The 65,658-nt window shown below is 48.0% G+C and overlaps 17 protein-coding genes across 17 annotated transcripts; 7 read left to right on the forward strand and 10 right to left on the reverse strand.

The window, feature by feature from the left end:
* Positions 1-636: 636 nt before the first annotated feature.
* On the reverse strand, positions 637-4,842 carry F5891DRAFT_1199481 (uncharacterized protein; the record flags this gene model as incomplete). Its single annotated transcript, XM_041368769.1, has 12 exons — positions 637-791; positions 862-946; positions 998-1,158; positions 1,205-1,697; positions 1,743-1,819; positions 1,887-2,094; positions 2,684-3,216; positions 3,270-3,327; positions 3,379-3,539; positions 3,588-3,620; positions 3,676-3,937; positions 4,021-4,842. The coding sequence occupies 12 exons, from the start codon at positions 4,840-4,842 to the stop codon at positions 637-639; spliced, it is 3,048 nt and encodes a 1,015-aa protein (XP_041216988.1).
* Positions 4,843-5,398: 556 nt separating this feature from the next.
* F5891DRAFT_1132056 (uncharacterized protein) lies at positions 5,399-8,398 on the reverse strand (the record flags this gene model as incomplete). Its single annotated transcript, XM_041364722.1, has 11 exons — positions 5,399-5,542; positions 5,607-5,674; positions 5,806-6,368; positions 6,451-6,576; positions 6,629-6,960; positions 7,021-7,192; positions 7,361-7,461; positions 7,483-7,662; positions 7,711-8,001; positions 8,048-8,233; positions 8,255-8,398. 11 exons carry the CDS (start codon positions 8,396-8,398, stop codon positions 5,399-5,401), a joined length of 2,307 nt encoding a protein of 768 aa, XP_041216989.1.
* Positions 8,399-10,021: 1,623 nt separating this feature from the next.
* Positions 10,022-10,645, reverse strand: F5891DRAFT_966522 (uncharacterized protein; the record flags this gene model as incomplete). The annotated part of the gene is made up of 3 exons (XM_041376235.1): positions 10,022-10,281; positions 10,337-10,431; positions 10,482-10,645. Coding segments are annotated over 3 exons (519 nt in total), but the record flags the coding sequence as incomplete, so codon positions are not given.
* Positions 10,646-14,002: 3,357 nt separating this feature from the next.
* Positions 14,003-14,409, forward strand: F5891DRAFT_920695 (uncharacterized protein; the record flags this gene model as incomplete). Its single annotated transcript, XM_041373775.1, has 2 exons — positions 14,003-14,278; positions 14,332-14,409. Coding segments are annotated over 2 exons (354 nt in total), but the record flags the coding sequence as incomplete, so codon positions are not given.
* On the reverse strand, positions 14,391-14,960 carry F5891DRAFT_1283178 (uncharacterized protein; the record flags this gene model as incomplete). The annotated part of the gene is made up of 1 exon (XM_041370564.1): positions 14,391-14,960. The coding sequence occupies one exon, from the start codon at positions 14,958-14,960 to the stop codon at positions 14,421-14,423; it is 540 nt and encodes a 179-aa protein (XP_041216992.1). The 3' UTR covers positions 14,391-14,420.
* A 487-nt stretch (positions 14,961-15,447) lies between these two features.
* F5891DRAFT_1283179 (uncharacterized protein) lies at positions 15,448-18,445 on the reverse strand. Its single transcript, XM_041370565.1, has 17 exons — positions 18,298-18,445; positions 18,115-18,234; positions 18,025-18,058; positions 17,837-17,964; positions 17,712-17,776; positions 17,586-17,665; positions 17,511-17,535; positions 17,397-17,450; positions 17,155-17,345; positions 17,007-17,101; positions 16,749-16,952; positions 16,549-16,693; positions 16,487-16,500; positions 16,311-16,426; positions 16,166-16,254; positions 15,986-16,111; positions 15,448-15,933 (listed from the first exon to the last, which is right to left on the reverse strand). The coding sequence occupies exons 2-17, from the start codon at positions 18,137-18,139 to the stop codon at positions 15,609-15,611; spliced, it is 1,716 nt and encodes a 571-aa protein (XP_041216993.1). The 5' UTR covers positions 18,140-18,234; positions 18,298-18,445; the 3' UTR covers positions 15,448-15,608.
* A 71-nt stretch (positions 18,446-18,516) lies between these two features.
* On the reverse strand, positions 18,517-19,329 carry F5891DRAFT_1076603 (uncharacterized protein). Its single transcript, XM_041363390.1, has 2 exons — positions 18,796-19,329; positions 18,517-18,740 (listed from the first exon to the last, which is right to left on the reverse strand). Exon 1 carries the CDS (start codon positions 19,134-19,136, stop codon positions 18,924-18,926), a length of 213 nt encoding a protein of 70 aa, XP_041216994.1. The 5' UTR covers positions 19,137-19,329; the 3' UTR covers positions 18,517-18,740; positions 18,796-18,923.
* A 32-nt stretch (positions 19,330-19,361) lies between these two features.
* Positions 19,362-22,360, reverse strand: F5891DRAFT_198821 (uncharacterized protein). Its single transcript, XM_041370880.1, has 17 exons — positions 22,297-22,360; positions 22,114-22,240; positions 22,011-22,044; positions 21,926-21,955; positions 21,805-21,869; positions 21,679-21,755; positions 21,604-21,628; positions 21,495-21,551; positions 21,257-21,447; positions 21,107-21,201; positions 20,851-21,054; positions 20,651-20,795; positions 20,589-20,602; positions 20,413-20,528; positions 20,268-20,356; positions 20,080-20,214; positions 19,362-20,025 (listed from the first exon to the last, which is right to left on the reverse strand). The coding sequence occupies exons 2-17, from the start codon at positions 22,135-22,137 to the stop codon at positions 19,686-19,688; spliced, it is 1,641 nt and encodes a 546-aa protein (XP_041216995.1). The 5' UTR covers positions 22,138-22,240; positions 22,297-22,360; the 3' UTR covers positions 19,362-19,685.
* A 200-nt stretch (positions 22,361-22,560) lies between these two features.
* On the forward strand, positions 22,561-23,496 carry F5891DRAFT_966538 (uncharacterized protein; the record flags this gene model as incomplete). Its single annotated transcript, XM_041376237.1, has 1 exon — positions 22,561-23,496. The coding sequence occupies one exon, from the start codon at positions 22,561-22,563 to the stop codon at positions 23,494-23,496; it is 936 nt and encodes a 311-aa protein (XP_041216996.1).
* A 2,589-nt stretch (positions 23,497-26,085) lies between these two features.
* F5891DRAFT_966553 (uncharacterized protein) lies at positions 26,086-27,276 on the forward strand (the record flags this gene model as incomplete). Its single annotated transcript, XM_041376238.1, has 1 exon — positions 26,086-27,276. One exon carries the CDS (start codon positions 26,086-26,088, stop codon positions 27,274-27,276), a length of 1,191 nt encoding a protein of 396 aa, XP_041216997.1.
* Positions 27,277-30,744: 3,468 nt separating this feature from the next.
* On the reverse strand, positions 30,745-33,545 carry F5891DRAFT_198970 (uncharacterized protein). The gene is made up of 15 exons (XM_041370882.1): positions 33,448-33,545; positions 33,061-33,390; positions 32,933-32,997; positions 32,807-32,886; positions 32,732-32,756; positions 32,619-32,672; positions 32,377-32,567; positions 32,227-32,321; positions 31,968-32,171; positions 31,768-31,912; positions 31,706-31,719; positions 31,530-31,645; positions 31,386-31,474; positions 31,198-31,332; positions 30,745-31,141 (listed from the first exon to the last, which is right to left on the reverse strand). Exons 2-15 carry the CDS (start codon positions 33,227-33,229, stop codon positions 30,814-30,816), a joined length of 1,710 nt encoding a protein of 569 aa, XP_041216998.1. The 5' UTR covers positions 33,230-33,390; positions 33,448-33,545; the 3' UTR covers positions 30,745-30,813.
* A 5,786-nt stretch (positions 33,546-39,331) lies between these two features.
* F5891DRAFT_1177438 (uncharacterized protein) lies at positions 39,332-43,569 on the forward strand (the record flags this gene model as incomplete). The annotated part of the gene is made up of 17 exons (XM_041365787.1): positions 39,332-39,475; positions 39,526-39,549; positions 39,595-39,767; positions 39,820-39,902; positions 39,964-40,161; positions 40,214-40,352; positions 40,414-40,510; positions 41,382-41,435; positions 41,490-41,535; positions 41,587-41,859; positions 42,123-42,200; positions 42,302-42,324; positions 42,401-42,422; positions 42,984-43,115; positions 43,225-43,236; positions 43,281-43,387; positions 43,435-43,569. The coding sequence occupies 17 exons, from the start codon at positions 39,332-39,334 to the stop codon at positions 43,567-43,569; spliced, it is 1,740 nt and encodes a 579-aa protein (XP_041216999.1).
* Positions 43,570-44,614: 1,045 nt separating this feature from the next.
* F5891DRAFT_987990 (uncharacterized protein) lies at positions 44,615-47,249 on the reverse strand (the record flags this gene model as incomplete). The annotated part of the gene is made up of 15 exons (XM_041377970.1): positions 44,615-44,797; positions 44,827-44,941; positions 44,996-45,133; positions 45,187-45,266; positions 45,323-45,438; positions 45,499-45,512; positions 45,561-45,738; positions 45,761-45,964; positions 46,020-46,101; positions 46,139-46,360; positions 46,424-46,480; positions 46,725-46,789; positions 46,867-46,973; positions 47,030-47,168; positions 47,216-47,249. The coding sequence occupies 15 exons, from the start codon at positions 47,247-47,249 to the stop codon at positions 44,615-44,617; spliced, it is 1,734 nt and encodes a 577-aa protein (XP_041217000.1).
* Positions 47,250-48,685: 1,436 nt separating this feature from the next.
* On the forward strand, positions 48,686-49,099 carry F5891DRAFT_1283184 (uncharacterized protein; the record flags this gene model as incomplete). The annotated part of the gene is made up of 2 exons (XM_041370566.1): positions 48,686-49,010; positions 49,068-49,099. The coding sequence occupies 2 exons, from the start codon at positions 48,686-48,688 to the stop codon at positions 49,097-49,099; spliced, it is 357 nt and encodes a 118-aa protein (XP_041217001.1).
* Positions 49,100-53,033: 3,934 nt separating this feature from the next.
* On the reverse strand, positions 53,034-54,121 carry F5891DRAFT_1177440 (uncharacterized protein; the record flags this gene model as incomplete). The annotated part of the gene is made up of 6 exons (XM_041365788.1): positions 53,034-53,103; positions 53,124-53,284; positions 53,328-53,387; positions 53,470-53,583; positions 53,792-53,857; positions 53,984-54,121. The coding sequence occupies 6 exons, from the start codon at positions 54,119-54,121 to the stop codon at positions 53,034-53,036; spliced, it is 609 nt and encodes a 202-aa protein (XP_041217002.1).
* A 654-nt stretch (positions 54,122-54,775) lies between these two features.
* On the forward strand, positions 54,776-58,297 carry F5891DRAFT_966537 (uncharacterized protein; the record flags this gene model as incomplete). Its single annotated transcript, XM_041376236.1, has 10 exons — positions 54,776-54,805; positions 54,867-54,932; positions 54,987-55,159; positions 55,212-55,787; positions 55,902-56,218; positions 56,369-56,502; positions 56,578-56,669; positions 57,037-57,114; positions 57,172-57,633; positions 57,718-58,297. 10 exons carry the CDS (start codon positions 54,776-54,778, stop codon positions 58,295-58,297), a joined length of 2,508 nt encoding a protein of 835 aa, XP_041217003.1.
* A 3,931-nt stretch (positions 58,298-62,228) lies between these two features.
* F5891DRAFT_1076670 (WD40-repeat-containing domain protein) lies at positions 62,229-64,341 on the forward strand. Its single transcript, XM_041363391.1, has 10 exons — positions 62,229-62,394; positions 62,449-62,511; positions 62,568-62,581; positions 62,632-62,795; positions 62,843-62,925; positions 62,992-63,101; positions 63,155-63,318; positions 63,367-63,570; positions 63,630-63,744; positions 63,801-64,341. Exons 1-10 carry the CDS (start codon positions 62,282-62,284, stop codon positions 64,049-64,051), a joined length of 1,281 nt encoding a protein of 426 aa, XP_041217004.1. The 5' UTR covers positions 62,229-62,281; the 3' UTR covers positions 64,052-64,341.
* The last annotated feature ends 1,317 nt before the right edge of the window (positions 64,342-65,658 follow it).

Raw genomic sequence — 65,658 nt, forward strand, 5'->3', positions numbered from 1 at the left:
CCATATATGTAATACACCCACGTCGGCCCGCCCGTCTATATAACAATATTTGCCTTACATCTCTCTTCAGCCCAGCTGTCTATAATATCCTACTCTACATATTACCCAGATGGGCCCACCCATCTCCATGAATGATCATATTCCCCCGGCCCATCCGTCAACATTAAGGATATATATATCATTGGCATACATGGGCCCACCCGTCTCCATCGGAAATAATATGAGTCCCGGCCCATCCGTCATCATCGAGAATATACACAACATGGGCCCATGATCAGCTGGCCCGTCTCATACGGGATATTATGGAGGTCGGGTGGCCCGTATAATACGGAATTTGTCACTGAAGGGGCTCGCGCCTTCTGCCACCCAGCACCCTCTTGCTAATGAGAAGATGGAGGCCATGTTGGCCCAAATTCGCACTGACATGCAGGAACTTTGCACACGCGATAGGATGGAAATTGACCTCTGGCATGATCACCTGGAGCGTTGCATTGAACTCGCTGAGGCATCTGATAATGCCATGTTCATGCAGGTTGATGAGATCGAGCGGGATGTGTGTGTGCAGCGGGGACTCCTCAGTGAGTGTACGGCCGAAGTGAGAGGCATTGTGAGGTATCTGAGGGAGCAGAGGTCTGGTCAAGCGACAATGGCGACTCCACCGGCATACAATCCACCTGCCATCGCAGTCCCTGGCTCATCCATCAGTGCGTTTGCCCGCACTGTGACTAACAATGTGTTCACTCCGGGTGCATCTTGGATGGGCGGCCAGACCGGTGGTGATATGTTAGGAGCTGCAGATGGTTCACCGGTCGCAAGGCAAAACCGGTTGCCATCCACTTCCACCATCGTACCTTCACTCACAATGAGGGCACCCAGCCAGAAGGGCAGGATCAGGAAGGCGAGGATGACCATTTTTCTTATGGTGAAGTTCCAGTACATCAGCCGGCTAGAAGTTATGAAAATGTGAGCTCACTTCAAATATATCAATAAGTCATACCTGGGAGGCACCTGTTTCCGAATCGTCACTGCCTGAAGCATAATCGAACGCCAAAGTCCCAGCTGCTTGATCATCTTCATCCCGCGAGTGCTGGAATTCGAAGTCGGTAGGAAGAGCGACGGCAACCCGAGGTTGGGATGGTTGGACTTCCTCCGAAAAACCTGTCACTGATTAATGCCATCGCAGCAACAATGGTCAATCACGTACCAGGATGTGCATTATGGTGTCCTCTAGATTCTCCCCAACCAATTTGTTGGTTTGTACTATCATCGTCTCCATCAGACATATCCTCACTATCACTCCCCTCCTCGGAAGCGTCTGAACCTTCAGTGTCTGTGTCTTGCGGTCCGAAGTCGCCCTGGTTGATTGACCGAAGTGTGGGATCAAGATTATCGTCCGACAGGTTCGCAATAACTGGCCGTGAAAGTACCTGCTGTAACAAATGGTCATTGGTAGGAGCAGCAGGAGGATGACGTTTGAAGGCGTCAGCAACAATGAGATGGGAGTTGTGAGATGCAACATGTTGCTCCTTGGCAGCCTTGGCTGCAGCCACAAATGGATTGTTGAGTGCTTGGAGATCCAGCTCTGTACCAGGAGGAACAACAGGTGGAGAAAATCCGTACCGTTGGCCAACTTCGCGTTGAACGAAAGTGGGCTGGTTGTTCGAGGTCTCAAGGCTCAGGGAAGGAGCGACAATTTTCTTAAGTAGAATTAATACATGAGCGCTTGAGAATTAAAAACTTACCTTAATTTTCTTGGGGCGTGGTCTGGGAACCATGGTGTTTGAATCCAATGTCTCTGAAGTGGTGAAGGAGGAGGGGGCTGCTTAATCTGCGTGTCCGATCAGTGTTGTTTCTCGAATCATTAGGAGCAAATACTTTGGACCGACTCCCACGACCCTTGCGAGGTAACTCTGGAGCAAGAGGGTTCACGGGAAAATCTGAATTAAGGGATGTGGTGCCCTTCGGTTGGCTCGTCCGCGCTGGAGCATCCAAGATAGCACCTATCTTTTCCAGCTGGGCGCCCCTACCTCCTTTCCCTGCACCCGGACGACCCGAACATCGAGGCTGAGACTCACCCGCATCATTAGTTGATGCCTTAGCATGAGCTCGCGATCACTTTTCTGAGCCTGCTTGCCCTTCGAGTGCCTTGAGATCAGAGTCCGGAGCTTTGCGCTTCGTTCTCTTTTTCTTACTAGGGCTACCAGGCATGGCTGAGAATTGGAGGGATGAGACACCAAGCTGACAGTTTCCAGGTACTCACCTTTAAGTAGTCTAAAAACTCACTCAACCGCTTCAAACACGACTCAATCTCCACCTGCCGGAATAATATCTTGCACGAGGTGATCCGAGCCTGCGAACAGTGTCATAAGGTGTGCACAAGACTCTTATATAATGGTAAATGGGGATGCAAAAAGTAAAGGATACTTAGGCGAAAGTCGGTCTGAGTCATCTTTCGTCGTTGAAGATGAATGGGTGAGGTTAATGATACGCATAACGTAATCGGGACTCAAACTGCCTGAGAAAACTGTTCGGCTAACAAAGTTCAAGTATACGCATCTATTGTAATAGTAGCAGCCAGTCACATCAATGAGTTCGAACATGAGCTGAGATTGTACGTATAGTAGACATACTAGCCAGTTCTCATCCGCTTTGGCTGGGGCAAGGTTTCCATCGTCCAAAGAACCTGACCCCCGAATGCCATGTCATGTTCCATGACCGGTAAATCATTATCAACTGCTTCGGACACCTCCTTTCTCTTTCCACCAGGGAGGGCATCAGGGAGTCCACCAGGGAGTGCATCAATGACCTTCCGCGCGAATAGAAGCTCTGGGGAAGGCTCATCCTTTGGAAGGATGTTGAGGTGCTTAGTCAAAAGATCGATGACTTCTTTAAATGTCACCGAATGCGATGGTCCTTTGCTCCTAATTAATTCATACCACTCCTCCGCAAGTGGAAGTAGGTCATGGAAGTAGGAGTGGAATTGCTCCCTGAATTTGTGTGCATGCAGATGGAAAAAGAATGAGGTCTTCTCGTTACCATTCTCCTTGAAGGAGTCGGTGGACCACAGACGCAGTAGCCAATCCCCTTCTGATGGCTTCCGAGGCCCAAGAACACGTTTCACGCCAAGTGGACCCCTGTACCCAATACAGATCCAAATGAAGACGTAAAATACTGACTCGAGATCGTCCTGACAGCCGTGCATGATAAGAGGAGGTGCTTGTACACGGAATGTGAGGCATGCTTCCAACTATTTTGAGACATTGCAGTACTGCCAACAGCTTCAGAGAGCTGGAACAGGAGCGAACGGGACATGAAAGGTGCCGTTCCCTGACAGTCAATGTCAGCATATTGAGTCTACATAGGTAAATGTGTACTGACCGTCCCCCTGATAGCATATTTTTGGCCTGTAAGAATACGCACAGTGAACTCCCAATCGATTAATGTTCCATGGGATCCATGACCGTCGTCCTCGATCATGGAGTTGTTGAGACTGCAGTCTCGGTGGAGAATTCCACGTTCTTCAACAGCTATCTGTTGAACTGAAAAACAAGTCAGCAAAAGGAAGAGTGAGCAGAGACTACACTTACTTTTAACGATGTCCCGAATCGCACTAATCAACTCTACTTTCATCCGGAACGTGTGTAAAGGTCGCGCACAGGGGCTTCAAGACCAAACGAACATGTGTGCGTGAAGTACCTTTGATACTCTGCCAAATCTTGCCACAATAACTCATCGTTTCATCAACCTCTTGAGGCCCAATCTCAACAAGCCAATGTTCAATTAGTTGAGGAACACCGCGGACTCCTTGCATGGCCTGAAGCATCGTAACTTCATTCAAGGCAACATTTTTATCCCCAAGGACCCAATGGTCCTTGATTATGTATTCTTCATCGCCCCTCCTGGCCAAATAACAGACTGTGCCGCGCCCAACAAGCCCCTGGCTAGAAAAGATGAGTTCAAGGATGTCGTATGTGTGGTTGTTGACTAATATCTTTCCAATCGGCTGTGAGGGATGCGTACGAAGAGGATCTGTGGGGATTTCTGTCTCGGGGGGGGGGGGGGGGGGTCAGGAGTTACTGTAGCTTTGGTTGTGGAGGCACTCGCTGGTGCATTAGACATTGTGGGGACGGCGCTCCCGATCTGAGGGGGGGCAGTACTCCCACCCTGGAAAACCTCATCCATTGGAGATTCGACTAAGGATTCGCATGCTTGATCTAGAGTAGGTGGTTTGTTTGTCATCGGGCGAGAAAAAGCTGATGGAATTTCAAGCTGGGCAGGCCGAAGTGTTTTCGTAAAGATGAGGATCGAAGGATCGTATCCAAGGCACTCAGGATTGCCAAAGACAAGACAGGATAAGATGTGAAGGTAAAAGTTTGGATCGCTGACGATATTGATACCAGGCGTTACAACACCACCTGAGTGGTCGTACATGTGTACTCGCAGTTCACGGTACCCGTTGGTGAGGGATAGCAGTAAAACAAATCGCCTCAAGAGAAGATATGCCTTGCTATCGATGGTTTTTCCGATGGTGCTTTGAGGTGAGTACGGTTGTGATGTCAGCTCACAAACAGCCTTGATCGTGTCCCACCGAGCTGTCATGTCGTCCAACAGTGCAAGGTCAGGCTTGCATTGCATTTCCTCGTCCTTCACAGGACGCGTGGCATTGGCCGAACTCCACGTACGTATCACTGCATTATTCGCCTTCATGACCATTGGCTGCTCACGGGCAACAGCACCAGACACGATATTGAAAAATGAGGCGAAGATTTCCTCAAATGGATGTTTCCGAGCCTCAACCGGTGGAGCCTCCGGTAAGTTGTCGCTGACCCCACTCCCAGACATCTCATTCTCAGTTTCATCTGACCCATCTCCAACAGTTTCTTCAACCTGTTCGATGCGAGGCTCGTCGAGATGCGATGTTGGAAGCGCCCAGTTTCACTGCTGCTCATCTTCATCGAACAGCGGAACCAGGTCCTGTTCGTGTAAGAGGCTGAATTTACTGTGAAGTCTGTGATCCCTGTAGCGAATTTTATGTAAAGGGACCCTCAGCTCCATCACGTCAGGGAGTGTGACCATAAATGACCGAAAAAATCCGCGCCAACATGAAACTGAGAGGCTCGTCAGCGTTATCTGGTGGCTTTTCTTCTTCGACGATCAAGCGATTGAGCTCGCGATCTGTCAGTTTGTCCATAGTATGGACATCGCTAATGTAGGGAACCGACATCAGCGATGCCATCTTCATTCCATAGTCAACGGTTTTGCTGTGATACGCCATTATGTAGACTGGAGTAACAGTTGGATGAATACTTACCATTGGCGACTACAATAGTACGACTTGGGGGTGATTTTTAAACATACTAAAATTGAACCTATCAAGTACGACCTTAGTGCAAGTATACTACGATGATAGGACAAAAAAGGTGTTTTTGTCCCAAAAATAATTTAACCAAAACTCAGTTGCATGCTCCATGCTATTATAGGGTGTGAGGCGCTTATCTGCAGCAGCACCAAAGCGGGGAATGAGGTTGACAGGCGCTCTCAGCTGAGAAAGTGGAATAACATTGCCCAGTCCGAATGCCATTGGAATGCTTTGCTCTTTTCAGTACGTGCAACTGAGTAGTTGGATCACGTTCACTAGAGATATCGAAACATTGGACATAGGCAACAAATTGGTCTTTCCATGCCCACAGCGTGCCGTTCTTGCCAATTGGCCGCATAATCAATCTGATTTGTGCGATGGAGTGACCTGTGTGAAACACTCTTTAACTTACAGTAAATATCACAATAAATGCAGAAAGAGTGCACCTGTGAGACTACTAGCAGGCCAAGAGTGCTCTGTGCTAGTCTGGATAATGACATTATCATAACGGCCAAATGTCCAGGGGTCGCTGGGTGGCACGCAGTTTAATGTCTGAGCTGGGCAAATATCGCAGATGTCGTGAAATTCCGTCTCCTGTAAACGGACTTTAAACCAGACTTGAACCTTATGAAATGGAAGTTCGGCGTTATGTCCAGCCCTTCTGGGACCACCAATCGAGTGAATGTGGTTGCTGTAAGTCACCTCACGGTGAAGATAATCAGCCATAGCTGGGCGCAGATCTGGTAGGCCAAACTTGATGGCAACTTCATCAAGAGTAATGCTCCTAATAGAAGGATCGTAAGCAAGATGAAAGGCTGTCCGTCCAATGACAAAGGTGCGTAATGGGACCGGCACTGATCCCATTTCCCTTTGCTGGAGCATCTTGGCGATCACAAAATAGTTTGTAGTAGGACGCGGCTGTCCGGGTTGTCGAGATGTGGAGGGTAGTCCTGCGGGTGTGTCGTCCACATCGCTGTCAGTCTCGTCATCCTCATTCGCAAATTCGTCTCTGACACCCTGCAACTCCTCAATATTCTACTCGCGATCTAGAAGGCTTGTGGTGAGTTCGAACCGACTGCACTTATCCGCACTGGTCAAGATGACGACAGATTTGGGGATCGTAGTTGTTGTTGTTGCTGGATCTCGCGGGGTCTTTTACTACCGTAATATGCGCATGCTCAGTGACATCCGCAGACCACTGTCCCATAACGCCAGAGCTGCGGAATGCTGGGAGCGATGCTTTGCATAAGCTCGAGTTTAGGTATGTACCAGTTGTCGATAACGGTACGGCTTTTTCCTCGGCGAACTCCAGTGCTGATGATTGCATGTTTATTGGCGTGAAACTCGTCTAATGCAGCTGAGATGCGACAGATATCATGGTCATTGATGTGTGGCGATTGTATAAGGTAATGAAAGTGCATGAGTGCACGGACAGCAACAATGATACCAGAGGGTGCTGCATCTGCGCAGACTGCGATAATTGATCGCTGAATGTCTCGATGGCAACGACCTGTGACTTGCTTGAGTTTTGAGATGCCTTCGTGAAAATGCCGATAACCAGTGGTGGGCTGCAGGATGGAAAATAGAAAGTCTATCTCAGACTATCCAACTGCAAGGATAAGCCATTGCGCGTCGTGATCCCAAAACTTCTTATGAATGACGTGCAGTGATTCAGGTGTGAGAAACCGGTCAGGATCCACTAAGACCCAATCACTCCAGAATGGTTTTGTGACACCATTCAGTCGGAACTTCTGCGATTCCCGGAAAAATGCTTCAATATCGTTTTGATCAGCACACGAGTGCACAACATCTAGCTGTGCGAGAGTTGTTGCTCTTGTGCGAGGTTCATGTCGGAAGGCATCTCCAAATTGTTTGAACATGGCCATTGTCACAGGAGACGTCTTTCCACCGACACATGCGAGCATCATGGCTTCAGGAGTGTCTGCGATGTAGCTTGCAAGTGGAGTGAAGCAGTAACGACTGCGTCCAGTGGGATCTGACAACATGACGCCTTCTCGAGTAGCCGACTTCAATGGTTCTAATACAATGTCCAGGCACTGGTGAATAAGCCGATCCTGTAACACACCCTTCATTCGTTTCTTCTTGTGAATGAATTATGGGACGGGTAGCAGGGCAGTAAGTACGAAGGCGTTTGAGGACAATTTGAGCCGTGTGTTCATGTGAATATTTGCAAGACTGAGAAGGAGGGGATGTGTGACACGATCACCTGTCAATGCAGTGATACATGTCTTGTCCGAAGACAAGACAGTACCAAGGAGTGTTGCGCCACAAGGTAGCGCCGACTTCAACAATACATGAGGCAATGACTTCATACAAGACGCATCACATACCTGCATTTCCCATGCATGGTCACCCATCATCCATTCAGTATACACCCGAGATAGCTTCCGTGCCGTGGTATAAACTTTGCGAGACGTCAAGTCCATACGGTTGTGAAATAAAGGGTGATTGAATAAATTGCTGATGCAGTCAATCGGATCCCACCAGTAGAGAACAACTGGTGATTTTGTATCATGAGACGTACAAATGACTTGGGATTTCCAACGCGGACCACTTGGTAGTGTTTCAGCTCGGCCTCGTAACTCTTTTGCTGAGTGAAATGACAGACGTAGATCCTGGATCTAAGCACACTGTTAACTCAAATTGTCGGGAAAACAAAGCACAGACCATCTCCAATGCTAGAAACGAATCGATTTTCCCCATGCTTAGTCCGGAATGCAGAAGCCACGCCGCAATTTGCCATTCTCTCCGACTTGAAAACAGATAGTAAAGGTTGGTTTTGCGGTAGATGCTATTTTCGTCAGAATCAAATAGACTCAGGAATGTGTAGCCATGTTCAAAGGCGACCGGGGGCTCAGGAAAGTACTCAGTTACTTCTGCATCTCTATCCTCATCCCGAGTTCTCTCTCCAGATGCTCGCTCGAAAGTCCCTCCTTCGTTTCCAAAGTCATACATATGTACATCATCTCCTGCTTCATAGGAGGAAGTATGAAGGTCGTGAAGGTCGTCCGCTGCCATGGGATTATCTTCGCTGGGTGGGAGGACCTGAGTCGAGCCGGATTAGATCTTCTAACCAAGTATTACACCCGGATCGAGGTTGGCTCATGTGACGAGCAACGGAGGTATGGTCTTTGAATTCTGTCCCGCATGAAGGACAGCGAGCTGCAAGCATTACTATGCTAGGAATCTGGGATCGCGGACTAAGGAAAGACACAGTCAGAAATCGACCGGCAATATCCGGAACCTGCAGCGTTACATTATTTCCTCATGTTTCCCGAGTCACTTAAATTCGATATCGCTACTCTGCGATCATTATCAGCAAGCGCTTCTGTTCTTCAGGTTCCACCCATTCTGGCTCTAACAATGAACGCAGTGATGGACCAGTTGACTGGTATATGCGACTTATACGATGTGCTTGAAGCAGTCAATTCTATGGTGAGACGAATTCCATCAGTTCCTCAGCACCTTCACATTTCAATAGTCCATCCACGAACCAACAGATTCAGAAGCCAACTTGGTCATGGATGTTGTAAGAGCAAAACAGCGATGTTTTCCTCGCCCAAAAGGCTCTCACGGATTGTCTACTACGTGAACATGAGGTGTTCGCAAGCCTACTCAAATTCCGAGCAAAAGTCGTTGAAAAGAAGGTAGATGACACGGACCTTGGGCTGGGATGCATGCGAATAATCTTCAAGAAGCATGGCTGGTCTCATCTCCCTCCGAGCCATTCATTATTACGGGGACAAGATCGATCGAGTTCGTTCGGTAGGTGCAATATGATATCTCGAGTATCGTTGTTATAACGCTGAACATTACAGGAATGTCTGACTTGAAAAACACGAAGAGCCAACAGCCTACGATAGTTCTTGATTGATCGCTTCATTTCTTACTGATCTCATAGCTCACATTTATGGACCGTATATAAGTTTTATATGTAGTATGCTCATGTCGCCTGTTGCCAAGTATAAGATTTGTTTTGCACTCGAATTTTTCCGCATAAGGTTGAATTTTGAGTCTAACTAGTAGTACACAGTGTCATGTCTTTGCCAAGTGCTCTAAGTCCACTTGGTTCAAAATCACTTAGTATGTTGTGTGAATTGCACATGCTTTGAGCAGCTGTAATTACTGTGCAATCTGATGACAAGTATGAAGCTATACATCTTGTGGCCTCTGTTGGCACTGTGCGTTACTGTACAATCTGACAGTGTGTGAAGCTGCATGCACTGTGACCACTGTCAGCGCTGTGCATTATTGTGAGAAACTATCGAAAATACCAATCTCTGTGGACAAATTTGTAGTTTACTGATGTACCTCGTCCAGCAGTTAGTCGTCACCGAGAGGAGATGGGTCTCCGTCAGACTGCCCTGCGTGGTCTGGCGAGTGGGAGTGTTGAGAGTGCGCCTGACCACCAGGGCATCCAGGACGTCACGACGTCCTGACATATATGAATGCAAGACAGTAACAGTACCTTACTCATTTTCTCTTCCCGTTTTCAACCGTATTCTAACTCTATTCTAACTCTATATAAGACTACGAACACGCACCAACGCACCTCAGTCCCTTTAACCGTGACTGAGGTGTGTATCATGTTTTCCCTCTTTCTTATTCCATTATACTCACTATATACATTAGCCTCGTACTCTAGGTTTGTAGTACTACATTGAATCTGAGTCCCTTTAACCGTGACTGAGCCTCGTACTCTAGTTCTCGTCTCTCAACATTGGACCCTGCAAATTTCTCTAGGGGTGCAATGCAAACTTCCTTTAGCTTGTCTTTCGCACTTTTCTTCATGAGTTCCTGGACGGCCTCCTTGCTCAAATCCTTGGTGAAGGACTTGTTCAGAGTTCTCTCCATGCGGTCGAGGAGGGTGTCGTATTTGGTGAAAACGACAACAATGGGAACTTCGACCTGCATTAGCTGTGATCTGGCCAGAACGGTAGCAATCCATCAACATACTTTCTCCTAGCTCTCCTTCGCGTTTCGACGTGAGAAATTGCTCCACGCCGGTCTCTAGTAAACGCCCGCCTGCGCGGGGTATTTCAAAGCAAAGCCTTGTATGTCATCAGCTTGCCGTATAGATGCACTAAGATGGAGGCCCCACCAAACAGCGTGCAGCTGATCTTTCAAATCAGGCATTGCTTTCCGACGGCCAATGAAATCTCGGACAACGTTGTCTTTTTCCCCTGGTTCAAAACCTTTGCTATCGTGAAGAATGAACCTGTCGTTCTGCGGTGAGATGAACTCCTGGTCGATGGTGGCCTCGCCTGGCTGTGCGTGCGAAGTGGTCTATTCACAGGATGAGTAGCTGGACGTTGTGCAGTGTCGTGGTCAACCCACCGTGTTTTGTACTCCAAATGCGTGGTTGATCAACGAAGACTTGCCAACACCAGTCTATTGGAAATACCGTGTCAACACCGGCCTGAGATAAGCGAAAACCTGGTACCTTGCCTATCACCAGAATTCGGAACCTTGAAAGCCCCTGACATCAACCTGAAGAACGGCACTTTACTATAATCCAGACTCACTGAGGACACTTCCAAAAGATTTCATCAGTGGTAGGCCGGAGTTCCCGGGTTTCATCGGAGGAGAAAACCTGTTCGGTCTGCTAACATACCACTTAGATGGTTTCCGATGGGAGACATAGAGCCTTACTTCGGTCGTTGGATTCCCGGAAAGTTCGACAAAAATGTTGATGTTTTTATGAACCTTTTTGTATTCTGTGTATGTGAGGTGGAATCTGTGAGTGATCAAGCGGAGAGCGCAATAGTTATTGTTTCACCTCGTCTTTCTCCTGTACTACACTTGCGGAACATGTCTTCAACCGGTTCGAAAGCAATGTCTTTATGCTCGGTTCCATACCATCAGTGAATTGATGAGTCCTCGATATTGTAGCCGTGGGAAGTATAGCACGATGTAATTCTGCTGCCGCCAAATATTAGCTTATATACTGCGAGCAATTTGAGTTGCACATATATACTCATGTATGCTTGTAAATCCAGCTTAACATGAATGATTTATAACAATCCTGGGACATTCCGCCTTTGCAGCCAATGAGTAGTGGTAGTATACCTGAGCCAATTGTTTTGAGCTTCGACATCTTACCTGATCTTGTTTTTTAATTACAATGTTATTTAAGGCCTTTTGATGGAAAGAGCCTCGGGCATTTGTCGACAAATATAAAATACCATTAGATTTAGTCACAAAGCTATGACATTCCTCCTTTTCAGATAATGAGGGGTGGTAGTAGACTTATCCCAATTATTTCGTGCATTGTCGTTTGGCCCTATTTATTTATCCCATTACAATGCTATTCAAGCCCTTCTCGTGAGAAGATACCTTTAGCGGACAACTTTCGAAACTGGCTGTACCGCTTCCAGCGGCCTCCGCTTTCAATAAGACTACATTAAGTATTTTCAAAACAATGCTTTACATGTTTCTGATTGCTGCTTATTGCAAATGTGAAAGTACAGCGGCGCTCTACAAGGCATCAGCGGGATCAATTGTGCTACAGCGCTGGAAATATCCTAAGTCCAACATTTGTATATGTTTGTTCATGTGACGGTGCGCTCACAAAAGTTCAACTTGAACCTTTCTTCCCGCTCTCACTCGCTCTCACTCATCGCTACTCTCACTTGCCACTTTGGCCGACGATGATGGTGCGATGACAACGACGATGACCCGACAGCAACAACCCAACAACATCAACATGACGACAATGATACGACGACAATGACGACGACACGACGACGACAATGACAATGACGACGACAATACGACAACAATGACGACGACACGACGACGACAATGACGATATGACGACGACGACGCGACGCAATGCGACGACAATGACGATATGACGACGACGATGCGACGCAATGCGACGACAACGACACGATGCGACGACAATGCGATGCGACGACAACGACGACGCGATGCGACAATGACGAGATGACAACGATGACGCGATGCGACGAGATGACGATGACACGACAACGACATGATGCGATGCGACGACGCGACGAGACGACAATGACGATGACACAACAACACAACGACGATGACACAACGATGATGACGACGGATACAACGATGACACAACGACGACAATACAACGACGACACAACAACATATCTCTCACTCGCTCTCATCTATAATAGATAGATAGATGTTCGCTGTTTATGTCAGATTTAAAATTTAATGGAATTTGTTTGATATCATTTAATTGAATTGGAAAAGCTGCCTGAAAATAATGTGCTAGTATTGTCGTGAATTGAGATCCTATTTACGAAAATTTGAAAGGGATTAAAATAATTGGACAGATTGCCAAATCCTCAAATTCTTGCAGATTTGTGCAAGTTGGATCGCATTTCATCCAATTTGAGAAGGAGGTTTTTCCTGAGTAGCTTTGACATCGGAAGCAGATATAAGAAAATGAAAAATGCTTCTTTCCTCTACAAGGTCAAACATGATAATGTAATGACCGATGGCAGAATTATGCTGATGTGTGCGATTGTGTACTATATATTGTGATATATGGCTTTCTACTTTCTTCACCGGTTCACTGATGACCATCTCTTATACCGTACATGCAAGGAAAATGTATCCTCGAGAGAAAGGTTCCTATGATCAAACACGATAATACCTCAGGTAGGTACAGTTGTCGGGGTCGAGTCCTTACATGGGTGGAGAAAACGTCTGTCGCAAAGCCTTTCCAGCCCCACTTTCGATTGGCATGGGCGACTTGCGGCTAATTCGTACTTCAGCGGACTCCACATTCTTGTTCGAGTTGCTGAAATCGACGATGACACCTATTGGATATATTCAGTGGGATTGATGATTCCGTTGATGAACTAGTACCAGAGATGTAGAGAGGAGAAACCGGCGAAGCGTCAAGGGAACTAGCCATGCTGTATCCTTATTCGAGTTAGGGAAGACGTTCCTTCCTCATAGTGGATTTATCTAGAGGCCAAGCGTGGGCCATGCGTTAGCTACGCAGAAGGGAGGTATCTTCGTGTAGCACCCATACTAGTTATTCACGCATACGCCCAGCTGGTTATGAAATTTGGGTCAAAAATTGTGCCTGTTCAAGCTTGGGAATGCTCGAGGGTGTATGGGGGCTTGGAGCGATCACACTGTGACTGATTAGAATTGAATGGCAGTGAGAGGAGGAAGCGCGGTTAGCTTAGCTAGCGCTTGTACAAAGCCACCGTGCTTCTAAAGAGACAATTATGTACTGTTACCCTTTGGCGGACCCTGTGACCTGATATCGGGATGCTGACCGTCTCGATCGATGGCTAATATTACTCAGTACTCGTGATCATAGACTGGTGACCAGCCCGTCTAATGAGGCAAGCCGTCGATAGACGGACTGGTAAATCTGGGTTTGAATTCGGATAGTGCGCGCTTTGGAGTCGTCACATGACCTGTAGCCAATCCGAAAACTAAAATTTTGTCGAGGATATTTGAGATATTGAAATTAATGTTTGAATATTGACGCGAGGCAAACACGGTCGTGTCGTTAATGTATCTATTTACTCTACAATGGACATGAACTCAATCATCCAAGCTGTGCGGGAAGCATCACTGGAAGGACTAGATTCATTTGCTCGCTTGCTGATACAAGAACGGCTCCCTACCAGCTACATCGAAACCCTCAGTAGCAAAGATAAGACGGACGCGTTGCGCGCTTGCCTGCTTGTGTACATCCTCACAGCTACAACCATTGTTCCCCGACAATTTCAGCTAGAAGCTGTTCTCGCAACGTTGAACGGCCGCGACAGCATAATTACAGCTGGTACAGGCTGTGGAAAGACCTTGTGTCTCATCATTCCTAATCTACTTCGTCCGGACACTATCAGTGTGACAATTTCACCTTTGAAACGTCTCCAGATCACACAGGTGAGATTTGAATTGATATTGACTCATTATGTGCGAGAACGAGCCTGTGGCAGGTCAATGAATGCATGAAATACGGTATATCTACAATATCAATTAATGAAGACACCCCGAACGACACATCACTTTGGCAGGTGAAGTTGACTCACATACTGTTACTAGTTTCTATGTATGGGGGACATTTGAACTCATGGAGGAGTTCAGGAGTGATAGTATTGAGCGTGACATGGAGGCACTGTTTGACCTGGTCCATTTCACCGTACACAGCATCACAGACATATGAGAGGGCATGCGGATGCATCCACTCGAGAACGCGAGCATGACTTCGGGGATCCTCCCATAAAAAATCCAGCACCTTCTCCAACCTCCCGTTTCCCAATTGCTTCTCAGTTGCTGAAGGCACGTACATGCGGTTGCGGTAAGTTGAGTACAACATCTGAGATGGGTCCATTATCTTCACAAGTAAGTCCAGAATAGATATCCGACCATCCCGCAGTATTTTCAGGGCACTGCTGATGCATTCGTGTGTAGACATTCGGCTGCCTCTGGTACTCGAACGGGAGGTTTCTGCAGGAGCTTCCGCAGTGAGGTCGACGAATCCAGAGTCTATGGACCGGTTGATATCAGTGTCGATGAGCATCGAGAGGTCCCCGTCATCCCTGGGCCATCCAAGTCCTTGAGACATCTTTCCCTTGAGAACAGAGCTTAGTAGGACCAGTACTATCTCAGAAGAAGCTGAAGTATGAATTCAAATCATAAATAGGGCTGTCCGAGTGCAACGTGACGCTGCCCTGCAGCGGCCAGCGGAAGAGACCTGGTCGATCGCTGCCGGAGTCGATGGGAAACGTTAGAACACGATGTATGATCGAACAACTTAACAGACTTATCTAAGCAACGTCTAAGCCCCGAAAAGGGTTGTCGGTCATGTGACGACTCCAAAGCGCGCACTATCCGAATTCAAACCCAGATTTACCAGTCCGTCTATCGACGGCTTGCCTCATTAGACGGGCTGGTCACCAGTCTATCGTGATCAGGCCTCAAGCGCTTGACCCAATACAAATATACCGTCACTTCGATATCTGACTCCTCGTGTATTCCTCATGTGCCAGTATGCAGCTGCGTATATCCATCAATGTGCCCGGTCCGGCACTGGACACGTTTGACTCAAAGGGCTCGAGTAAAATCTAGCAGTAACTTAGTACATGAGACTACATTGTTATGATCGGCCATAAATCCAGTTGTATAGTACCTTCTGTAATCGCATCAGAATCAGACACCGCCCATACACAAAATGATCCACGAAACATGCAATCGAGTGCTACGACTTCTCAATTTACCATGCCTCATCTAATGACAAATCTACTGTGGGCTTTTCCCGAAGTTTGGACATTTGTGTCTCGTCGATGCTATAGAATTGCATCACCTCGGCGATTTTATCCAAGGTATCGCGGTCCGCGAGTTCCAGGATCGTCAATTGCATATCGTAATCCTGAATTCGAATTCGAACTTCTCCGCTCATTGGGGAGGCGAGGTAGGAAGCGACCACCAGCTTGATGGCCCTACGAGTGAGTCCCTGGCCGTCTGACACAAGATAAAGTGTCTGCAGCACAAGTGTCAAGTGGATGATGTAGGACATGAACCGCTGAAGCACCGCGTGGCTGACAAAGAATCGTCGATATCCTTTCGTACACAAAAAATAGTGGTGCGTACGATATCTGGTATACCTCGTAAACCCACGTGGCGAGTACGACACCTGCTGCGATTGGTACTACGATGGGAGCCACAGGTCCCGACATCATGCCCGCAATAGTGCCCAGCATGGATAATCCAGAGGTCCTGTAAACATTGAATGAGATAAAAATTCATCCGTCACGTAAAAGACCGGCCTACATGGTCTTCTTGAGATTAGGTGTAGGTCCAGCTTGTATCGTATCGATCATTTTCATCATCATTTCCCTGAACTCTTGGCTGTGCAAGTACTGTGCATAAATCACGTTAGGGCGAGTGCAAGGACGACAAATAAGATAGCCATCACAAGATGAGGGTCATAGAAGTTCCATACATCAACGATGTCAGTGTGAAGCACGTATAGACAATCCCACATCTTGCGGTTCCTGAACCTTGGGCATGACATAAGCGCCTTCCAATACCCTTCAAGACACGAAGATTTAAACCGTATTCAGTAATTATGAACGCGAAACCGGGACGCACTTTTCTTGCCAACCCTGACAATGCGTAAATCACCAGATAAAAATGAAGCAAGCAAGGCTCACTCAATCGATGCCTTTATTTTGAGTCCAGGATCCACTCGCTGAGCGATGGAGGTCATCACCGCGGCCTCGGGCGTAGAATGCTGACCAACACAGCTTTCAGTTATCTTGATCAGGCGGTTGAGAGTCTCCTTATAGTCTTCTTTGGCTGTGATATTGCACTTCAGAGGCATGCATGAACCTGTCAGAATATCGGTACATACTAGAGGTCGTAGCGTGGGGAATACCAGCCCCTGCAAATTGCTTTAGAGGTCCAATGCAGCTGTCCTGAACCTCGGCATCAGCTTGTTGCTTGGCGAGTTCCTTGATGGCTTCGTCGTCCAATCCATCAAGAGAGGCTTCATCTAAATTTCGCTCCACCCGATCGATGAGCATATCGTATTTAGTAAGAATGGCGATGACGGGAACTTTGACAAAGTGTGAGCTCCAACGTAACAGAGAGATAGGATCGATGAACGTACCGTTTCCCAGCATTCCACTATGTTTCGATTTCAGGAAATCCTCCGTTCCCGTCTCTAGCAAACGTCCGCTTGCACAGGGTATCTCAAAGCAAAGCCTTCCATGTATTTGGTCAGCTCACCACAATGGAATGGTCGAGATAGAATCTACCAAACAGCGTGCAACTGATGTTCCATAGCAGGCATCTTCCTCCGACGTTCGATAAAATCTTGGACTATTTTGAGGTTGTCTTCTTCCCCTGGTTCGAAACCCTTGCTATCGTGGAGAACAAGCCTCTCATTCTCAGGCGAGATGAACTCATGGTCGATGCTGGCCTCGCCTGGCTTTTCATGGGCGACGATCTATGGACAGTATGAGTAGCTGTGCTCGTTGAAGCATCGCATTTGGCCCACCGTTTTTTTCACTTTGAATATGTGGTTGATCAGTGATGACTTGCCAATGCCAGACTGTTTGAAAGCACGTCATCAAAACTGGCCCGAGACCAGAGAAAGACGGCTGCCAAATACCTTTCCTATCACCAGAATTCGGAACCTTGGGAGCGTCAACCTCAAGGACGGCACTTTATGATCATCCTGACTCACCGAGGACACTTCTGAAATATTTCAGAAGTTGTAGGTCGGAGCTCAAGGTCTCTAGCGGAAGAGGTAGACTGCTCAGTCTGCTAATCCATGACTTAGACAATTTCGATGCAAGACGGGGATACTTACTTCGATTACTGTATTCCTAGAAAGGTCGACGAAGATACTGATTTTCTTATGAATTTTGTTGTATCCTAGGGATGTGAGGTCGAGTTCGTATGATTAAAATGAGAACGCGATAATTCTTGTTGCACCTTGTCTTGCATGACACGCGCGAAACATGTCGTCTGGGTTGAAAGGAATGTCTTGATACTCGGCCTTCATCCCAAGCCACGCCTTGCACCGCAAATGTAAGGAGAATGTATCCCTTTGAGAAAGCGCCCTACGGCAACAGACACGATGGTGACTCAGGTGAGAACATGTGTTGGGGTCGAGTACTTACGTGGGTTTCGACTTGCTGGAATCGACGGTGATACCTATTGGATATATTCAGTGGGTTTGATGGTACTACTTGACGACAGGAAGTGAGTACCATAAACGTGGAGAGGGCAAGCCATGGGTCAGTGCTTCAGCTGCGAGGTACCCTCGTGTATGCCCATGTCACAGATGAGTACTAGTATTGATCCCTGACGTAAAACACCTCCTCAACACCCTGCAGTCGTCATTAATTATAAAATGGAAAACATGTATGTCACAAGAACGCCATATGACATACCTGTTGAGTCGACCTGGGAGACTCACTGGGATCAACTTGAAGTTCTCCTGTAAGCGGTTGGAGGATAACTTATTATCATGAAGGACTTGCTGACTGTCTTCCTCGCAATGTATGACTACTAAGTATGGGAGACTTGCGCAAACTCATGGCGGCAAGCGCAAAAGCTGACCGGCACATGACCGTGACTGATTTCAAATATGGATCAACAAAACCTGAAATATTCCGCCTCAACGTACACATCCAATATATATCCATACTGCCCATTGCCCATTGAATCTGGCTTCGGGTGGGATATTTGCCGGTTCACACTGCACACTGCAATGATTATAAGGCTACACCAACACTTCTTCGTCACATCTACTAGTACCTTTTCCCATGGACCCTTCAAAGATGGAGAGGGAATTAATTAGTCGCTTGTAAATGGTCGAGGGCGTACCAGATATGTATGTATGGAGGCTTGGAGCGACCATGCCATGACTGATTCGAATTGAATGATAGGAGAAGGAAGCACGGTTAGTTAGCGCTCATGCTTCTTCAGAGACCAGCTGTTAGATGCTGCTACCCTCTAGGCATGGACCCTGTGACCCGTGATCGAGATACCAACCACCTCGAAGTATGGCTAGCACTCAGGCGCTTGTACGTTCTCCGCCTTGCCCGCTCTTACGGATCCTTGTGACCCAACACAGATATCCCGTCACTTCCGAATGATCAAAGCCACATCGACTCCTCGTGTATTCCTCAGGCCTCATGTTGTATGCAGCTGCGTAATACGTATACCCATCTAGAATCAGGAGAGATTCGATAAACAACACGCATCGAGCTCTACCGTACCGCATCATTTCTGATATCCTTCAGCATACAGCTGCACTGATCTGCATTTCATTGATCTCGCAAAGTACTTTTGGCTCGTGATTCCCTTGCGGCCCTTGCGACGACATGCAAAATATTCTGCGAGCCTGCAATGGATGCGCTCTGGGATACGGCCATACCGTGTGGCTTACCACCACTGGAACGAACCTACATCGATTCTCAACACTAAAAGGTCAGTGGGGACCATCGCACTGTTCATTATTATATTTCATTAGCTCACCAAGTATCTAAATCCAGTGCACCATGGCCTGTTCAAAAGGGGTCGAATGATTGTTCGTGCGTGAGGCCAAGTTTTTATGAACTGTTACAATACCTCGGCACGTTGGAGGCTCGAGTAAAATCTAGCAGCACTAAGTACATAGAACACAGTAGAGCATAGGTTACATTGTTACGATCGGGTATAGTAAATCCAGTTGTATAGTACAAGCGAGCACTGTCTGTAATCGCGTCAACACTCGAACACCGCCCACGCCCAAACCATCCAAGAAAGAAACAATCGAGTGCTACGACTTCTCGATTTACCATGGTTCGTCTGGTAACAAATAAATATTTGTCTGAAGGTTGGACATTTGTGCTGCAAGTTCAGTGATTTGTGCCCCATCGATCTTGTAAAATTGCATCATCTCTTCGATTTTGTCCAAGGTGTCCTTATCCGCGTGTTCCAAGACAGCCAATCCCCCAACATAATCCTGAATCCGAGTAAGAACCTCTTCGCTTATTGAGGAGGCGGAGTAGGATTTGACTGCGAGCTTGATGGCCCTACGAGTGAGTTCCCGGCTTTCTGACACGATAAAAAGTGTCTGCAACACAAGTGTCAAGTGCATAATGTAGGCCATGAAGCGCTGAAGCACCACGTGACTAACAAAGAAGTGTTGATATCCTTTTGCACACGAAAAAAATAGTGGTGCGTACGACATCTTGTATACATCGCGAACCCATACGACGACCACGGCGCCTGCTGCGATTGGTACTACGATGGGAGCTGCAGGTCCCGCTAATGCGGACACGATGCCCGCAATAGTGCCAACCATGGATAACCCAAATTTCCTGTAAACATTCAATGAGATAAAATTTATCTGTCACACAAAAGACCGGCTTACAAGGTCGTGTTGGGATTAGCTGTAGATCCAGCTTGTGTCTTATCGGCCATTTTCATCATCAAATCCCTGAACTCTTGGCTGCGCAAGTACTATGCGCAGATCATGTTAGCACGGATGCAACGACGACAAATAAGATAGCCATCACATGATGAGGGTCACGGAAGTTCCACACATCGATGATGTCGTTATGAAGCACGCGTAGACAATCCTGCATCTGGTGTTTTTTGAACATTGGACATGATGAGAGCGCCTTCCAGTATCCTGCAAGACATTGAGATTTAGACTGTATTCAGTGATTATGAACGCGAAACTGGGACAAACTTTGTTTGCCAATCCTGACATTGCGTAAATCACCAGATAAGAATGAGGCAAGCAAGACTTACTTAATTAATGCATCTATTTTGAGTCCAGGATGCACTCGCTGGGCGACGGAGGTCATCACCGCGGCCTCGGGTGCAAGATGCTGATTGACACAACTTTCAGTTATTTCAATCAGATGGGTGAGCGTCTCCTCGTAGCCTTTTTCGGCTGCAATATTACACTTCAGAAGCACGCATGAACCTGTCAGGGTATTGGTACACACTGGAGATCGTGGCGTGGGGGATATCAGACCCTGAAAATTCCTCTAGAGGCCCGATGCAGGTATCCTGCACCTCTGCTTCTGCTTTGTTCTTGACGAGTTCATCCAAAGCTTTATCGCTCGATTCATCGAGAGAAGCTTCATCTAGAGTTCGCTCCACGTGTTCGATGAGCTTATCGTATTTAGTAAGGACGACGATAACGGGAACTTGGACAAAGTGTGAGCCCAACGTAGCAGAGGTAGTTATCGATTCACTTACCGTCCCCCAGGGTTCCATCACGTTTCGATTTCAAGAAATCCTCCGTTCCTGTCTCTAGTAGACGTCCGCCTGCATGGGGTATCTGAAAGCAAAGCCTTCCATGTATTTAGTCAGTCTACCATAACGGAATGGTCGAGATGGAAACCTCACCAAACAGCATGCAGCTGATCTTTCAAATCCGGCATGTTCCTCCGACGTTCGATAAATTTTCGGACTATTGTGAGGTTTTCTACTTCCCCTGGTTCGAAACCTTTGCTATCGTGGAGAACGAACCTGTCGTTCTCAGGTGAGGTGAACTCCTTGTCGATGATAGCCTCGCCTGGCTTATCGTGCTCGATGATCTATTGACAGTATCAGTGTCTATGCTCGTTGAAGTGTCGTTGCTCACTTGTTGTTTGTCTACTCCAAATACCTGGTCGATCAGGGATGACTTCCCAACACCTACCTATTAAAAGCATGTCGTCAACACTGGCCCGAGATCGGAGGAAGTCAGATACCTTTCCTATTACCAGAATTCGGAACCTTGGGAGCGTCAGCCTCAAAGCCAGTGCCTCATGATCATCCTGACTCACCTAGGACACTTCTCAAATATGGCGGAAGTTGTAGGTAGGAGCCCGGAGCTTTGGCCGGAAGAGGCAGCCTGTTCAGCCTGCCAATCTACAACTTAGACGGTTTCGATGCCAGACGTGGATCCTTACTTTAGTTGAGGTATTGCCGGAAAGGTTGACGACGATCCGGATTTTTTTATACAACTTGATGTATTCTACAGATGTGAAGTTGAGTTCGTGCGAGGTGAGAGTGCGATTATTATTATTTTACCTTGTCCACCAGTTGCCAGGAAAATGTCATCTGGATCGAGAGTAATGTCTTTGGTCTTCATCACAAAACGTGCCTTGTACCGCACATGTAAGGAAAATATATCCCCGCGAGAAAACATTCTAAAGCAAACAAGACACCAAAGTAACTCGGGTGAGAATATAAATTAGGGTCGAGTGTTTAAAAGTTACATGGGTGGAGAAAACGTCTCGCATAAACTCTTTCCTTCTGCGCGTTTAATTGGCGAATTGAATTTGCCAATCCGTACTTCAGCAGATTCTCTATTCGTTTTCAACTTGCTAAAATCGACGGTGATACCTGTTGGATAAATTCAGCGGGGTTGATTATAGTACTTGACGACAAGAATTGAGTACCGTAGATGGGGAGAGGGTGAAGAGCATTAGCCATGGGGTCGGACTTGATTTCTGAGGGAAGATTGTTTTCTATGAGAGTGAGAGGAACGAACACGTGCTTAGAATGAGGTCTATGCCCAAGGCGAATAAGCGAGGCATGCATTGATTCTTTCCTTCACTCTCACCACTTGTCGATTTTCTGGCTGCTGCTGCCAGATCTTTCCTTGTCTACCAGCCTGCTCAATTTAAAAGAAGTTTTAAGTCTGGCCATTAAATAATATTCTCATGAATCGTCTTCTTTCCGACCCGCAGATTGAAATATGTCCGGATTTTACATCGGCTTTCTACCAAACCAGTCGGGCGCCACTTGTAGCCGCCAACAATACCGAAGATCAAGCAGCCAATCTTTTGCAGGCTGTATGGGTCGCTACTAACGCAGCGCAACAACTTCAGTGGCAAGCGCAAGTTGCTTTAGATCAAGCTGCCGAGGCAGACAGACAACGTCTGATCGACCAGGAGAATGACCATCTTCTTCAAGCCCAGCGACTCGCAGATGCAACAGTGGAAGAGGAGGAGAAGAAGAAGAATCGGCTCAAACACATACCCATTCCAAAACGTCCAAGACCCTCGAGAGCCTCGGAGAATATCCTGGTTTCAGACTTCGCTTTACGCAAGCTCGACAAAGGACACTTCGTGGAGATATACTACTGGACTAACAAGGGTCTAGCAGACGCGCGCTTCAGTTATCGTGCTGCTGATGACGAAGGCATGGTACCCACCAAAACCTCGGACGGCGCCACTGCCTGGATTCCAGCTAATGCCACGAGGCCTTCATCCACCGTCGTCCCTGACTGCAGCTTAGAACCTCTCGATTTCGCACAAGCCATCCCTCGTCTTGTCGCTTCCTTAACCGAGCGAGGGTGGAATCATGAAAGAGTACACATGTTGGCAGGTTTTTGGGGAGCTCTCATGTTGCATCGATATTGGAGCTTGGATGACCCTCTCGATCGCCGCGCTTTGTTGATGTATCAAGAAGAGCAGCGTAGGGCCTGGCATCAGGCGATTCCGTTACCGGATGGTGCTTGGGACATTTCAATACTTGATGATGTTGAAATATCTCGCACCTTGGATCGTCTTTATCGAGAGGACCGCAGGCGCAAGGATCAGGACTTTGATTATCAAGTCAGTATGATTCAACTCGTTTGCCTTTCAATTCACTGACTGAGTCTTACCCTTTTTCCCCTGCCTTTTATGTTCATTTCTTTCACACTGCGTCTTGCGTTTGCGATATGTGTCTACCATTGCGTCTTGCATTTGTGATCTTGCGTTGCGTTTGCGATCTTGCGTTGTGTTTGCGTTTGCGTACTTGCGTTATCACTAGCGCTCACAAGGTCTGAGGGTTACTGATACCTCCTCCGCTCCACGGTCAAGGAATTCCAGGAGATCTCCTGGAGCCCAGCGTCCACAGTACTCAGCTGAGCGCAGAAGATCTGCGTCACCTAACAAATCTGGCTCAGCCCCTGTGCGTGAGGCGCGCACTTCTTCTCGCCGAACGGGTTTTCAAGATGGCGCACACGGGCAGCAATCCCCCGCTGTGTGCGCCGTTTGCCTGGGGAGTCACACCCACAGTTTCATCAATTGCACTGCCGAACGGCTATGGAACAAATCACATCCTGCATCCGCCACACGCATCAACAAACAGTTGTTGCTTCGTTCCTCCAATCAACCAATCTGTCTCGACTGGCAACGTTCTCGCGGTTGCAGCAATCGCACGCACAACGAACGTCACGTCTGCACCGGTTGTTTGTCCACCACGCATGGCTCCCAGCATTGTCCTCGAGCACAGAAAGTTACATCCGATCACACCATATAATGCTACAGCTTGGGAGGATCTCCTACGTGTTCATGGGCTCCTACTTCGTTATCCAGATATTCCGCGTGGACTGCGGCAAGGTTTTGATCTGCGTCTTCCAGTCCTCACCTCTAGTCAAGTTCCATCCAATAGTTTGTCGCTTCTGCAGTATCGCGAAGCTTTTGACAGCATACTGTCACGCGAGTTTAGTACTGGGCGCTATGTTGGGCCTTTCACACAGCTGGAACTCCATCGCGCTTTGGGACCCTTTCAATCCTCACCCATATCCATCATTCCCAAGTCCGGGAAGCCAGGGAAGTACCGCGTCATCCAGAATTTCTCTTTCCCGGATCCTCCATCCCTTGCACACCCTCAACCTTCCATCAATTCCACAGTTGACTCGGATGATTTCCCATGCACTTGGGGAACCTTTGCCACGGTATGCACCATCATTAGAGGACTGCCGCCAGGTTCTCAAGCTGCCACACGGGACGTCGCCGAGGCTTATTGAACGGTACCTCTACATCATTCTCAATGGCCAGCAACCGTGGTTCGCATTTCCGACGACACATTTTGCGTGGATACCTGTACGGCATTTGGAATGGGCCCTTCTGCTGGTGCATATGGACATGTGGCAGATGCGGGAGTGGATCTACTACGGGCCCAGGGCCTTGGGCCTATTGTCAAATGGGTTGATGATCATTTATTTTTCCGAGTGCGAAAAGAACACCTGGGGAGTTATAATGAGATTCGGTGTTCACACCATGCTCTGCTGGCTCGTGTGGGTCAGCGAAAGCATGGAGGGCGTCTGTGGTTCAAAGGTACTGAGTTCAGTGATGGTTCCTTCGACGAGTTTGCTGAAGACTGTGGTTTCCCTCTGCGGGATCTATCTCATTCTTCAGTTCCCCCACACATTGATGATGAAGACTTTGCATACACATTCTGTGACATTGATCGCGCTTCCTTGCTGCTCGCCATACCATGGGAACCAACCAAGGACAGTCCGTTCGGTTTCCAAGTCACTTACATTGGTCTGTTCTGGTGCCTCGAGACGCTTACCGTTCAACTTGCGAAGGAGAAAAAGGAGAAGTACAACAAGGCCATCATGGATTGGTCATCAGTACCCACCCACGCACTACTTGACGTCCAACGGCTACATGGCAAGTTGCTTCATGCCTGTCTCGTTCTACCGGATGGACGGGCTTACCTTACCTCCCTTGAAGCCATGCTTGGTGTCTGCAGTTCGCGTCCTCTCGTGCCACATCACTCCGTCCGTCATCTCGACGAAGACTTGCAGTGGTGGAGTGACCAACTCTCCCAGCCCTTCGTCGGCCGCCCCATCCTGCATCCAGTCCAGCCCATTGACCTCCATGCCTTCTCTGATGCCAGCTCCACTGTCGGCATTGGAGTTGTTGTCAATGGGCATTGGCGTGCCTGGAGTTTGCGGTCAGGGTGGAAAACCTTTGATGGAGCTCGAGACATCGGGTGGGCTGAAGCCATTGGTTTCGAGCTCCTTGTCCACACTCTCCTCGACACCCATGTCGGGAGAGCACAGCATCATTTCCGGGTCTTCTGCGACAATCAAGGAGTGGTTGACGGGTGGAGTAATGGCCGCAGTCGGAACAGAGCAACTAACCTTGTCTTCAGGCGGATCCACGCTTTACTCAACTCGCGGCCAGCCTTCACCTCGTTCCACCTCTGTTATGTCGCCAGTCGAGACAATCCGGCCGACGGTCCTTCAAGGGGTGTCTTCCCTTCACGAAGCCTCCTGCTGCCGCCCATCAAACTTCCTGGTAACCTTGCCAGTTTCCTCACCAGCATCGAGTGATCACGCTTCGGCAACGTCAGTGGCAGTATTTGAACACCTTCAGGTTTGGCTCACCGGGCAAGCATTGAACACAATGGTCAACACTACGGTCTCGCCCACACGCACGAGTGCAGCCTCTACATCACGCTTCATGGAAGCTTCTGCCCCACTTCTGACCACAAGAGCCTCAGCCACACCACGTCCTTACCCAGCAGGCTTAACTCCACTAGTTTCCCCCCTACGCCCACACTGTCTGGCTCGAGATCGGTTGCGTTTTTGGGTCCCCGCAGCCAAACGCTCTCGCATTGATAGTATGGGTACACCCATTCCGATTTCAGATGAAGACCTAGACCGAATCCTGGCAGTGATATCGCATTCACATGCAGTGGGCACCAGGGAGACCTATGGATCAGGTCTCCTGGTCTACCATGTTTTTTGTGATACTCGAGGAGTCGCTGAAGATCAGCGTTGTCCAGCGCCTTCGGTGTTGCTTCTGGCCTTTATCTCGGCCTGTGCGGGGTTATATGCTGGTGCCACACTTGACAACTATTTCTATGCCGTTCGCGCTTGGCACCTGATCCACGGGGCGCCTTGGCTCATCAATGTAGCTGAGTCCGCCCTTGCACTCACAGGAGCCGCATGTTTAGCCCCGCCCTCTTCTAAACGGCCCAAGCGAGTTCCCTTCACAGTAGATCTTATTGCCAACATACATTCAGTCCTCGACATGTCACTGCCGCTACATGCCGCAGTTTTTGCATGCCTCACAACTACCTTCTTCACCATAGCGCGCACAGGTGAATTCACTGTGCCCTCACTGACTGCCTTCCGTGCTAGTCCTAGCTCCTATGTGACGGTTGGGGACATTCACTATGATGAAGATCGAAACGGATTCAAAGTTGTCATCTTTGCATTACCACAAACCAAAGTGTCCCCCATCGGAGAAGATGTTTATTGGGCCGCTCAGTCAGGCATAGTTGATCCGCAAGCTGCACTCCGCCATCATTTGGCACTTAATCAGCCTCCTCCATCAGCTGCAGTTTTCAGTTGGCGGCACTCATCAGGTCTGCGCCCGCTGACGAAATCCGCTTTTCTGGCATGTCTCCAGACTGCTGGAGATCAACTGGGGTCCGGAATGCTCAAAGGGCATGGGATTCGCATTGGAGGAACCTTAGAATATCTGCTGCGAGGGGTTCCTTTCGATAATGTCAAAGCCATGGGGCGTTGGAGCAGCAATGCTTTTCTTCTCTACTTGCGGAAGCATGCTGTGGTGCTAGCACCATACTTACAAGACACCCCAGTTTTGGAGCCCTTTATGCGTTACGCTTTGCCCCCAACGCGTTGAAATTTTGTCTTTTGTTCAGTAAGTCTTCTGCGCTTATCTCCTTTTGGGTCGGGGTCAAGCTTGAGCTTGTTGCGTCGATTTGCCTCCTAATTTTTGGGACACACAGCTCATGCTTTCTTTTGTTAGGTCCCAGTGGTCCTTGTCAGCCTAACCCCTGCGGGTTTCACCCAAATAGACTTATACGTGTTTCGTCGTAGCCGTTACAGAACTTGCTTTGGTTTTATTTGTGTCGCGCTTTGAGTAAAAATGCATAGATTGTTTTCTATGAGAGTGAGAGGAATGAACACGTGCTTAGAATGAGGTCTATGCCCAAGGCGAATAAGCGAGGCATGCATTGATTCTTTCCTTCACTCTCACCACTTGTCGATTTTCTGGCTGCTGCTGCCAGATCTTTCCTTGTCTACCAGCCTGCTCAATTTAAAAGACCCACCCACCACTCCCTTTGAGCAGGCATACCTTTACACCCTTGGACATCAGAGAGCAAAGCCACAAATGGCCGTTTCCCCACTGCGCACTATTGTTGGGTCATGTCTAGACCATCACATCCGACTATTTCACCCGTTTAAAAATTGCTTGTCATGCCTACCACACTAAAGTCGGGACCGATTCGGGTCCTCTAGTTGGGGAGAGCTTATAAGCCTCACGTATCACTTTCCATTATTCCACATCTTGATGGCCTTCATGTCTCCTCAGCGTGTCGCAGCTCTGATTTTAGAGAGAGAATTTCCGGCTTTACCCCCCCCAAGCACAGTGACACTGCTAGTAGGACACCTTGTCATCAACTCCTCCCAATTCTCGCATGATAGCCCAGATTCATGGTTCATCGATCACTTTATCAGTGATGCAGGTCGACACCAAACCCTGGGTATTGGAGATTATATCGTAATTTACAGAGCTTTCCCTAATCCCACCAATCCCACCATGCTGCCTGCTTTCTCTGGGATTTTAACTCACATCACTGCCTGGAGCTCCTCTGCGGTTGAATTCAGTGTTTGTGACAATCATGTTGGAGGACTGCACCCCCGTACCATTCGTATCCCATGTGCTGCTGCTCGACTCTCCTGGTTTCATCATCTGCAGAGGAGATTGTTCTTTTGGCCTCAATGTTTTCACGAAATTACTCGGCCTTCTTTCACTCTAATGCCAAAAAGCACTGTACCTTCCATGGTAGGCCGTGAAAGGGTCCCTAGAGATAGTGATGATTTGCCTTGTTGGGATCAAGTGCCTGTTGGGGGTACTTTACATTTTTCTTTGTTTCATAATACCTTTTCTAATTGGTGCTATTCTAGTCTTCAGACCTTTACCCTCTCGCTGAAGCTCTCTCCCTTGGTAGACGAGGGCCATTTGTGACCTAGTACTGTATGCTGCTTGGCCCACCCGCCCACACACAGCTCATGCTTTCTTTTGTTAGGTCCCAGTGGTCCTTGTCAGCCTAACCCCTGCGGGTTTCACCCAAATAGACTTATACGTGTTTCGTCGTAGCCGTTACAGAACTTGCTTTGGTTTTATTTGTGTCGCGCTTTGAGTAAAAATGCATAGAGTTCTCCTCCGAGCTAGGTTAACGGCACACCCTGTTGATTATAAACTAGAAAACACGTGGATCACAAGAACGTTGCGATAAGAAAGCTACGCCGGTGCTCTACTACTACGTAAGTCACGAGCTGTTCTGGGGTTAATTACAATTGCCCTGCCTAGCATATTGAACTTTCAAATTTCAACTTCCGCAATCATACTTCGGCTCCCAAATTGCAATAATGGCAAGACCTCGAAAACCTGGTCAGCTCTGAACAGCGGCGGTTAAAAACATCAAGTCAACTTTCTGGCACTCGCTAATTATGATTCGTCTGCACGAAAGGCGTCACCTAAAACTCGATCAACTCAACCTACAACTCAGGGTTGTTCATCACATATCTCTTTGCTTCGGAATGAGGCCTCACCCCTCATTTAGCGGCCACTAGTAGCTCTAAGTCAGTGCATGCGGCAGCGTGCGCCCTCTGTCGCACCAAACTCCATTCGTCCATGGTCTTCGCTGCCCAACGCATCTCTCCCAGGTACGGAGCATTCAGTACTGCTCGTATCTTATCGGCTGATTTATTGTCGGGTGTTCCAAAACACAAGCCCGTGCTGGTAAACCACCTCATTCTCTTCGCACTCGCAAACAGCAATGCTGACATGGACATGTCGTCCGTTTTTGAAGCTGGACGAGCTTTAACAAAACGTAGAAACATCTCTCCTTCATTTTTTTCGATCTAATTTTGTTCGTGTCTCTTTATCCAGTGTATTAGGGGAGTTCAAAGTTGATTTCGGATGCCGATTTGGACGTGATTTGGACGCTCAACTCAACTTTGAAGTCCCCTATTGTCTTTCTTAGTTACTAGAGAGCGGCAAATTTATTTGCATTGGTAAATTATATTCTGTTCTATCCATATGCTATTTTACGGGATGAGGCTAAACAAGCACTCCGTCATTTTCCCTAGTAGTGCGACCGGGTAAAAGCAGGAAGATAGGAAGGTCTCGGCAGGTCACGCTCTGCCATGGGGTTCGGAAGCAGCGTGAGGTTTCAAGACTTGTAGGCAGCCGCAGCAGGCTTCATGAAATTGGGTTAAGAAATTAGGTGTGGTAGCCTGGACAGACTCGGACGCACGATGGCGCGATAGACTTGACCTTGTACACGAGCATGAAAAACATTATTACTGCTGGAGGTCTTGCCGTCGTCTGTAAGTGAGATCTATTGAGATAACGCACGTACACTGTTCAGGCCTCAGGACCCTGTAACCCAACACAGATATCCCTGTCGCTTCCGAATGATCAAAACCACATCAACGTTTGACTCCTCGTGTGTTCCTCGTGCCTCATGTTGTATGCAGCTGCGTAATACGTATACCCGTCTAGAATCAGGAGAAACTCGATAAACAACATGCATCGAGCTCTGCCGTACCGCATCGTTTCCGAGATCCTCCAGCACAATCGCACCGATCTGCATGTCAGTGATCCTGGATTTGTTCCGGACCAAAGTTTGTCATCTCGCAAGGTACTTTTGGCTCGTGATTTCCTTGCGGCGCTTACGACGACATGCAGGATCTCTTGCGAGCCTGCAATGGATATGCTCTGGGCTACAGTCATACTGTGTGAGTTACCACCACTGGAACGAAGCGAATGCGTCGAAATAATATATCCTCAACACTAAAAGGTCAGTGGGAACCATCGCATTGTTCGTTATTTTCTTTCATTAGCTCACCAAATATCTAAATCCAGTGCACCATGACCTGTTCAGAAGGCGTTGAACGTTGAACAATTGAGGCCAAGTTTTTATGGACTATTACAATACCTTGGCACGTTGGAGGCTCGAGTGAAATCTAGCAGTAAGTACATCACGTTAATAGAACACAGTAGAGCATAGGTTGCATTGTTATGATCGGGTATAAATCCAGTTATATAGTACAAGCGAGCACTATCTGCAATCGCGTCAGCACTTAGACACCGCCCACGCGCAGAACCATCCACAAAAGAGACAATCGAACCCTACGACTTCTGAATTTACCATGGCTCGTCCGACGACAAATCTACATGGGAAGTATTTGCCTGAAGATTGGAAATTTGTGCTGCATCGATCTTGTAAAATTGCATCATCTCTTCGATTTTGTCCAACGTATCGCTATCCGCGCGTTCCAGGATCGTCAATTGCTTATCGTAATCCTGAATTTTATTGAGAACTTCTCCGCTTATTGGGGAGGCGAGGTAGGAATTGACCGCGAGCTTGATGGCCCTACGGGTGAGTTCCCGGCTTTCTGACACGATAAAAAGTGTTTGCAACACAAGTGTCAAGTGCATGATGTAGGCCATAAAGCGCTGAAGCACCACGTGGCTAACAAAGAAGTGTCGATATCCCTTCGCTCGCCAAAAAAAAATAGCGGTGCGTACGACATTTTGTACACTTCGTGAACCCATACCACGAGCACGGCACCTACTGCGATTGGTAGTACGATGGGAGCTGCCGGTGCCGCCAAGGCGGACACGATGCCCGCAATAGTGCCAACCATGGATAACCCAAATGTCCTGCAAACATTCAATGAGATAAAATCGATCTATCGCGTAAAAGACCGGCCTACAAGGTCTTGGTGGGATCAACTGTAGATCCAGCTTGTATCTTATCGACCATGTTCATCATCAATTCCCTGAACTCTTGGCTGTGCAAGTGCTATGTGCAAATCACGTTAGACGGATGCAACGACGACAAATAAGACAGCCGTCACATGATGAGGGTCACGGAAGTTCCACACATCGACGATGTCAGTGTGAAGCACACGCAGACAATCCTGGATCTGGTAATTCTTGAACTTTGGGCATGATGCAAGCGCCTTCCAATATTCTGCGAGACATGAATATTTAGACTGAATTCAGTGATTATCAACGGGAAACTGGGACAAACTTTGCTTGCCAACACTGACTCTGCGTAAATCACCAGATAAGAATGGAGCGAGCAAGACTCACTTAATTAATGCCTCTGTTTTGAGTCCAGGATGCATTCGCTGAGCGATGGAGGTCATCACTGCGGCCTCCGGCACAAGATGCTCATTGACACAGCTTTCAGTTATTTGGATGAGGTCGGTGAGTGTCTCCGTGTAACCTTTTGCGGCTGCAATATTACACTTCAGAGGCACGCGTGAACCTGTCAGAGTATTGGTACACACTGGAGATCGTGGCGTGGGGGATATCAGACCCTGCCAATTCCTCTAGAGGTCCGATGCAGGTATCCCGCAGCTCCGCTTCTGCTTTGTTCTTCACGAGTTCCTCGATCTCTTCGTCGCTCAATTCATCGAGAGAGGCCTCATCTAGATTTCGTTCCATGCGTTCGATAAGCATGTCGTATTTAGTAAGAACGACGATAACAGGAACTTTGATGAAGTGTGAACCTCAACGTAGCGGAGATATAGTTATCGATTTACTTACCTTTTCCCAGCGTTCCATCACGTTTCGATTCCAGGAATTCCTCTGTTCCCGTCTCCAGCAAACGTCCGCCTGCACGAGGTATCTCAAAGCAAAGCCTTCCATGTATTTGGTCAGTCTACCATAACGGAATGGTCGAGATAAAATCCCCACAAAACAACGTGCAGCTGGTCTTTTAAATCAGGCATTGCGCTCCGACGGCCAATAAAATCTCGGACAATTTTGAGGTTGTCTTGTTCCCCTGGTTCAAAACCCTTGCTGTCATGGAGAACGAACCTGTCGTTCTGAGATGAGACGAACTCATCGTCGATGCTGGCCTCGCCTGACTTATCATGGGCAACAGACTATTGACAGCATGAGTAGCTGTGCTTGTCGAAGCACTGCGTTTGGCCCACCATTGTGTCCACTCCGAATACATGGTTGATCAGTGACGACTTGCCGACGCCAGTCTATTAAAAGCACGTCGTCAGCAATGGCCTGAGATCGGAGAAAGTCAACTGCAAGATACCTTTCCTATCACCAGAATTCGGAACCTTGGAAGGGTCAACTTCAAGAACAGCACTTTATGATCATCCCGACTCACTGAGGACAGCTCCGAAAGATTTCGGAAGTAGTAGCCAGGAGCGTATGACTTTGGCCAGTAGAGATAGATTGCTCAGACTGCTAATCCACAACTTAGACGGTTTCGATGCCAGACGTGGATCCTTACTTCAGCTGAGGTATTCCCAGAAAGGGCGACGACAATCGTGATTTCTTCATGCGACTTGATGTATTCTATGGATGTTGAGGTTGAGTGAGTGGGCGAGTGAGGTGAGAGTGCAATCATTATTGTTTTACCTTGTCCCTCGCTTGCACTAGATACAAGAAAAATGACATCTGGGTCAAAAGCAATGTCTTTGGTCTTCATCCCAAAAGATTCCTTGTACCGTATACGTAGGGAAAATGGATCTTCATGGGAAATCACCCTGAGACAAAAAAGACACAGAAGCAACTTAGGTGAGAACATGTGTCGGGGTCGAGAATTTGAACGTTACTACATGGGTAAATCAAACATGTGTCGCAAACTCTTTCCTGCTTCGCGCTCAAGTTCAATTGGCGGATGCTTGCTGGTCCGTACTTCAGCAGATTCTATAGTTTTCGACCAATTGGTGAAATCGACGGTGATGCCTGTTGGATATATTCAGCGGGTTTGATGACACCACATGATGATAAGAATTGAGTTACCAAAGATGCTGCAGCTGGAGACCGTCGAGGCGTGAACAGTATTAGCCATGCTGATTTGATTTAGGGAAGAAGCTACTCTTATGATGTAGAATGGGGGACTATCACCAAATAAACGTGGATGGCATAGGTTGCGATAAGACAGTCTTTGTGAAGACCCGGGCCCGGTGCCCTACGTAAGTTACGAGCTATCCTGGGGTTGATTGATCATACCCAACGCGTAATAATGACAAGACCTCGGAAACCTCGAGCTCGTCAGTTCTGAATCTGAATCTGCCTCTGACTTATCTTGAAAGTTGTACTGCTTGTCCGTTTCGAAACCCTTCGTTGAAGTCATAGTATGATGGAGTTTGTTTGGACATGTTTTTTCTCGTGTCTTGTCTGCGACTCCCTCAATCACATTCCGTCCAATTGCTATCTGCTAAGTTGAATAAGGTAACGGGATACGTAGTACGACTCCGAAGTTGTCGTTGTGTTTGTTACGATTTTGGCCTAGTGTTTTGTTATAGGTTCACGAGTATGGTACGATAAGCTAATTTCAAATATGGATCTTATGCTGATTATTTTGTTCGAGGATGCGACAGACGAAAGAATGACAGAAAGAATTCTATAAACGAAAGTAGTAAGTACTCAGTCTCAATAGTCGAAGACTGGGAGACTACTAGCTGACCTATAAACGAAAGTAGTAAGTACTAGAGTAGTAGTCAGTATCGTAGTAAAGAGTCTAAATAAATAATATCATACCTCAGTCTCAATAGTCGAAGACTGAGGTGCTAAGTAATATAAAACTTCTAATGAGCGCATAGCGTATTATGTAAGCGAGTGTTGTTTGTTGTTGTCCGAATCAAAGTTATCACTTATCTATAATCTTTCAACACGCCCACTCAACGAATCAAACTCTCGCCGTTCAACACTCCCATTCCTTCGATGAATCGTCCATGCTTCTCGCGCGCAAGTGCCTTCGTCAAAACGTCGGCAATCTGTTCGTTCGTGGGAACATACTCAACGCATATCTCTCCTTCCTCCAACTTTTCTCGGATAAAGTGATACCGGATCGCGATATGTTTGGTACGTTCGTGAAACATGGCATTTTCGGCTAACAGAATTGCAGATTGATTGTCGATTTGGAGAGTTATTGGGGGAGTTTCTGAGGAGTTTAGTTCTCTGAGTAGGGTCCTCAACCAAACGGCCTCCTTCGTAGCAGCGGCGGCGGCCATATATTCTGCTTCGGTACTGGAAAGTGCGACTGAACTTTGCTTCTTCGAACTCCAACTAACTGCTCCTCCAGATATTGAAAATATATATCCGGTTATCGAACGCCGGTCATTGACATCTGAGGCCCAGTCTGCGTCGACGAACGCATGTAAGTCCGTTTCTGACTTCCCTTGATATGTCAAACATTTATTGACGGTCCCGCGTAGATACCGATAGACACGCTTTAGAGCGGTCCAGTGCGCTTGTCCGGGGGTAGCTGCAAATCTGCTCAGAGCACCTACTGCGAACGCGATGTCCGGACGCGTCGCAAGCATCGCATACATCAGTGCACCTAGGGCACTTTGGTAAGTCTTCACATCGACTTCGGCTTCATTCACTTTGATGAGCTTGGTATTAGGGTCCATTGGCGTATTCACAGGACGACTGGATCCCATATTGAAACGCTCGAGTATCGATTCGATGTAGCGGCTTTGTGACAGCTTGATCGTGCGTTTATCGCGGTCGCGAATGATTTCCATTCCCAAAATCCAGCGCGCTTCTCCCAAATCGGTAAGCTCGTACTCTGCTGCTAACCGTTTCTTCAGCTCATCTATCATCTTCTTATCTTTTGACAGTATCATTTTGTCGTCAACATAGACGGCGACTATAATGATTGTGCCGTTCTCGACCTTGTAGAAGACAGAATGGTCTGCATTGCTGCGTGTGAAGCCGAGAGACTCGAAGACGGTACGTAGTCTTTTGTACCATGCTTTGTGTGCCTGCTTAAGACCGTATAGAGCACGTTTGAGCTTCCAAACTTGATTCGACGAGTCACGAAAGCCAGGAGGGAGCTGCAGGTAAATTTCCTCATCCAATTCACCGTTTAGAAAAGCTGACTTGACGTCCATCTGATGTATATCTAGATCGTACTTGGCTGCAAGGGCAAGAAGGACTCGAATCGTCGAGAACTTCGTGACGGGGGCAAAGGTGTCTGTGTAGTCGATCCCTTGGACCTGCGTGAAACCTTTCGCGACGAGTCTGGCCTTATAGCGTTCAATTTCGCCATGCGGGCCGCGCTTAATTTTATAGACCCATTTCGAGTCTACAACCTTGCGGTCACGAGGGCGTTTGACTTCCTCGTATAGGCCAATCTTCTCGAAGATCTTCAATTCTTCAGTCATCGCCGTGTACCATAGATCTGCGTCTGGACGATTCATTGCTTCATGGAACGTCCCAGGCTCACCATTACAAGCTACTGTAGCCTTGTAAGCCTCCCCATGTGTCTCCGCAGCCTCAATCGCGCCCACTGCCTCAGGTATGTCTTGTATAACCGGTTCCTCTCTTTGAAGTGTTGACTTCTCATAGGCGTTTATGAAGTAGCGAGGATCATCGTCTCGCATAGGTGCGCGTCGCGCTCGCGAGCTGCGCCTTACTTCAGGTGGAGGAGCTGGGCGAGGATATGGAGCAGGAGGTGCTATTTGTCGAGTGGCTGAAGGGGTTAGTGGTTGAACACGGTGTGTCTCCAACGCACGCGTGTTGTTCGGTGCTGACATTTCCTTGTTCTGGTCTTCAGGCTCGAACTTGACCATGCTTAGAGGAGCTGGTTGTCCATCGACATCATCATCCTCGTGGGGAGATTTGGTAGCTGGATTTCCCACTTCCGGTGCGTCATCGTCTGATAATTCTTCTATAATTGTTGACTTATGAGGAGCTTCCAGGCCTTGCAGGTCGTCTGTGTTGTGCTTTGCAGCAGTGACCTGTTTCTCTGGGAGAAATGTGTCTATCTTGACACGACTAGGCCCTTGCGGATCTCCTTCATCGAAGACGACGTCTCGCGACTCGAGGATGCGACCGGTTGGACGATGCAGGCATACATAGGCCTTTCGATGTTCGGCATACCCAAGGTTGACGCATTCGAGCGATTTCACACCGAGCTTCTGGCGTTTTTCATCAGGTATGTGTACATGGGCTTTGCACCCAAATACCCGGAGATGGGATACTGATGGTTTGTTCCCAGTGAACGCTTCATGTGGTGTAATGTCTCCATCTATCGCACGAGTTGGAACCCGGTTCAATATGTGCGCCGAATATAGGATCGCATCTCCCCAATATGTGTTTGGCAGTCCGGCGTCTCGTAGCAAGCTGCGTGCCATTTCAACTAAGGTCCGATTCATCCGCTCTGCGACACCGTTCTCTTGTGGTGTGTATGCGTTTGTTTTCTCGTGATGGATGCCTTTTGACTCGAGATAGGATACAAATTGTTTTGATCCATATTCCCCCCCACCATCACTACGAAAATAGTTGGGGCGTTCTCCAGTCTCGGTCTCTGCACGTTCAAAGTATCCTTTGGTGAGTGCGAATGTTTCATCCTTGGTCTTCACAAGTTTAACCACGAGATGGTGTGAATAGGCATCTATGAATGTAACGAAGTATCGGAAGCCGGCGCGCGACACTGTTTCCATGGGTCCGCATACATCAGAGTATGTGCGATACAGGACTCCTGGGCTTTCGACATTTGATTTCGTTGGGATTGGGTTGCGGTGTTGCTTGCCTTCAAGGCAAGGCTGACACACTGCCTTATTGTGAGTACTTGAACCCTTTATGTTGATCCCATTGACCATATCTTTCGAAATTAACTTAGATATGGAGTCGAAATTTACGTGCCCAAGTCGTCGATGCCATGTGTCCAGAGTTGCACTCGAATGGAGCATGCGCGAGGTGAGAGCTGTTATGGGGACATCTGGATCGAGTGGAGCTGATGGTCCTTGCAGAATGTATGCATGTGCTTTCTCGCATGGCTTTACTCGAAGGACGTATAGCGAGTTTCGCTTATGTGCGAGAGCAACGGTCTTTCCCTTTGCAAGGATCTTGCATTGGGAACCATCAAAGGTGACTTCGAGACCTTGTTTCGTGAGGCGCGGAACTGACAGAAGGTTCGCATTCAGGTCTGGTATGTGATAGACTTCCTGCAGGATGGAGTGGATGTACTCATTTTCACCAACATAGACGTTTATTTCAGCACGTCCGATACCTATCGCATCTATCGAGCGTCCATCTCCGATGATTACTTTTCCGGGTGGGTTCAGTGTGCGATATTTGATGAAAATTTCCCGCTGACACGTCATGTTTGCAGATGCGCCAGAGTCCACTATCCAATCATCTTTGGATGCGGATGTAGAGTGCCCATGTGCCATGAATAATTGGAGCGGTGTGTCATGGTCCGACGAAATGCGTGCGACCTTTGCAGATAGGTCCGTTTTTCCTTTGTCTTTGTCCACCTGCTTCCCACTCTTTTCAGCGTCTTCAGCAGCTTTCTTCTTTCGACAGTCCTTCTCCTCATGTCCAGGAATGTGGCAGTATGTGCACTTTTCCTTTGACTTCTTCTTGTCCTTATCCTTGCGCTTAGGCTTATTCTTTTGCGCAGGTCCCTTCGCAACGAGCGCAGATTGGCTATTGCTAGCCTGTCGTTGCCTTTCCTCTACCAGCACTTGGGCTATAACAGTTTCGGTGGTGAGTTTGTCACTACTGGACATTAGGATCGTTCGAAGGGTGGCATAGGATGAAGGTAAGGATATCACCATCGCAACTGCGACCAGTGAATCGTCGAGCGGCTGACCAAGCGAGGACAGTATGAATGCCTTCTGTCGCATGGTGTTTAGCTGCGTTTCCATAGGAGATTCGTCCGTCAAGGTACTTCGAAACAATTCGCCAATGAGTTGAGCAATTGTTTGCTTTCCTCTACCCTCGTATCGCTCACAGAGCTTCTTCCAGGCATCTTTAGCTATTGGCACATAGAGTATCCCATTCAAGGGATCATCTTTCAGCGTGAGAGCTATCTGAGCTCGTGCTTCCTTGTTCCTTGCTAACCATTCCTGGTGTTGAACAGGGTGCGTTGTGCTATCTGGCATCTTTTCACTTCCTTCAACAATTCCCCATAGTCCTCGAAGGTCAAGGATTAACTCGACACGGTACTTCCATAGTTGGAAGTTTGAACCGTCGTTTTCGAGGGATGGAATATCATATAGACGATTTGAGGCTTGTGCAGTTCTGCTTGTAGATGTAGAACTGGATGATATGGAAGGGATGTTCGAGGATGAAGCAGCTGCACCTGACTGGGCTGCAGACACTGAGGGTGTGTTCGACATTTAATTCTTGTTTCGGTTGATGTTCCTTTGTGGTACTGGATTGATTCTAAGCACCAGGGCTCATAACCTTTTGTTCGAGGATGCGACAGACGAAAGAATGACAGAAAGAATTCTATAAACGAAAGTAGTAAGTACTCAGTCTCAATAGTCGAAGACTGGGAGACTACTAGCTGACCTATAAACGAAAGTAGTAAGTACTAGAGTAGTAGTCAGTATCGTAGTAAAGAGTCTAAATAAATAATATCATACCTCAGTCTCAATAGTCGAAGACTGAGGTGCTAAGTAATATAAAACTTCTAATGAGCGCATAGCGTATTATGTAAGCGAGTGTTGTTTGTTGTTGTCCGAATCAAAGTTATCACTTATCTATAATCTTTCAACAGATTATCAGTCTTGTCTTGTACGCTTCATCCACATACAGCTCATATGATATCAAATACACTGATTCTATATAGGCTGGCTTCGGGTTGGGTAATCGCCGGGTTCACACACTGCAACGATTATAAGGCCACACCAACGCTTCTCCTTCAGTCACATTCACCCTCCCCATGGATCCTTCAAAGATAAAACAGAGAATCGGTCGCTTTCGGATCCTCGTCATAGGGAGAGCCAATGCAGGAAAAACAACCATTCTGCAGAGAGTCTGCAACACGCGGGACCAACCAGAAATATACAACAGCAAGGGGGAAAAGGTGGGCATCACATTGCCAGTAGGAGGAAGGTACTGACCCATCAACATCAGATCGATTTAACGGGATCCAGAGGGGTGAGTTGTGCTCTTAGTCGATGTCATAAATTCATGTGCCCTCAGCGCGGACTGCACGACATTGATGACGAAGTGGTGTTTCCAAGCAACCCGGGCTTCGTTTTTCATGATTCACGGGGTTTCGAGGCAGGCGGCGTATCAGAATTCGACAAGGTCCAGACATTTATCATTGAGCGTTCCAAGGAAACAAAGATAACAAAACGGCTCCACACTATATGGTAATTGCAATCCGTCAATCACAGCATGCGCTATCTAACGGTTTCAACATAGGTTCTGCATCCCAATGGACGAAGCATGTAGGTCGTTCACTGCAGCCGAGAATAAGTTTTTCTCCCAGTGCGACACAGGAAGCAGTAAGTTTTCGCGTCCCACCCTCATCGACATTCGACTGATGCGCAGAATCACAATCCTCAGTACCTGTCATCGTTGTGTTCACAAAGTTCGATGCACTATACGACGTCGCTTACACACAACTGAAAACAGAAGGAAAATCTCGGAAAGACGCTAGAAAACTGGCCGCAAAACGCGCCGAAGAAACATTTGCAAACGGACCGCAACTGAGGTTTCTCAAGGATGTCCGAAAACCTCCACCATGTCACGTATGCCTTCCCAGTAAGCCGGTTTATTGTCAAGTTCCCATACATGATGACCGTTGATCCATCAGATATGGACAAAGATGATGCAAATTCTGGACCACTGATCGAACGCACAGCTGCAACTTTGGATGATGAAGTACTGAAGCGATTGTTCGTCACGACCCAACAGACCAACTTGGAGGTCTGTATGAAATATGCAATTGAAAGGTAACCAACCATGGACTCATTCGCTTGCCGCAACTTGGTGTTAACGACTGATATTGTCCAGAACATTGCGAGAACATTTTGGCTCTGCAGAGACAAGCGCATCTGAAGGTCACGAGAAGATAATAGGAACCTTGGGCGCCTGGTTTCCACATATTTGGGTAAGATTCTTGGAAAATTCAAAGGTTGCTCTCATTTATGTCAAACCTTTACTTACAGGCAGTACGTCTGTCAATCCTCATTCGCGCAACAGCCATGCTGATCCAAGTCGTTGCCCACCGTTCGCAGAGAGTGAGTGTGTCGATCCTCGTTCGAGCAACAGCCATGCTGATCCAAGTCGTTGCCCACCGTTCGCAGGATGTGAGTGTGTCGATCCTCGTTCGAGCAACAGCCATGCTGATCCAAGTCGTTGCCCACCGTTCGCAGGATGTGAGTGTGTCGATCCTCGTTCGAGCAACAGCCATGCTGATCCAAGTCGTTGCCCACCGTTCGCAGTTCGTGAGTGTGTCGATCCTCGTTCGAGCAACAGCCATGCTGATCCAAGTCGTTGCCCACCGTTCGCAGTTCGTGAGTGTGTCGATCCTCGTTCGAGCAACAGCCATGCTGATCCAAGTCGTTGCCCACCGTTCGCAGGATGTGAGTGTGTCGATCCTCGTTCGAGCAACAGCCATGCTGATCCAAGTCGTTGCCCACCGTTCGCAGAGAGTGAGTGTGTCGATCCTCGTTCGAGCAACAGCCATGCTGATCCAAGTCGTTGCCCACCGTTCGCAGTTCGTGAGTGTGTCGATCCTCGTTCGAGCAACAGCCATGCTGATCCAAGTCGTTGCCCACCGTTCGCAGTTCGTGAGTGTGTCGATCCTCGTTCGAGCAACAGCCATGCTGATCCAAGTCGTTGCCCACCGTTCGCAGTTCGTGAGTGTGTCGATCCTCGTTCGAGCAACAGCCATGCTGATCCAAGTCGTTGCCCACCGTTCGCAGAGAGTGAGTGTGTCGATCCTCGTTCGAGCAACAGCCATGCTGATCCCTCAATAGGACAAGCTTCGCGACGATCACTGTGCGGTGATACAATCCAAGTTACTCTCTGTGGTGTGTCCAATTGGTGCCAGATTGTACACATTTCTCATGTTGGCAATTCGCCAGGCCTGTGGCTTATCGCCCTTGCACAACGTTGTTCAGCTCATTTCCGGTGAATTTTGAGGTTGCGTTGTGATGAACCTGCTTATTATTGACCGTTTAGCTGCTGTCATTATCTTCGAACACTCTTTCTATATTTTTGACAAGCGGCGCTATCTTCAGGACAAGGGGCAGTCTGATCCCTCTTTTTATGTCGCACTGGAGCAGTACATGTCATCTCCGCATGCAGCTGCTGTCGTGAAGGGTGTGAGCGACCCCGTTCACGCTTATGAACAAGCGGTGGCTGCTTCAGTGAAGGAGAAAGAATCTTCGTCCTCTCAGGCGAAGGCGGAGTTAATCAACGCTGTTCTTGAAATCACTTTAAATCATCGCCTGTGTATGTTTCGTCGTCATCCTGTGGCAACAATCCCGCTGATATACTCGTCTTTCAGCAAGACCTTGATATCAGGCAATGCAACGCAATGTAGATGGTGTTCCGAAGTGGATGAGTTATCTCAGCTGTGAATGTGGGCTTCGAGAGGTTTATTGAGGTAGTTTCAGGAGGTGGAACTTTATGACACGGTTGTATGATCACACAATATATGTAGCGCTTTCCTTGGTATGGTGTACAGGTGTTTGAAGCACGTGAGTCACCCTCAGCTGAGATGGTGGTGGAATCCACTGGGCTTGATGTACCTCCGAAGCACTCTTTGTCCGATTCAAGTGCATTGAGTTCAGGTATGTTCTACGTACCATGCTGCTTAGCAGCCTATTTCGACTTGCGCCAATATTTTTAAAAGCAATACAGTGTTGTCATTTCAGAGTTACATTTTATATAGATCCATGGAACGTCTCTGTCAACGTCAGTGACACCAGTTGATGGCTAAGACTGAGCTGTTCGCGGGTGATAGCCTTCGAGACTGATGGATTTCAAACAGCGGACGCGCCTCCGAAGTTTTCGTAAGTTCTTCAAGGACAGTGTGCAGATTATCATGTTCCTGGATTACGAAGTCAAAGGTGGAACCCTGGTTTATCTTACGTGCGCTCTGTGCATTCCCGGGGCCTACGATTAGAACTGCACCATTCTCGTTTTCACTAAACAATGAGTGTATCGACCGCATGCATCATACTCTGGAATCTAAATGCATCTTCTCGAGGGACCGAGATGATGCTATCGTGGAACAAAGGAGAAATCGACTTACAAGATGTCTGCCTTATGTCCAAGGACAAATTTTCAGCGTTGGATCTCACTTTATGCCATGGTCTTCAGTGTGACTTGTAGCCTTTTCATGCGTATCTTATCAACGTACGAGAGAGCGCCTAAAGAAGACCATAACAAAACACTCGCGTTTCCTATCAGTCTAACGAGCTGAATCCCGTGAGAGCTTGCTGCGATCGACAGCCGTTATGATAACGTCCGACATCGCCAAACGTCAGCAACCCAGTGTGCAATCTAAGGGATGAACAAAAATCTCGATCTTTCGATGGGGTCGAGTAATACTGACACAAGAAATCGATCAGCTGTTGGCGATCAGCATATCGATTTGCAGTCGCTCCACTCTAAAATATCCTGTGACTGCCTTCGTATGCCGGACATGGAGGGACGTTCAAGTCTATCTTACGAGGTGAACATGGGAGCAGAGGATGAAAAAGGTGCGTGGCAGAAGACATACCAGCTGTGGGTATCGTCCGAAATAATACACCCCGTCCACGCCACATTCTTTTCCTCTGCTGCTCCCTCCTGTATATCATGCTATAACAGCGGATGCAGCAGGTAAGTATAACACTCCCCTCTGCCTGGCATGCCAATATTCTCAGCCATGGGCGTTGACACATTTGACGAGGAAGACAAGCACGAAGATGCTTGTCGTCGAGCTGATGGCGACGGGTGTTGGCTAAGTGACACGAACTTGTTAAGCCCCATGGTTACTAACTCTTGCGATGAAATTGGGTCCGTTCCACGCGGATGCAGACATTGGCGCGGACCGCTCGTGGTGAAGTCCTGCAGGTGGATGCTGGAAGGGTGAATGTAGGGAGTGCTTGTACCATCCCGTGGACGCGGAGGCATATGTGGATTGTTTGTGCTGTGGGCAGGCTTCCTCCTTGAAGGAGCTGAGATACCATCTGGCAGAGGGGGCCAGATGCAAGGGCCTTGGGATTGGGATTGCCTGGATAGCCGGTTGTCGCTTGTGCTGGAATTTGGGTAATTGATGAATAAACTGGATTTATCGCACAGGTACTATGTAGCGTGCGGATGATGAGCAGGGTTATAAATTCAAGTTAGTGGGTGGATGCGGACGATGATGGAATTCTGGAGCGTACCGGAGATAATTTCAAAGTTAGGCGCTGCCTCTTCGCTGATATAATATCCCTAGATCATAACCAGTCGTATATCGGACTTTGGACTACTACTTACTACTATGATTGAGCCTTGCGGTAAACAGTACTACAAGTGTCGTGAGTTCTCAAGTCAGGCTGCATACCTAGTAACTCACAATGTTACAAGTATGTACTGCGAAATGGGATGACGGTGATCATTGATCAGTGATGGAGTATTGGACGACCATCTATATAGCCTATATGCATATGAATGAGCTCGGTGCATGTGCATGAATAGTTGAATATTGAATGAAATTAATTATAGGTGGCGTTCAACGTTGAAACGTTGACACGTCAAAAGTGTGCCTGTGTGGGGCTCGAGGATGTATAGAGGCTTGAAGCGATCAATCGTTCACACCTGAATCGAATGATGCACGGTTAGTTAGCGCTGGATGCCCTCTGGGCTACGACAGCGGTCCCCGTGTGGCTTACCACCACTGGAACGAACCCTACATCGGTCCTCAACACTAAAAAGTCAGTGGGGACCATCGCACTGTTCATTGTTTCTCTCTCATTAGCTCACCAAGTATCTAAATCCAGTGCACCACGACCTGTTCAGAAGGCGTCGAACGATTGCCTTGGCACCTTGCAGGGCTCAAGTCAAATCTAGAAGTACATGATGTTGATAGAATGCAGGTTACATTGTCATGATCGGCCATAAATCCAGTGGTATAGTACAAGCGAGCACTGTCTGTAATCGGTCAACACTCAGACTACCGTCCACGCCCAAAACCATCCAGGAAAGAAACAATCGAGCGCTACGACTTCTCGATTTACCATGGTTCGTCTGGTAACAAATCTACATCGGGGATTTTTGCCTCAAGCTCGGACACTTGTGCCGCATCCATCTCGTAAAATTGCATCATCTCTTCGATTTTATCCAAGATATCCTTATCCGCGTGTGCCAAGATAGCCAATCCCTGGACATAATCCTGAATCCGAGTGAGAACCTCTTCCTTATTGGGGAGGCGAGGTAGGATTTGACCGCGAGTTTGATGGCCCTACGAGTGAGTACCCGGCTTTTTGACACGAAAAAAAGTGTCTGCAACACAAGCGTCAAGTGCATGATGTAGGCCATCAAGCGCTGAAGCACCACGTCGCTGAAAAAGAAGTGTCGATGTCCTTTCGCACGCGAGAAAAATAGTGGTGCGTACGATATCTGGTATACCTCATAAACCCATTGTGCGACGAATACGGCGACTGCTGCGATTGGTACTACGATGGGAGCCGCAGGTCCCGACAAGGCGCCCAGCATGCTCACAATAGGGCCGGACATGGACGACCCAAATGTCCTGTAAATATTCAATGAGATACAATTTATCTGACACGTAAAAGACCAGCCTACATGGACGTGGTGGTGGATTCAGCTTGTATGTTATCGACCATTGTCATCATCAAATCCCTGAACTGTTGGCTGCGCAAGTACTACGCACAAATCACGTTAGGGCGGATGCAACGACGACAAATAAGATAGACATCACCTTATGAGGATCACGGAAGTTCCACACGTCGACAATGTCGTTATGAAGCACACGCAGACAATCCTTCATCTGGTTGTTCTTGAACGTTGGGCATGACATGAGCGCATTCCAATATCCTTCAAGACACGAAGATTTAGACTGTATTCAGTGATTATGAACGCGAAAGTGGGACAAACTTTGTTTGCCAATCCTGAGATTGCGTAAATCACCAGATAAGAATGAGGCAAGCGAGACTCACTTAATCAATGCCTTTATTTTGAGTCCAGGATGCACTCGCTGAGCGACGGAGGTCATCACCGCGGCATCGGGCTCAAGATGCAAATTGACACAGGTTTCAGTTTTTTGGATCAGGCCGGCGAGTGTCTCCTTGTAGCCTTTTGCGGCTGCAATATTACACTTCAGAGGCACGCATGGACCTGTCAGGGTATTGGTACATACTGGAGATCGTGGCATGGGGAATATCAGACCCTGTGAATTCCTCGAGAGGTCCGATGCAGGTGTTCTGCACCTCTGTTTCTGCTCCTTCCTTGACGAGTTCTTGGATAGCTTTTTCGCTCAATCCATCGAGATAGGCTTCATTTAGAGTTCGCTCCACGCGATCGACGAGTATATCATATTTAGTAAGGACGACGATAACGGGGACTTTGACAAAGTGTGAGCCCCGACGTAGCAGAGAGATAGTTATCGATTCACTTACCGTTTCCCAAGGTTCCTTCAAGTTTCGATTTCAGGAAATCCTCCGTTCCTGTCTCCAGCAAACGTCCGCCCGCACGGGGTATCTGAATACAAAGCCTTCCATGTATTTGGTCAGTCTACCATAACGGAATGGTCGAGATAGAATCCCCACCAAACAGCATGCAGCTGATCCTTCAAATCTGGCATGTTCTTTCGACGTTCCATAAAATCTTGGACTATTTTGAGGTTTTTTTCTTCCCCTGGTTCGAAACCTTTGCTATCGTGGAGAACGAACCTGTCGTTCTCACGCGAGGTGAACTCATCGTCGATGCAAGCCTCGCCTGGCCTATCGTGCTCAACGATCTATTGACAGTATGAGCAACTATGCTTCTTGAAGCGTCACGTTCAGCTCACTGTTTTGCTCACTGTTCGTTCGCCTACTCCAAATACGTGGTCGATGAGTGATGACTTGCCAACACCTGTCTATTAAAAGCACGTCGTCAACACTGGCTCGAGATCGGAAAAAGTCAGATACCTTTCCTATTACCAGAATTCGGAACCTTGGGAGCGTCAGCCTCAAGGACGGCACTTCATGATCATCCTGACTCACTGAGGACACCTCTCAAATATGTCGGAAGTGGTAGGTGAGAGCCCGGAGCTTTGGCCGGAAGAGGCAGCCTGCTAATCTACGACTTAGACGGTTTCGATGCCAGACGTGGATCCTTACTTTAGTTGAAATATTCTCGGAAAAGTCGACGACGATCCGGATTTTTTTATACCACTTGATGTATTCTACAGATGTGAAGTTGAGTGTGTGTGAGGTGAGAGTGTGATTCTTGTTTCACCTCGTTGTCTTGCACCATACGCACGGAATATCTCATCTGTGTCGAAAGTAACGTCTTTATGATGCTTGGTTCTCAGAAAATGATTCTTGTGCCGCATATGTAAGGAAAATAATTCGTCGCGAGAAAACACCCTACGGCGACACGGAAGCAACTCAGATATTCTCATCGGTTGGGGTCGAGTACTTACCTGGGTGGAGAAAATGTGTACCGCAAACTCCTTCCTTCGGGCCCTTCGCGTTTAAGTTCAATTGGCGAATGTGATTCGCCAATCCGTACTTCAGCAGACTCTATATTCGATTTCGACTTGGTAAAATCGACGGTGATACCTATTGGATATATTCAGCGGGGTGAATGATAGACAAGAATTGAGTACCATGGATGTGGAGAGTGTGAAGAGCATTGGCCATGGTGATTTGATCTAGTGAAGAGTTCTCCTCTGAGGTACTTTATCTAGAACGGCGAGCTTATTATAGAATAGAGAAGACATGGGGATCACAAGAGCGGGGCGTCTGATAAGAAAACACGTGGATCCAGAACGGTGCGGTGCTCTACGACGAGCGTTAATTGCAGCTCCAGCGCTGAAATTTCAACTTCCGCGAACATACAAATCCAATTGCAAGACCTCATGAGAGTAGCAACAGCGGCGGTTGAAAACATCAAGTCAACTTTCTGGCACTCGCCAACGCCAAAGGTGATTCGTCTCATCTAAAACTCAATCAACTCAACCTAAGGCTACAACTTGGATTGTTCATTACTATCTCTTTGCTTGTGTAGAATACCCGCCATCCGTGCTCATCTAGCTCTCAAGCACCAGCGTGCGCCCTCCGTGGCACCAAACTTCAGTCTTCGCCGCCCACCGCATCTCCCCCATGTATGGAGCATTGTATTGCTCGTATCTTATCGGCTGCCAGTGGTTTAAAGTTGTCAGGTGTTCCAAAACACAAGCCCGTGCCGGTATACTACCTCATTCTCTCCGCACTTGCAAACAGCAATGGTGACTTAGAAATCTCGTCCGTTTTGAAGCTGGACGAGTTCCAACAAAACGTAGAAACATCTTCATTTTTTTCGGTATAATTTTGCTTGTGCCTCTTTATCCTGTGTCGTACTTCTTGGTTACTAGAGAGCAACAAATTTACTTATATTGGTAAATCACATTCCATCCTTATTTATGGGGGTAGGCTAAACAAGCACTCCGTCATTTTCCTACTGCGACTGGGCAAAAGTAGCAGGAGGCCTCGCGAGATCAGGCTCTGGCGTGGGGGTCGGAGGCATCGCGAAGTTTCAAGACTTTGGAGGCAGTGCGAGGCTTCATAAGATTGGGCCGGCCGCCGTTCGCAGACAGTGAGTGTGTCGATCCTCGTTCGAGCAATAGCCATGCTGATCCAAGTCGTTGCCCACCGTTCGCAGTGAGTGAGTGTGTCGATCCTCGTTCGAGCAACAGCCATGCTGATCCAAGTCGTTGCACCGTTCGCAGAGAGTGAGTGTTTCGATCTTCGTTCGAGCAAGAGTCATGCTGATCCGAGTCATTGCCCACCGTTCGCAGAGAGTGAGTGTGTCGATCCTCGTTCGAGCAACAGCCATGCTGATCCAAGTCGTTGCCCATCGTTCGCAGTATGTAAGTGTGTCGATCATCGTTCGAGCAACAGCCATGCGGATCCATCAATAGGACGTGCTTCGCCCCTATCATTGTGTAAACATACTGTTCGATTTACCCTCTGTGGTATGTCAAATTGGTCACCGGTTGTACACATGTCTCATGTCGCGAATCTATCAGGCCTCTGGCTCATGACCATTGGAGAACATTGTCCAGGTCATTTCCGGTGAATTTTGAGGCTGCGTTGTGATGAACCTGCTTATTATTGACCGTTTAGCTGCTGTCATTATCTTCGAACACTCTTTCTATATTTTCGACAAGCGGCGCTATCTTAAGGACCAGTGGCAGTCTGCTCCCTCTTTCCATGTCGCCCTCGAGCAGTACATATCATATTCGCATGCAGCTGCTGTCAGGAAAGCTGTGACCGTCGCCGTCCACACCTACCAGGGACACTCGTTTACTTGGAAAGTCAAGCCATTGTTTGGACGCTTCCGGATGGGAAAACAATCTATTCGTGACTCTCAAAAGATGGAGTTGATCGAGACGCTTAAAATCGCTTTAGAGCATCGCATGCGTATGTTTAAATGTTGTGCAGTGGCAGAAATTCCGCTAATCCGTCGTCTTCAGCAAGACCTCAATATTAAGCAACGTGACACAACGTAGATGGCGACGCGGAGCTAACGCATCTTAGCGGTGGATGTAACTTCCTCGGGTGGTCTGTGGTAGCTTTAGGAGGTGGAACTGTACGAAATGGTTGTATGATTACAAAAGATAGCGCTTTCCCCGGTACGGTGTACGGGTGTTTGAAGCATGAGAGTCACCCTCAGCTGAGATGATGGTGGGATCTACTGGGCTTGCTTGATGTACCCCCGAAGCATTCTTTGTCCGATTCAAATACATTGAGGTCGGGTATGTTCTACGTACCATTTTGCTCTACAGCTTATCTCGACTTGCGCCAATATTTTTAAAAGCAATACAGTTTTGTCATTTCAGAGTTACATCATATATACATGCATGGAACGTCCCTGTCAACGTCAGTGACACCAGTTGGTAGCTAAGACTGGGCTGTTGCCGGATAATAGCGTTCGAAATCAAGCAGCAGACACACGTTGAAAGTTTTCATTTTTTGAAAGACAGTGCAGGTTACTATGGCTCTGGATGATAAGCCAAAGGTGGATATTGTGATTTATCATCCGTGCGCTCCGTGCATCCCCGGAACCTGCGATTAGAACTGCATCATTCTCGTTTTCACTAAACAGCGAGTTTATCGACCGCATGCATCATAGTGAAGAATCTAAATGCATCTTTTCCGGGGACTGAGATGATACCGTCGTGGAACAAAGGAGAAATCGACTTACGAGATATCTGCATTAGGTCCAAGGACAAATTTGCAGCGTTGGATGTCATTTATGCTATGGTCTTCAGTGTAACCTGTAGCCTTTTCATGCGTCTCTATCGATATATGAGAGAGCGCCTAGAGGGCCATAAGAAAAAATTCGCCTTTCTGATCAGTCTAACGAGCTGAATCCCGTGAGAGCTTCAGATTGCTGCGACTGATGGCCATTATGATAACGTCTGACGTCGCCAAGCGTCAGCATCCCAGTGTGCAAGTTAAGACATGGACAAAAATCTCGATCTTTCGATGGGGTCGAATAATACTGACACAAGAAATCGAACAGCTGTTGGCGATCGGCGTATTGATTTGCAGTCGCTTCACGCTGAAATATCCTGTGACTGCGTTCGTAAGCCGGACATGGAGTGACGTTCAAATCTACCGTACGAGGTGAACACAGGAGCAGAGATGAAAAAGGTGCGTGGCAGAAGACTCACAAGCTGTGAATACATCCGAAATGATACTCCCAATCCACGCCATGTTTTTTTCCCTTTGCTACTTCCTTCCACGTATCATGCTATAACAGCGGATGCAGCAGGTAAGTATACCCTCCCCTCTGCCTGGCATGCCGATATTCTCAGCCACTGGCGCTGACACATTTGACGAGGAAGACAAGCACGAATATGCCTGTCGTCAAGCCGATGGCGACGGGTGTTGGCTGAGTGACACGAACTTCTTAAGCCTCATGTTTACTAACTCTTGCGACGAAATTGGGTGCGTTCCACGCGGATGCAGACATTAGCGCGGACTGCTGATGGTGAAGTCCTGCGGGTGGATGCTGGGAGGGCGAATGTAGGGAGTGCTTGTACCCTGCCGTGGATGCGGAGGCTTATGTGGACTGTTTGTGCCGTGAGCAGGCTTCTTCCTTGAAGGAACTGAAATAGGATTTGTTAGAGGGGGCCGGAGGCGAGGGCCTTGGAATTGGGATTGCCCGCATGGCCGGTTGTCGCTTGTGCTGGAGGTTGGGTAATCGATGGATTATTGGACAGGTATGTAGCGTGCGGATGATAAGCAGGGTTATAAATTGGTGGGTGGGTGCGGACGATGATGGAATGGAACGTACGGGAGATAATTTCAAAGTTAGGCGCTGCCAGCCTCTTCGCTGATATGATATCCCTAGATAACCAGTCGTATATCAGACTTTGGACTACTACTTACTACTATTATTGAACCTTGCGGCAAACAGTACTACAACTGTCGTCAGTTCTCAAGTCGGGCTGTAAACCTAACTCACAGTCAATTACAAGCATGATTAGTAGTACACGACTCGTTTGGGCACAAACAACTGAACAAGTTGGCTGATGTAATACCACGTGACCAATCTCAGAAATAGTTCAAGTCTTTTGATTCGTCAGCCAGTTCAGTTGCTTCAACTCATGCTCGCAACCAACTCACAGCAATAACTCGACCAAATCTAATATTGACCTTTGGCGTCGCGGTTCTTCAAAGTACGTGATCATCATCATCTGTCCATTACCTCGTGGACGCCTTTCCAGCATCTGCTATAGCGCCCCATACTCGGACGGACCATCCGGCGAGATTCAAAATACCGCAAAACGCTGGGGCAGAACGTGGTATGCCACGCACTGCATCCTTGGGTCTTGGCGCGTATTCAAAAGGTCAAGCTCCGATTTTTGTGGAAGCTATATCAATGCCCGACCAGCACGGGAGACATGTTCTAGATCAGTAGCACCGGCAAAGTACCGGCAAGACTACGTACTAGTACAATCTCATGCGAGTCTACACCGGTAAGGTTCAATGTCCGGACAAAGAATATATTTCCCGCCGCCCGCACCAGTACAGCACAACACACAATTCTCGGCTCCTAACTCCGTCGCCATTCCTTTTGTTGAACCTTTTCATGATCATAATCTCGGTGTAACCATGGGGTAACTACAGTGCGTACGGCACACTACCTTTCATCCTACCATCCACACATTTGTCCGAGTCTTGTTTCGGACGATGCTTCAAACGGTCAGGATTTGACTACTAGTGACTATGTGTTTGATATTTGGTTCAGAGCGTTGGTGCTGGCCTTTTTTCTATTTTGGCGTGCCGGGGGGTTACTTGTATCTCCTACCGGTGACCCGCGCTAAAATCCATCGGCGACGCAGCCGACCGCCTTAACGTACGACGTTCCTCATTTGCGAACGCAGGGTCCTATCACATACGTACGAATTCCCATTTGCTCATGCCCCTGATTACGACTCATGAAGACGTGTTCTGTATATGGAACCACCCAGTCATGTGAATGATCCTTGTACGTGCTTTGCGTACTTATGAATCTTCATCTGCAGCTGACTCGCACGAACAATAATCGATCGTACGTGAGTAACGTCTTTCGAATGGTCAGATCAGATACACGTCCAGGGTCGTCTGATGGGCCTTTTCATTATTATGTTCGTCCGACGAGCCACTTATGATCACTCGAGTCATAATGTACCTTGCATCATGGAAGTACGGAGGCGCGCGTATTCCATTTAAAGTTGGCGTTTATGCGCCCTTGCTCCTAACTTGAATGTTGCCGCGATGGCTTTAACTTTAGTTCCTGGTTCTTCTGGTGAGAATAACTACTGTTTACAAAACACCGTGTACATGTGCCAGTGGAATCCATGGCTGACTGACTTCTTGGGTTCTTCGTACCCGGACATGAGGTCATAAATGTTGATTTGGTTGTGATGAACGGCGCTCCAAGGGGTATGAAGATGAAGTTCTAGGCGTTGGACCATGAGGCTCGAGGCAGAAAATCTTGAATCATATCAGAGACTCAGTAGGTAAGTACCGTCACTAGCGGATGAACAATTGCGGCACCCGAAAATAGGCGTTATAAGATAGTCTATCTCATACGCCATACCATATATACGGACGATTTAAGACATGCACTAGTCCGACGTAGGCGTTCTTTATCCAAGTCGGCAGGTACAATGGTGCGATGATTTAGCCAAGTACAGACAACGTGGTTCATGCTCTTGGTTCTAGACCTTGGAAGCACTGGCGGCGGATATTCATTCATGATCTGCGAGAAAAAGATACAACGACGTCCACTTATATTCATGGCGTCCCCCTATCTGACGACCGCTGAGATGAACATAACGTATGTACGTTAATGACTGCGTGTCAAATCCGCAGTACGGCGATCCCGATCGAGGCTAGTGATCATTATGGGAGATCGATGTAACTTACTTTGGAATTGTGGAGTGGTGTTTAGTACTTGATCGTAATGTATGAGCTGGGGGTGGGAGGGGAAGCCTGGCTCGTTGGGATTATGCTGCACCTAGATAATTATAAGCTCACGATAGTGGAGTATCAATGACGAGTAGGTCCGGGCCCCGGGAGTAGTAGTGACATCGAATACATAATTGGGCGAGCAGTGATTGCTCATAGGGCGAGTCAGTCAGCGATGCCATTAATTCGGTGACTTTGGCGTTTATTGGTAGGAGTGCCCGAATGTACGTCTTTGGAGTAACGATAAGCAAACCCAAAAGAAAGGCAACTTACCAGCGGCCGAGCGAAGAGCCTATGCCGTATGTTGATGGTATATGAACTCAGCTGGTCGTACTACTCCACATATGTACGTGTCAGTCGAAGACTGTTTTGGTAGTGAGTTTCCCAAGCGACGATTATTGTAGGAGTGACTTACGAATGGTGGAGCTTGAAGGGTCGCCTGGTTCAGGCCCCGTGGCGAGTGATTGACGTTATGTATATAGGATCGGAGTCCCATAGGAGATATTGGGATGCCCTGACGGTGGCGACGCTGTTTATGAAAGGAGGGACGTTCCCCCACACGTATTAGTTATCGCGGTACATAAAAGAGGGCGGAGATCGTCGGGCGTATGAGGGGAAAGTCCTTTGGTGAGCTGGATATGGCTGAACATTCCAGAATATGAAATGGTACTTGTTCCGCCCGAAAAGAGTGAAGATATGAAAGTGACGATTTGAAGATAGACCATCTGGCTGCTCACGAGTGGTGGAAGAGAAACGTGCGAGAGCGGAGGGGTAGATTCCCCTTTGTCATTCGATGGCCATACCTGGAGAGTGAAGAGAGCAAATGCAAAAGCGACGTGAGAAGTTATTGGGGGAGTAAAAAATGCTAGTGGGACGACGGTGATCAGTGACGGAGTACTGGACGACCATCATATGGATGAGCTTGGTACATGGATGAAATTGACGGCCGAAATAAGAAGGATAGAGGATGGAATATAGGACGGGGGGAATCGGCCGGCGGCAGAGAGTGCTGTGGGAGTGAAGAAGAGAAGACCGGGCACTGTGCGGCACGGTGGGGCTTGGGACATTGAGCGAAATGACCGCGGGATGGCCTCGAGGCAGTCAGTTGGTTGAACGACAGGGGTGCTACCTGGAATGGATGGATGTCTGATGCAAGGCTGTGCAGTATTCGTTTAATTAAGGATCAAGTCGTCCGGGGAACCGGGATTGCAGGGTATAGGGCATTGAGATTGGGTTTGTTGTGGAGGAGATGAAATAGCATCGTGAAGAACATGAGGCGTACTTGTCAGTAACCTAACTTGGTATAAGTTTTGACTTGAGAAGAGAAGTCAACGAAGTTCACCTCCAACGATGTGACTAGTACTTACCATAGAACGGATGACTCGGGTAAAGGCGGTCGTATGCAATTACAATGTTCAATTACTGCAATGCAAATTTATGTTCACTTTCAATTGGCTTACCGGGACACGTTGTCGAGGCACGGATACCCGGTACGATTGGAGGGGTCAAAACAAAAAAAAAATAACAACAATCATAAATTTTTTACGAAATGAAATATTTGATGGGCCTCGTGCTATTAACCGATCTCGTAAGCAAAACAGCCGCATCAGACTTTTACGCCTGGGTTCCCCGTTCCAATCAAAGTCTTCTTATACTCTGATCAAGCACACCGCAACTTAACGTTTACTTGCCTCGTTGTTCCTCTGGACGTTCATCAGTCCATGCCGTCCATAGTCAACCTCAAGTTCAAGGTCATTTCAGCCTTTTTTTAATTCATGAAAGCGCTAACGCTAACGCTATTCCTGTGTATAGGGTAACAAGTCCTTTGTTGCTTTTAGCAACTTGAGCGACACCGAGTCACTCACAAAAACTTGGAAGGTACTTATCTTCATATCTAATCTTGTTTAATATTTTTACTAACCCCTTTCATAGGTATGCACTAAAGTCGCTTCATATCTCGAGCAGGGCCAACGCCTCGAGAATCTTTCTTGGCGACTTTGGCACTTGCAAAACCTAATGGTCGACACCGACAATGCAAAGTCCAAACGCGAATTCAAGAAGTTGTCAAAGAACATGGGTGACAAACTCGACAAAGAGAAGGGCCGGTATGTTTCTTTCATTCCTCCTACAGCCTCTTAAACTAATTCCTTTCCATAGTGCTATTGAATCTCTCGAAGCACCCGACTTCAAAAGAAACGCTTCAACTGACCTCATCCGTCAACGCGCAGTCGAACGCGAACGTTCCCGAGAGGCTTCCCAGAACGCCCGGCCCGGTACCATTAAGCGAATGCAGTTTACATTCAGTATCGACGCTCCCCCCGGCTCATTCCCTGCAACTTCATCTTCATCCTACACCTTCTCTGGCGAAGGCTCCACCCCCACCAAGCCAGACCTCAGGCCTAGCGTTGAGTTCAGAGAGGGTCGCAGGCGCAGGAGAGGTGACGGATCCTCTGTCACTAATCATGCCTCTTCCGACTCCGCATCCAACCAGAACGATATTTCTTCCTCTACCACTAACGACTCATCTTACGAAAAATTTGCCGCCTCGTATGAAAAACTTCACTTCCCTCCCATCTTCAGTACTTCGTTCGGTCCGACTGCTATCCTCTACTCTACCCCCACCCTATCTAACCCCATGAGCTACGGGGAAGGTGTCAGCGGTGGCTGCGCAACTGGTTTTAGCATTTACCGTCCGACTATCGAACTTCCCCTAGACGAACTTTTAGGCGAGGAGTACGATGGCGAAGACGACCAAATGGCTGACGCCCCCATCGAGCAATTAGACGATACGAAGGAGGACGGAAACGAAGAAGGTGACGTCGTCATGCGGTACGACGAATATAGTAGCGGCAACGGTAATAATGTCCCCACCCAACCCGAGGGCGAGTCCCTCCTTGGCGGGTCTGCAGCAGCAGCTTCTGCTGAACAAGACGTTCTCATGAGCGATTCTCGTCAGCAGCAGCAACCTCAACCTTCTACTCCTGATCCGTTTCCGGTCCCGCAAGTTCCTTCTCACTCTCATACTCACGCTCAATCGCACCCGCGTACTCGTGGCAAGGACCGTTCCAGCAAGACGCCCACAAATCGTCCTGTACTAACTGTACAAACGTCTGCCACTAAGAAGACTGGTAAAGCTGGACGGCGTGCTTCTGGGAGCGTGAAGAGTCCCTCGTCTGCTGCTCCCTCAGTATCTGCTCTCAAGCACTCTGCTGCTGCGAGCGCGAAACATACTGCAACTGCGACAGTACCTGCTTCCGCTACCGCAACAAGCCTTAATCCACTTCTCACCCTCGGAGGCGCTGCACCGGGTGGAGGAAAAGCAACACTTACCGCTCCCGGCGGCGTCAAGGCTGAGTGTAGCAATTGCGGCGCTACCCATACCCCGCTATGGCGAAGAGGTTTGAACGACGAATTGAATTGCAACGCTTGCGGTCTGTATTGCAAATTGGTGAGTGTTATTTCATATATATACGTCGTATGGACTTTGCTGAGCGGACGTCTCGTTTCTGTTTCCTTTTGGTAGCATAAACGTCCGCGTCCAAAGTCCATGCGTGCTAGTCATGGAGAAGGACGACGCGGTGGTGCGTCGTCTTTGGCTTCTGCGTTGTCCACGTTGTCCTCGGTTGCAGCGCCACCGCATTCTTCTTCTTCTGCGACGCCGGTCGTGGAGGTGGTGAGTCCCGGTGTGAGTGCGGCAGCTGCAAGTGCAAGTGCTATTGCGAGTGTGAGTCCAAGTGCAGGTATAAACGGGAGTTCAAATATCGCTACCGCAAGTTCAGTCAAAGGTGCTGGTGTAAATTCGAGTTCGAGTGCAGGCCCAAGTGTCACTGCGACTACAACTGTGACTGCCATTGCGACTGCTACTGCGGGCATGGGATTAGGTTCAGGCAGGGGTGAAGTCGTGGAAATCATTGGTAAGTCCGATACCCTTTCAAGTGGACTTTTGGGAGGGGTTATATATTAACTACGTGTCTACAGGCAGCGCCCAATGCTACAACTGTCACACGACTGCAACCCCTTTGTGGAGGAAGGACGATGAAGGCAAGACCGTTTGCAACGCGTAAGTTCTCATTTGTTGTTCCTTCTATATTCGTACCAATCTCTCATATACATGCAGATGCGGCCTCTACTACAAGCTTCACGGCTCTGCTCGTCCCATTAGTATGAAATCCGATATTATTCGGAAGCGCTCTCGACACGACGCTCGTGCACAGCGCTCCTCCCTCACTGAGCCCCCAAGCGCTTCTAACACGCCAGGCACTCCCTCCGAAACTCCTTCTCAAACTCAGACGCCCTCTGCGTCTCCAGGCGTTTCACGCCGCCCTACGCCTTCGCCTTCGCCAATTCTAGCACCAGACAGTACCACTCAGCCTGTTGCCTCGCACAACATGAGTGCGGGGATGGGAGCAGGTGCAGGAATGGTGGGTACGGGTATGGGAGGCAGCAGCGAGTTGATGGGTGCGCTGGGTGACACCTATGCGGTGTATAACCCCTTCCCTGGGCCATACCACCCAGACTATCTTAGCCAAAACTGGGTGCCGCCCAGTATGGCTGGCGTCGGTAGTGGCACAAACGAGGCGTTACCATTTTCTGGAGTCGACAGTATCGACGGGGAAGTGGGTTCTAACGCGTCTTCATCTAACGCGTCTCCAAATACCAATAGTGCCGGTAACATTTCTAATAACAACACCAATCCCACTGCGAACGCCAACTCGAACTCTAATACGACTGGGCGTACTGCCAAGCGCCGTCGTATGAGCACTGACAGCGTGTCAGAGCCGCCTAGCAGCGCGGTTTCTTACTCCTCTTATGGAGGAGACAGTTTCAGAACGGGTTCTGGTGCGACAAGCGCAGGTACTTCCTCGTCTTCGCGACGCAGCAGCATGGACTTCCCATTCTTCAGCCCTTATACCGTATTCCGAGGGAACGGTAACAACGCGTTCTGGCACCACTCTAGCAACGGTGGCGGTGCTGAACGCAGCCCGCAATTCGTGCACCCTCCAATGTTACCTGAAGCTGCTGGAATCTCTGATGGACACGCACATGGGCATGGGCGTGGTGGGCATGGACACGGGATGGATTTCCTGCACCCGCCAATGATGCTTCCGCAGGAGGAAGAGAGTCTTTTCGCGACCTATTTGCATCCCCCGATGATTCTCCCGCAGGAGGGTGAGCAGGTACAGCATGGGTATGAGTATGGACAGGGGGAGTACTACGAGACGGGGAACATGCAGCAGTACTAGACAGTTGGATGTAGCAACATTCTACGTCTTGCGCTCGGTTTGTCTCGGACGTCTTTTTCCTATCCTCTCGTCCATCATCATCTCCTGCATCGACATCGACATCGCATTCCTCATCTGACGCACGACTCTGAACGCACTGACACGATTTCACGCCATTTCACGACAATTTATCCCGTCTTGTCTGTTTCTCCCTTTGCAAATGTAGAGTTCACGCATCGCATGTCTTCTCTTTGCTCGTTGGCCTTGGTGTCATCTTTTTCATCGTCCTTTGCGCAATCTTTTTATCTCGTCATCTCTGTTTACCCATTCTGGCACGCTCGCTCAAGGCATTTGCGCAGCTTAGACTCATAGAGTCATACCAATTTCACGCAATTCATCTCCATTGTGTATCGGTGCTTCTTCTACTGTAATCGACTCTACGCGGGTCTCGTTAGCTCTGTTCATGCCTTGGGATAAGGGTTCACCAGTGAATCCGTTTCATTGTATCACGTACTCCTTCCTTGTACTCCTCCATTTCCTTACGTTCCTTTCTTTTACCCGCTCCATTGTACTTCTTCACCCTCATATCCCTACCCACCATCGTGAATATTGCTACTGCGTATGTCACTCTTCCAAACGCACCAGGTTTCTTTTCCCTCACGTCTATCCGTGTATATTTTGGAAGATGATTCCTCGTCATTTAGCTCAGTCGTTTGTATTCTCATTTACAACATACGTACATAACATCGCGAAGGGCTTCGCGGATCAAGCCCCCCAATGGAGATGGTTATATCTATCTAATGGTTCTCGTTTGAGCGCAGGTTTAAGAGTGAAATGGGCGGTAAACTTGGCAGTCGCCTCTATCGCTGTGTGGAGTTCGTGTTCTAGACGGGCTTATCATCTCAGGTACGCTGGTCCTGTGGTGGTGTTCAAAGTTTCTGTAACAGTGCAATAGCTTGAAGTGGCGAATCAATACGGCACACGTTTATCCTTTCTCATTCCAGGGGTAAACCAAATTCGGAATACACGAGTTGACACGCTAAGACTTGAAATTGAAAAAAAGTATATACGACCAACTGCGCAATGGAGGAACGCCCACGCTTCTGGTTGTGTTCATCACGGAGGTGACGGTCAAACGTCAAACATCGAGCCTCGCAACATGGGATCGGTCCGAGCGATTGGAGATTGGACAAATACAAGTGTTGGTCAACGCTCAGCATTCTCTGCCCCTGTCCAAGTACTAGGCGGGGATCTCAAGAACAAGAATGGCGACATCCCCCGGGGAGAATTTTGATCGTTGGAGTGCCGGTATCATGCGTACCTCACATCTTGTCGTATTGGATGAAGTTGGTAGTCAAGAACATTCTATCTATCTATCCATCAGGGATTTTTCTTTGGAAGTTGGACGAGAAGCGTGAGCCGGGTAAGGACAAGCTGGCTTTTGATTGATCCCGAGCAATAGCACATGATGATCTATTCGATGATGATCGCAGACAAGAAGAAACCTCAAAACCAAGCGACCCCTCCATAGCGACTTCCTCGTAACCGCAGCGAACTGTATTCCAATACATTCGGAGATGGAGAAGATGATGGATGATGGGTTCGGAAAGTTCCTGTTCGTAGAATCCCTGGATAGTCGAGTATTTTACGTCGACAGATGGACATTAATATTGGTTCCATTTTACAGGCCTCAACGACTTGCAGAATTGAGTAATGGTCGAGTGCCTTCTCGCCGAGCACGACCCTGGGACCATTACGCAGAGATCACTAATTTAAAGTTTAGGCCAAGAACGCACAAAGGAAATGAATATCATGCCTCATGTAAACCCGTAAGTATTTGCCGAAAGCAAGGTCCAATCAGACACCACCGTTAACGTCGATCGTATGTTCTTTTCTTTTCTGAATTTCAACGTCTGGTAGCGCCCCAAGACGCCGTTATCAATTTCTTTATTCGCGGCAGGCGTTGAGATCTCTGGGAGGGGAAAGACAAATTGAGAATTTGCAGAGGAGTAGACATATTATCGTACCAGAAATGCGATCACCTTCTTTGAGGTTATAGATAACTGAAATGAAAGACCAGATCGGAGCTCGAGACATTCACGTGCGATGAATATGTGCGAAGGGGGAGAAGAAGTGTAGGCATGCATTGGTATTTTCAACGAGGCGGCATTAGTATTTTGAATTTTCAGTGTCAAGTGACAGCTGCGATGTCTGGATGAAAGGATGAAGAGATCTAGGTCCGTTCGTAGTGGTATTGACATCGCGTCGAGCGTAGAAGTTACGAATAAAATTCTGTAAGACTTTGAACAAATCGAGGAGTATTCCAAGCTGCTGGTCCGCAGCTCTTTTCTGCCGCAACAGATCACTACCAAGCAATCCGATAGAAAGATCAGTTAAGCTCTTTCCAGGCATCAAGTTCGCCTTTACTAGTCCGACCTGGAGAGAGCGATAACAGCGCCGATATTGATCTGCGATTGATGTATCAAGATTCGGATTTCCTCCATGGCACAATGAGCTGCTCCTTGCGATCCTGATAAAAACTAACCATGCAACCATGTGCTAAGATCAGGGCTTTCCTTGGATACGCGGGACAAGGCTCTCGCTGTGCCTGAAAGAAAACCGAAGAGGTGAAGATCAAACACGGACCGAGCACTTGAGGATCTTTGGTCGCCGAAGCACAAGGGTCCGAGAGCCGTACAGGAAGACCGGGTAAGAATACCGACGCTATTGCAATAGATATCATTGTAGTCATTCGATATGTTGTCTCTTACCGAACCATCAAAATGCTCGCGTCTCGCCGCTCGCGCTAAGCGGACGGTAATTGCAGAACCAATACTGGTTCAATTCTTTTCTGAAATGGCTTCTGAGTTGCCGTCATCAATTTCCGCTGTCTATCATTACAAGCGTGGATATCACTGGGGAGAGGAAATACATATCGAGAAGGTGCAGAAGCCAGAGTAGAGTATTCTCGTGCCAGAGATGTGACTACCTTCTCCGAGGTAGATAACTAAAATGAAATCGGAGCTCAAGATAATCACGTGCATACATTTCAAATTTCAAGGACGCGGTGGGTGATGAGATGGGGGTCCGTTTGCAGTCGACAGTGTGCCCCGCCAGTACTAGGATAAGCACGAAGTAGTTAATCGCATTCACAAGGCTCTGGTGTCTTTTTGTAACACCAGAGAAAGTTGAACCAATCGAAGAGTAAGTATCGCAAGCTACTGATTCACGAGTCAGCCTTGCATGGGCAGTGCGCTCGAAAGATTGGGCACTTCACTTACAGCGTTTTGAAGCGTTAACAAGTCCTCTAGTACTTCAATCTCAACCTGGCCTAGGATGATCAGGGCAGCACCGATGGATCTGCGGTCGATGGATCGAGATTGACACTATAATGTCCTGTTCCTTCCGATCCTTGAGGACATGTGTCACAGGTATCAGCATGTTTCTTGGATGTTGGACGTCGTCTATACCCAAAATAAGAATTGGCTGCAAGTCAGTAGTGAGTCGGGATCAAAGTACATAGATATATAGAAGAAGACTCAAATAATGCTAGTTCGCCTTCACAGCCTGATGGTGGAAAGACGATCATTCCTCCTGCGAGTTCGCTTGAGTCGATTGGCCATCATCGTAGGTGTGTAAGGATGAGGGATGATGTCAACTTCGTCGCTCATACACACTGTCAGCAGTGCCTCGACTCGATGGCGCAGGGCTTAGCATGGATGGTGAACATCAGTCTTCACCTAGGATAGCACTAGTTGTAATTTCTGACATCCGTGATGGATCATAGCATGGACCATATGTGTGGAGCAATTCGAACGTCATCCAATTGCTTGAGCCATTGATTTGACGGCAATAATCAAGTTGACATTCGTGCTGGACAGCGCAAGTCACGAGCTGCTATGTAGTTGGAGCAAAGTTGAGGCGATACAATTATGTAACGTTGCCAACCTTACAAGGCAAACCCCATGACTTACTACTAGTACTAGTCGCGGCTCAGCAAATGAAATGGAGTGGAAACCTGCTCAGTTTGACGTCTCTTACCCTCCAGATCTTGTCCAAACAAAAAATCTGGACGTGGATCCTGATTTTGCAGACAACTTCGCTCGTTGTGCCAGGTGGTACGCCTTTCCGTCAACCACTTTGAGCACCATTCAAATATCGAAACACTGAAGGTGTGCAGATGGATCCAGCTTCCTCGTCCAGTGCGAAAACAGGTCGTTTCAGCTCTTCAATATGTAAGCATCGTTATTTTTCCAAGTCATCTACAATCTCAGATATAGAAATTCTCAAGTCCAGACGTTCAAAGTCAGTCGTGTTGTACATGATTTAGCCTTTTCACCCAAACAACCCTGAAGGCACACAGCTCTCCGCTCACCATAAGCGTACGTTCTCGCAGTCCTCAGCGGTTGTTAATTTTGCTTGGTATCCTGGAGCATCATCCAATAACGCTCCAGCTTACTGTTTCGTCGCTTCTGTGCGTGATTGTCCAGTGAAGCTTCTGGATGCTTCAGATGGAAGGGTAGTGTTCATATACATTTTCGTCAGACTGTTGATTGACCTTGCCAGCTGAGGGCCTCATACCCGATCATCGATCATCGCGAGAGGTTCATCGCTCCTCATAGTCTCGCATTCAACTTGACAGCTGACAAGTGAGCCTGCCATTTAAGTTCCATTTGTATTTGATAGTAATCACCATGTGCATCACGCACACCCAGACTATACTGTGGTTTCGAAGATGCTATCGAGATCTTCGACATACAACAACCTGGAGAGGGCGATCGGCTCCCAACCACGCCTTCCAAGAAAAGCAAGGATGGCCTCAAAGGTAGGATGCGATGTTTACTACTCGTATAGATTTTGATCTGATTTTCGAGTCAGGCATCATATCTAGCATAGCTTTCTCCTCTTCTTATGACTATTACGCGATCGGCAGCCTAACGCCTTCCTCACAAGCGATGGATAATATTGCATTGTATTCGGAGTCAAATCAAGCAGCTATAATGCCTGTAGGAGGCGCATATTCTCATTCCGGAGTCACGCAGGCATGTCGCCTTAAGAATTAGTAGTAAAGCTGATCTTATTCCTCGCAGCTAAAGTTCAACCCCACAAAACCGCACCTTCTATATGCTGCATTTCGTCGACACGATGCTATATATGCATGGGATCTTCGCAGTGATACATCTGTACCTGTAAAAGTCTTCAAGACAGCCCCTGGTCCTCGCAAAACCCGGACTAATCAAAAAATAGAATTCGACATAGATTACGCTGGAAGATGGTTAAGCGTCGGTGATCAGGTACTTCGATTTCTCAGGTATCTGTCATTCAGGCTTTCTGGCTAACAACCTGGTTGTAGGATGGATGTGTTTCGATGTTTGACCTTGAAGATTCGGACGAACTGGGTTCTGAACAGTCGCCAGTGATTTCGTCACAGAACATCGCCCCAAAGACGACTTTCAACGCACACGGAGGCAAGTATATCAAATATCCTTCTTCATCCCTTTATAACTAATGTTTGCGACCGAAGATGTAGTTGGCTGCGTGACATTTCATCCCCTACGTTCTAATCTCTTGTCAATATCGGGCTCACGCCATTTTGATGAGGATATGAGGGAGGGTGATTCTAATAGCTCCGACGAGGATTCAACAGACCAGGAGTCGGATTCTGAGAGCCAGAATATTATCGCAGTGTCAACGTGCCGACCACTTCCATATGTCAAGGACTCTTCTTTGAAGCTGTGGTCATTCGAACCCACGCGGACTGTACAACACGCTTGATCGATCCTTGTTTCGAGGCGCGCGAATACCATTGGACTGGTTTATAGCTCAGTCCAGGTCGTCCGCCGAACAAAGGCGAGATTTCGGTCGGCTTCTGCTTTTTCCAACAGTTGTAAACGATGTCAAAGACATTAATGTAAGAACTTATCGCACCCACTGTACAACACATGTATTCTGACTGGTCTAGAGGAATTATGAATCATGACATGCATTGTTACACAAGGTCTTTTGTACCACGCAGTGATCTTGACGCGATCGCTTGGTGGAGACAGCAGAATGCTAATTTCTATGTCTATTTCGACCTCGAGCTATTCATAACAGTAGTATATCTTGTAGCGATAGAATGTCATAAACATATGATAATTGTTATTTCAAGGAATAGCTAGGTTTGTGTCGCAAGTTTATCGTGTAGATTCTATGCCTGCTGCATCAAGGAAACGTACAAACATTTTTATCGGTCACTCCTTGGCCTGGTCTGTCCTTGTCACTTCGATTGAGATCCTAGATGCCAGTGCCCTTGAGGCTCGTAGCAACCAAACTTTCCCGCTGCAAATTGGCAATCCAGCCGAATCACCCAAAGGAGGTATGATGAATTTGCGAGATCTAAGAGGTGATTGAGATCGGAAAAATTTGTGGCGAGTGAATTGCTGCAAGTGATTTTGATAAGCAAGGGCGCAACGTTGTCCTTATCACGAAGTGATGCGATTGCACATCCGGATGCTCCGAAGTCTCTTGCAAATGGTGCAGCAGGGGTCTACGGGCAGGGACTACACATTCAGGGTCTCCACGGCGGTTTCCACAGCTGTCAGCATGCAGACAAAATTCCACGATGTTCATACCTTAGCATCACTATCATTGTACCTTGCTTGCCTTACTCTATGTCCGCTGTCCCCTGCTCCAACGACACGCCGTAAAGGCTCACTCGCATCCTGGATGCATCATGGCGCGAGCCATGAAATAGGTCAAATCACAGAGCGGGTCAAAGTCAGCAAATTACGTCTTGGTAAAACACACCAATTGATGGTGCAGCGGCTGAAGAACTGTTGACAGAGTTTGGGACATGGCATCGTGTTGATACTCCGAGCTCGAACCATGCTGATTCAAGTCGTTCCCCACTGTTTACAGTATGTGAATGTGTCGATCCTTGTTCGAGCAAGAGCCATGCTGATCCAAGTCGTTGTCCATCGTTCGCAGAGAGTAAGTGTGTCAATCCTCGTTCGAGCAAGAGCCATGCTGATCCAAGTTGTTTCCTGGTGTTCGCAGTATGTAAGTGTGTCGGTCCTCGTTCGAGGTGAAGCCATGCTGATCCAAGTCTCAAGTTGCCCACCGTTCGCAGGAAGTGAGTGTGTCGATCCTGGTTCGAGCAAGAGTCATGCTGATCTAAGTCTTTGCCCACTGATCGCAGTCCATCAGTGTATTGACCCTCTTTCAAGCTGTAGCCATGCTGATCCAAGTCTTTGCCCACCGTTCGCAGTCTGTGAGTGCACCAATCCTCATTCGAGTTCGAGCCATGCTGATCCAAGTCACTGCCCACCGTTCACAGGAAGTGAGTGTGTCGATCCTGATCCAAATCATTGCCCACCGTTCGCAGGGTATGAGTGTGTCAA

This window comes from Suillus fuscotomentosus, assembly GCF_016647785.1.
Source record: "Suillus fuscotomentosus strain FC203 chromosome Unknown F5891scaffold_190, whole genome shotgun sequence".
NCBI lineage: Eukaryota > Fungi > Basidiomycota > Agaricomycetes > Boletales > Suillaceae > Suillus > Suillus fuscotomentosus.

Excerpts from the sequence above, each read along its gene's own strand:
- F5891DRAFT_1076603 (XM_041363390.1), bottom strand. The coding sequence starts at position 19,136 with ATGATGCGGTACGGTAGAGCTCGATGCGTGTTGTTTATCGAATCTCTC.
- F5891DRAFT_1283179 (XM_041370565.1), bottom strand. The coding sequence starts at position 18,139 with ATGGCTTGCCCTCTCCACGTTTATG. Across the intron at positions 17,346-17,396 it reads TATTCAAAGTGAAAAAAACG|ATCGTCGCCCATGAAAAGCC; the intron begins GTGGGCCAAATG and ends TACTGTCCATAG. Across the intron at positions 16,255-16,310 it reads ACTTCTATGACCCTCATCTT|TACTTGCACAGCCAAGAGTT; the intron begins GTGATGGCTATC and ends ATTTATGCACAG.
- F5891DRAFT_198821 (XM_041370880.1), bottom strand. The coding sequence starts at position 22,137 with ATGCGAGACGTTTTCTCCACCCAT. Across the intron at positions 22,045-22,113 it reads GAGACGTTTTCTCCACCCAT|AATGTTTTCTCGCGGGGATA; the intron begins GTAACTTTTAAA and ends TGTTTGCTTTAG. Across the intron at positions 21,756-21,804 it reads CCGGCAATACCTCAACTAAA|GCTGAACAGGCTGCCTCTTC; the intron begins GTAAGGATCCAC and ends GTAGATTGGCAG.
- F5891DRAFT_1076670 (XM_041363391.1), top strand. The coding sequence starts at position 62,282 with ATGGAGTGGAAACCTGCTCAGTTTGACGTCTCTTACCCTCCAGATCTT. Across the intron at positions 62,395-62,448 it reads TTCGCTCGTTGTGCCAGGTG|GTGTGCAGATGGATCCAGCT; the intron begins GTACGCCTTTCC and ends GAAACACTGAAG. Across the intron at positions 63,319-63,366 it reads CTCATTCCGGAGTCACGCAG|CTAAAGTTCAACCCCACAAA; the intron begins GCATGTCGCCTT and ends TATTCCTCGCAG.
- F5891DRAFT_198970 (XM_041370882.1), bottom strand. The coding sequence starts at position 33,229 with ATGTTCTCACCTAAGTTGCTTCTGTGTCTTTTTTGTCTCAGGGTGATT. Across the intron at positions 31,333-31,385 it reads GTTGATCCCACCAAGACCTT|GACATTTGGGTTATCCATGG; the intron begins GTAGGCCGGTCT and ends GAATGTTTGCAG. Across the intron at positions 31,142-31,197 it reads CACGAAGTGTACAAAATGTC|CCACGTGGTGCTTCAGCGCT; the intron begins GTACGCACCGCT and ends CTTCTTTGTTAG.